This window comes from Pelodiscus sinensis, chromosome 17, assembly GCF_052426305.1.
Source record: "Pelodiscus sinensis isolate ZL-2025 chromosome 17, ASM5242630v1, whole genome shotgun sequence".
Classification (NCBI taxonomy): Eukaryota; Metazoa; Chordata; order Testudines; family Trionychidae; genus Pelodiscus; species Pelodiscus sinensis.
Genome location: NC_143068.1, coordinates 36,152,530 through 36,220,282, shown reverse-complemented (window position 1 = coordinate 36,220,282; position 67,753 = coordinate 36,152,530). Strand labels below are relative to the sequence as shown.

General features: G+C 68.9%; 2 protein-coding genes across 4 annotated transcripts in view; one reads left to right on the top strand and one right to left on the bottom strand.

Moving 5' to 3' along the window:
- Positions 1 to 22,470: 22,470 nt before the first annotated feature.
- CD40 (CD40 molecule) lies at positions 22,471 to 38,672 on the bottom strand. The gene is made up of 9 exons (XM_075916195.2): positions 38,544 to 38,672; positions 37,110 to 37,191; positions 34,406 to 34,531; positions 34,138 to 34,284; positions 28,880 to 28,973; positions 25,865 to 25,926; positions 25,429 to 25,524; positions 23,906 to 23,931; positions 22,471 to 22,962 (listed from the first exon to the last, which is right to left on the bottom strand). The coding sequence occupies exons 1-9, from the start codon at positions 38,583 to 38,585 to the stop codon at positions 22,786 to 22,788; spliced, it is 852 nt and encodes a 283-aa protein (XP_075772310.2). The 5' UTR covers positions 38,586 to 38,672; the 3' UTR covers positions 22,471 to 22,785.
- A 28,325-nt stretch (positions 38,673 to 66,997) lies between these two features.
- NCOA5 (nuclear receptor coactivator 5) overlaps positions 66,998 to 67,753 on the top strand; it is a 28,343-nt gene continuing 27,587 nt past the window's right edge. The window contains exon 1 of one of the 3 annotated variants that reach the window (XM_075916198.2): positions 66,998 to 67,235. The gene's annotated coding sequence lies outside the window, so the exon portion shown is untranslated. The remainder of the gene's footprint in view (positions 67,236 to 67,753) is intronic. The other 2 variants (XM_075916200.2, XM_075916199.2) reach the window with 2 other exon arrangements.

Below are 67,753 nucleotides of genomic sequence, written 5' to 3'. Positions count from 1 at the left end.
TCCCCGGCGGGCAGCGCCGCGCACCCAGGCCCCGCAGCCGGCAGTGGGAGCTGGGCGCGCCGGCACAGCTGGGGGACGCTGCGGCCAGTGGCTGGCTCACGCCGGCTCTGTGCCCACGTCCAGCAGCGGTAGCGACGCGAGGCCTGGCAGGCGCCGGGCTGGGACGGGAACGTGTCATCGAGCACCTTGGCGATTGCCGATGCGCTTCTCGTCCCAGGCCAGGCAAGGCCACGGGGGCCGCAGGGGAACGCGCTGCCTGCACCGGTACCCACGGGGAACGCCTCGCTACCCACCAGCCCCGCCCTCGCGAGGGGAGAAACGCGGCACGTCCCTCTCCCGGAGCAAGCCTCTGAGATCGGACAGACGGACAGGGTGTGCGTGTGGGGACAGATAGATAGAATCATAGAATCCTAGGACTGGAAGGGACCTCGAGAGGTCATCGAGTCCAGCCCCCCGCCCTCAAGGCAGGACCAAGCTCCGTCTACACCATCCCTGACAGATGTCTATCTAACCTGTTCTTAAATATCTCCAGAGAGGGAGATTCCACCACCTCCCTTGGCAATTTATTCCAATATTTGACCACCCTGACAGGTAGGAATTTTTTCCTAATGTCCAATCTAAACCTCCCCTGCTGCACTTTAAGCCCATTACTCCTTGTCCTGTCCTCAGAAACCAAGAGGAACAAATTTTCTCCTTCCTCCTTGTGACACCCTTTTAGATATTTGAAAACCGCTATCATGTCCCCCCTTAATCTTCTTTTTTCCAAACTAAACAAGCCCAGTTCATGAAGCCTGGCTTCATAGGTCATGTTCTCTAGACCTTTAATCATTCTTGTCGCTCTTCTCTGTACCCTTTCCAATTTCTCCACATCTTTCTTGAAATGTGGCGCCCAGAACTGGACACAGTACTCCAGCTGAGGCCTAACTAGTGCAGAGTAGAGCGGCAGAATGACTTCACGAGTTTTGCTTACAACACACCTGTTGATACAACCTAGAATCATATTTGCTTTTTTTGCAACAGCATCACACTGTTGACTCCTATTCAACTTGTGGTCCACTATGACCCCTAGATCCCTTTCCGCCATGCTCCTTCCTAGACAGTCGCTTCCCATCTTGTATGTATGGAACTGATTGTTCCTTCCTAAGTGGAGCACTTTGCATTTCTCTTTATTAAACCTCATCCTGTTTACCTCTGACCATTTCTCTAACTTGCTAAGGTCATTTTGAATTATGTCCCTATCCTCCAAAGAAGTCGCAACCCCACCCAGTTTGGTATCATCCGCAAACTTAATAAGTGTACTCTCTATCCCAATACCTACATCATTGAAGAAGATATTGAACAGTACGGGTCCCAAAACAGACCCTTGAGGAACTCCACTTGTTATCCCTTTCCAGCAGGATTTAGAACCGTTAACAACAACTCTCTGACTACGGTTATCCAGCCAATTATGCACCCACCTTATCGTGGCCCTATCTAAGTTATATTTGCCTAGTTTATCAATAAGAATATCATGTGAGACCGTATGCAAATGAAGCCCGGGAAATTCAAATCCCAGGCTTCATTTGCAAGTTCGTATGACTACATTAACCACCCTAGTGCGAACTAGGGGGCTAGTGTAGACAGACCCCCCAGCCTCCCCTCGTCCGTCATGTGCTCCAGCCCCCAATCATTTTGGTCGCCTCCGCTGGACCCTCTCCAATGCTCCCGCATCCTTTGTATGGGGGGGCCCAGAGCTGGACACAATCCTCCAGATGTGGCCTCCCCAGAGCCGAATAAAGGGGAATAATGACATCTCTGGATCTGCTGGCAATGCTCCTCTTAATGCACCTAATATGCCATTAGCCTTCTTGGCTACAAGGGCCCCTGTTGACTCATCTCCAGCTTCTCACCCACTGTAACCCCCAGGTCCTTTTCTGCAGAACTGCTACCTAGCCGGTCGGTCCCAGCCTGTAGCAATGCCTGGGATTCCTCCGTCCCAAGGCAGGACTCTGCACTTGTCCTTGTTGAACCTCAGCAGGTTTCATGTGGCCCAACCCTCCAGTGTCTAGATGCTGTTTGGCAGAGACGTGTTTCTGGGCAGGCATTGGTCCCTAGCCAGTGCCTAGCGCCAGGCCTGGGCGCGGTGCAGGGTGCTGGGCGGTCTGGGCAGGCCGGCTCTCCTCGGTGAGCAGCACTGCAGCAACTGTGAGCCCCCCACCCTCGCCCGCGGGCGCCAGCCAGGCCCCTGCTCCGTGTGCCACGTGCGAAGGGCTGCGGCGGCCGGGTGGGGAGCCCTGGTGCAAGGCCCCGCTGGCTCTCCGCTCTCCCCGGCGTGGCGCAGGCCCCAGGACAGAGCAGCCCCGGTTGGACGGGTCCCCCGGGCCTGCCCCCACCCCCCGCCTGGAAGCCGTGTCCCCTGCAGGCTGTCACGCGGGCGGGGGGCAGGGCAGCCCTCCTGGCCCTGCGGGGGCTCAGCAATTAGCTGAGGAACTGATTAGTGCTGAGTGCGGCCCCCCGCCAGCCGCTCGAGTGGAGTGAGGAGGGGCCCTGCCCCCGCTGTCAGGCTGCGGCTGAAGTTCGGAGGCTGTTGGGTTTGTCACTCGTGTCACAGCCCTGGCACTGGGCCAGCCGGCTGTCCCGCCCCCGCCCCCGCCCCGCCCCTGCCCCGTGCATGCCCCTGCCCCACAGCCTGCCCAGCTCTGCCCCACACGTGCCCTTGCCCCACAGCCTGCCCGCCCCGCCCCACGCATGCCCCTGCCCCACAGCCTGCCCGCCCCGCCCCACACGTGCCCTTGCCCCACAGCCTGCCCGCCCCGCCCCACGCGTGCCCCTGCCCCACAGCCTGCCCGCCCCGCCCCACGCGTGCCCCTGCCCCACAGCCTGCCCGCCCCGCCCCACGCGTGCCCCTGCCCCACAGCCTGCCCGCCCCGCCCCACACGTGCCCCTGCCCCACAGCCTGCCCAGCTCTGCCCCACACGTGCCCTTGCCCCACAGGCTGCCCGCCCCGCCCCACGCATGCCCTTGCCCCACAGCCTGCCCGCACTGCCCCACGCGTGCCCCTGCCCCACAGCCTGCTCGGCCCTGCCCCACACGTGCCCTTGCCCCACAGGCTGCCCGCCCCGCCCCACGCATGCCCCTGCCCCACAGCCTGCCCGCACCGCCCCACGCGTGCCCCTGCCCCACAGCCTGCCCAGCTCTGCCCCACACGTGCCCTTGCCCCACAGGCTGCCCGCCCCGCCCCACGCATGCCCTTGCCCCACAGCCTGCCCGCCCCGCCCCACGCGTGCCCCTACCCCACAGCCTGCCCGCCCCGCCCCACGCGTGCCCCTGCCCCACAGCCTGCCCGCCCCGCCCCATGCGTGCCCCTGCCCCCGCCCCTCAGCCTGCGCAGCCCTGCCCTGGCACTCAGGTGGCTGCCTGGGAGAAAGCCCAGTGCTGCCCAGCTGATTAGCACAACGCCCCTGGCCCTCACCGTGTGTTCATCCTGCCAGAGCCCTCCAGATCTGTCCATCAGAGGGACATTGGCCCTGGGCAGCTCCACAAGGCTGTGCTCAGGACAGAGCATGGCAGAGCATGGGCAGGGCTGTGCTGTGGGGGTCGCGGGTGATGGAGCCGCAGGCAGAGCGTGGGCAGGGCTGTGCTGTGGGGGTCGTGGGTGATGGAGCCGCAGGCAGAGCGTGGGCAGGGCTGTGCTGTGGGGGTCGCGGGTGATGGAGCTGCAGGCAGAGCGTGGGCAGGGCTGTGCTGTGGGGGTCGCGGATGATGGAGCCGCAGGCAGAGCGTGGGCAGGGCTGTGCTGTGGGGGTCGCGGGTGATGGAGCTGCAGGCAGAGCGTGGGCAGGGCTGTGCTGTGGGGGTCGCGGGTGATGGAGCCGCAGGCAGAGCGTGGGCAGGGCTGTGCTGTGGGGGTCGCAGGTGATGGAGCCGCAGGCAGAGTGTGGGCAGGGCTGTGCTGTGGGGGTCGCGGGTGATGGAGCCACAGGCAGAGCGTGGGCAGGGCTGTGCTGTGGGGGTCACGGGTGATGGAGCCATAGGCGGAGCATGGGCAGGGCTGTGCTGTGGGGGTCGCAGGTGATGGAGCCACAGGCAGAGCGTGGGCAGGGCTGTGCTGTGGGGGTCGCGGGTGATGGAGCCATAGGCAGAGCGTGGGCAGGGCTGTGCTGTGGGGGTCGCGGGTGATGGAGCCATAGGCAGAGCGTGGGCAGGGCTGTGCTGTGGGGGTCGTGGGTGATGGAGCCGCAGGCAGAGCGTGGGCAGGGCTGTGCTGTGGGGGTCGCGGGTGATGGAGCCGCAGGCAGAGCGTGGGCAGGGCTGTGCTGTGGGGGTCGCAGGTGATGGAGCCACAGGCAGAGCGTGGGCAGGGCTGTGCTGTGGGGGTCGCGGGTGATGGAGCCATAGGCAGAGCGTGGGCAGGGCTGTGCTGTGGGGGTCACAGGTGATGGAGCCGCAGGCAGAGCGTAGGCAGGGCTGTGCTGTGGGGGTCGCGGGTGATGGAGCCATAGGCAGAGCGTGGGCAGGGCTGTGCTGTGGGGGTCGCGGGTGATGGAGCCATAGGCAGAGCGTGGGCAGGGCTGTGCTGTGGGGGTCGCGGGTGATGGAGCCATAGGCAGAGCGTGGGCAGGGCTGTGCTGTGGGGGTCGCGGGTGATGGAGCCATAGGCAGAGTGTGGGCAGGGCTGTGCTGTGGGGGTCACAGGTGATGGAGCCGCAGGCAGAGCGTAGGCAGGGCTGTGCTGTGGGGGTCGCGGGTGATGGAGCCGCAGGCAGAGCGTGGGCAGGGCTGTGCTGTGGGGGTCGCGGGTGATGGAGCCATAGGCAGAGCGTGGGCAGGGCTGTGCTGTGGGGGTCGCAGGTGATGGAGCCGCAGGCAGAGCGTGGGCAGGGCTGTGCTGTGGGGGTCGCAGGTGATGGAGCCGCAGGCAGAGCGTGGGCAGGGCTGTGCTGTGGGGGTCGCAGGTGATGGAGCCACAGGCAGAGCGTGGGCAGGGCTGTGCTGTGGGGGTCGCGGGTGATGGAGCCATAGGCAGAGCGTGGGCAGGGCTGTGCTTTGGGGGTCACAGGTGATGGAGCCGCAGGCAGAGCGTAGGCAGGGCTGTGCTGTGGGGGTCGCGGGTGATGGAGCCATAGGCAGAGCGTGGGCAGGGCTGTGCTGTGGGGGTCGCGGGTGATGGAGCCGCAGGCAGAGCGTGGGCAGGGCTGTGCTGTGGGGGTCGCGGGTGATGGAGCCGCAGGCAGAGCGTGGGCAGGGCTGTGCTGTGGGGGTCGCGGGTGATGGAGCTGCAGGCAGAGCGTGGGCAGGGCTGTGCTGTGGGGGTCGCGGATGATGGAGCCGCAGGCAGAGCGTGGGCAGGGCTGTGCTGTGGGGGTCGCGGGTGATGGAGCTGCAGGCAGAGCGTGGGCAGGGCTGTGCTGTGGGGGTCGCGGGTGATGGAGCCGCAGGCAGAGCGTGGGCAGGGCTGTGCTGTGGGGGTCGCAGGTGATGGAGCCGCAGGCAGAGTGTGGGCAGGGCTGTGCTGTGGGGGTCGCGGGTGATGGAGCCACAGGCGGAGCGTGGGCAGGGCTGTGCTGTGGGGGTCGCGGGTGATGGAGCCATAGGCGGAGCATGGGCAGGGCTGTGCTGTGGGGGTCGCAGGTGATGGAGCCACAGGCAGAGCGTGGGCAGGGCTGTGCTGTGGGGGTCGCGGGTGATGGAGCCATAGGCAGAGCGTGGGCAGGGCTGTGCTGTGGGGGTCGCGGGTGATGGAGCCGCAGGCAGAGCGTGGGCAGGGCTGTGCTGTGGGGGTCACAGGTGATGGAGCCGCAGGCAGAGCGTAGGCAGGGCTGTGCTGTGGGGGTCGCGGGTGATGGAGCCATAGGCAGAGCGTGGGCAGGGCTGTGCTGTGGGGGTCGCGGGTGATGGAGCCGCAGGCAGAGCGTGGGCAGGGCTGTGCTGTGGGGGTCGCGGGTGATGGAGCCGCAGGCAGAGCGTGGGCAGGGCTGTGCTGTGGGGGTCGCGGGTGATGGAGCCATAGGCAGAGCGTGGGCAGGGCTGTGCTGTGGGGGTCGCGGGTGATGGAGCCATAGGCAGAGCGTGGGCAGGGCTGTGCTGTGGGGGTCGTGGGTGATGGAGCCGCAGGCAGAGCGTGGGCAGGGCTGTGCTGTGGGGGTCGCAGGTGATGGAGCCGCAGGCAGAGCGTGGGCAGGGCTGTGCTGTGGGGGTCGCAGGTGATGGAGCCACAGGCAGAGCGTGGGCAGGGCTGTGCTGTGGGGGTCGCGGGTGATGGAGCCATAGGCAGAGCGTGGGCAGGGCTGTGCTGTGGGGGTCACGGGTGATGGAGCCGCAGGCAGAGCGTAGGCAGGGCTGTGCTGTGGGGGTCGCGGGTGATGGAGCCATAGGCAGAGCGTGGGCAGGGCTGTGCTGTGGGGGTCGCGGGTGATGGAGCCATAGGCAGAGCGTGGGCAGGGCTGTGCTGTGGGGGTCGCGGGTGATGGAGCTGCAGGCAGAGCGTGGGCAGGGCTGTGCTGTGGGGGTCGCGGGTGATGGAGCCATAGGCAGAGTGTGGGCAGGGCTGTGCTGTGGGGGTCACAGGTGATGGAGCCGCAGGCAGAGCGTAGGCAGGGCTGTGCTGTGGGGGTCGCGGGTGATGGAGCCGCAGGCAGAGCGTGGCCAGGGCTGTGCTGTGGGGGTCGCAGGTGATGGAGCCACAGGCAGAGCGTGGGCAGGGCTGTGCTGTGGGGGTCGCGGGTGATGGAGCCATAGGCAGAGCGTGGGCAGGGCTGTGCTGTGGGGGTCACAGGTGATGGAGCCGCAGGCAGAGCGTAGGCAGGGCTGTGCTGTGGGGGTCGCGGGTGATGGAGCCGCAGGTGGTTCTGCTGTGAGCTCTGCAGCGGTGAAATCGCTCATCGCTCCGGAACGCCGCCATTCCCCGTTCTCCAGGAACATACGGCGCCAATCCCTTGAGCCGCCGACCGGCGGAGCAGCTCGTGCTCAGATCAAGGTTAATCCAGAGTAATCTAATGGGGTGAAAAGGACTTTAAATAAATCCGGCTTAGTCTGTGGGGCTGGGGAGCCTGCCAGGGCCGCGCCGCTGAGGCTCTGGGGCCGCTCTGGGGACGGGGGCGCCGCAGGCTGTGCGGCCCAGGTGTGTGTGGCGGGCGCGTATGCAGCCGGGCTGGTTGCAGCCAATGGCCGGCCGGCGGAGGGAGCATCCGCAGCAGGGAGGGCTCGGCCCCCCCCGCCGTGACCCCGTTGACATTTGTGACTCCTCCAAGGAGAGGAGGCCCCGGGCCCTGCCCCCCAGCCGCAGCCAGCGGGCTCCAGCACAGCACAGACTGGGCAGACAGTACAATCCATCCTGGGGAGGGGGGCCCAGGGCCAACGCCCCGCCCCCTCCCTGCATCCTAAGCCTGGGGAGACTCACTCCCCCCACCCCGCAGGCAGCCCCGCCTCCTCTGTCCCCTTCCCGCTAAAGGTGTCATCTGATGTCACCTGGCTGCATCTCCCCCCGAGGCTCAGGTTGCAAGACCGCCTGGGCCATTGTGAACGTGCTGGGCGGGGCAGCCCCCCTCCACGAGAGCCACGCCCCAAACGCCCATCCCCGGCTGTGCCCAGGGACACGCCAGTGGGTGGCTGGCGCTGCGGGACCAGGGCTGCAGATGCTCTGTCCCCGGTGGTGCTGGGCTGTCACGCGCCCTGGGCACAGGGCAGGGATCCAATCGAGCCTCCCATCGTCCCGCTATCCCCTGGGTAGCGCGGGGCCCTGGCCAGCCGGCTGGAGCGGCTCCCATGCAGGGCGAGATGAGGCGGGCAATGAACCCGGCCGACCCACTGAGGGTGCAAATCGGAGCTGGGAGGCAGCTGCAAAGGCCTGTCTGGGCCCTACGCCGCCAGAGGCCGAGGTGACCTGCGGGCCCAGTGGGGGGCTGTCTGTTCAGTACCCCGGTGTCCTGCACGCGGCGCTGTGCGATGCCCACGGACTCACCCGCATGTGCATTGGCCCAGACACCCAGGCCCAGCCTGGGCAGGGAACAAGGCTCTTTCCGGGGGAGACCAAGGGGGGAGACGGGGACGCCACCTGGCTGGGGGCAGGGCTGGGAGCGAGGCGGTGTCTGGCTGGGAAACATGGAGGAAACTGAGGGCTGAGGGTCTGGGGGGGCGATGGATCCCCTAACCCCAAGGGGTCTGAGGCTGCCTGGCCCTGCCCCCTGTACCCACGGCCGTGTCCTGGAGAAGCAGTAACCCCCCTGTTCTACCAGCCGGTGGCATCTGTTCTGCTACGGGGGTGCAGGGTGTGACGGACCGGGCCGTGTCTGGGCACAGCTGAGGGCGTCCGCTCAGGGCAAATTGCTCAAATCCAGGGCTCCTTACAGCCCCCGACTGGTGACCTCTCCAAACAGGCCACAAACCAGTCTCACAGAGCGCTTCAGCTGCCTGCCTGAAGCCTCCCGAGCAAAACCCCTACGACACCCCAGCAATATCCGTGCCCCAGATGGCCCCGGGCCTATACACGGGTGGGGGGTCCTAGCACCCAATTCCACCTACCCCGAACGAGTTCTGCCCGGTTCCAGGAAACCAGCCACAGATCCCTGGTCAATTTACCCTCTGGACCTTACCCACAAATCACGCTGGGCCAATCCTTTAGAATCTAACAACTAAAGGTTTATTACAAGAAAGAAAAGCATGAGAGTGAGGATGTTAAAGTACAGTACGTTACATGCACCGAATCTCCCAGTCCTCGATGCAGGCTCTAGCAGAGATGTTACAGCTGCTGGTTTAAAAGTTCTTATTGCACATCCTAGGATCAGGATGGGTTCACAGGTCTTCCGGGCTCTTCAATCCCTGCAGTGCTGCCTCTGGGATGAAGTGCTGAGCTGAGAACAAAATGGCATCGACCACATGGCCTCTTTATACCTCCTTCCTAGCCTCTTCTGGTATGCAGCAAGTCACCTGGTCAGAGGCCAATCTCTATGTTCCCTGCTGGCTGCTCTCAGATGACAGCCCCCATTCTTTGGGTGTGTCCTTGGCCCATCAAGGGCCATTGTCCCACAGGGCCTGGCTACTCAGCCTGTCCATAGCCATGCTTAACCACATTCACAGAAATATTCAGCTTCCACACAGATTACAGATTCCTACCTACACACACAGACATTATACACTCACATAAATAGCGTACATAAGATCAGCAAACGATAAGCTCCCATTCAATACCCCACATGGCTCCCTTTCATACCAATTTCTGGGGCCAACACCCCCACCTAGGGGTGCAGCAGCGATCTGGCTGCTTCCCTCCAATTCCGTAATGTGACACAGGGTCAGGGGGACCCCGACGCGCCGTCACACCCAGCGAGTGCTCGGCAGGCCGGCTCCAGGCTGTGCCCCACACGGGACATGGTCCTCTGGCACCTTCCCCCATGCCGTTCCCACACCCCATGCAGCACCCCGGCACTGTTCCCCCGCCCCACATGGCACCCCTACGCTGTTCTCCTGCCCCACATGGCACCCCCACGGCATTCCCCCACCCCACACACCAGCCCCGCACCATTCCCCCACCCCATGGCATTCCCCCGCCCTACACGGCAGCCCCGCTCCATTCCCCCACCCCACAGCGTTCCCGCGCCCCACACGGCAGCCCCGCACCATTCCCCCACCCCACAGCGTTCTCACGCCCCACACGGCAGCCCCACTCCATTCCCCCACTCCGTGGCATTCCCCCACCCTACACGGCAGCCCCGCACCATTCCCCCACCCCACAGCATTCCTGCACCCCACACGACAGCCCCGCACCATTCCCCCACCCCATGACGTTCTCACGCCCCACACAGCAGTCCCGCTCCATTCCCCCACCCCACGGTGTTCCCGCGCCCCACACGGAAGCCCCGCACCATTCCCCCACCCCACGGCATTCTCACGCCCCATACGGCAGTCCCGCTCCATTCCCCCACTCCATGGCATTCCCCCGCCATACACGGCAGCCCCACACCATTCCCCCACCCCACGGTGTTCCCGCGCCCCACACGGCAGCCCCGCACCATTCCCCCACCCCAGGGGGGGCTGTCCACTCTGGTGGCCTGGATCCGCGCTGGTTTGCAGTCGCTGGGTGCCGTGTTGGGCTGGGTGACCCTACTGCCCTGTGCTGGTCTACGGAGCCCTGAGGGGGGCCCGTCGGCACGGCCCAGCCTGACACCCGGGCTAGGGGAGGAACCGGAAACAGCCAGGGGTGCAGCTGCCTGGGGGCTCAGGGACCCCTGGCTGGGGTTTGCGTTTGGTCGGGGCAGAGGGAAGCGCGGAGGAGCCAGGGGGGCTCAGGGGCCTGTGGACCCCTCTCCCAGGAGGACTAGGCTCTGCCCTGGCTCCGGCGGCCACGTGGCGCCTGCGCTGCGCTGGGTCTCGGAGACGCCAGTCTCCCTACGGCCGGCGGGGAGTCGCGTCCGGCTGCGGGGGGCAGGGGCGGGGGCCCGACACATTGCGGCTCCCCAGAGCTGGGGCACAGGGCCGCCCTCGGCTCCGTGGCTGGGCACAGGGGTGGGCGCTAGCGCCCCAGCAGTGGTGCCAGGGGGCACAGCGCTGCCCCACGCCCACAGGGCTGGCCCGGGAATGGCATTTCCTGCCCTCCCGGCAGAGGCGCTGGCTGGGTCCCTTCGTGCCGCCCTTCGCTCTCTGGCCAGGGTGCTGGGAGCGTCAGTCTGGGCTCAGTCAGCCTGGCAGGACCACCTCTCGGGCCGTGTCTGAGCCTGGGCCCTGCTGGGATCCGCGTCTCTCAACAGCCCCGGCTCCCGGCCTCCCTCCTCAGTACGAACGTGCCCCTTCCCGTCGAGGCGGCCGCTCAGGGTGCGGAGGAGCCAGCCAGAGCCGGTTCCCTTCGCTCTTAGCTAACTCCCCGCCACAAGCTCTTTGCACTGAGCCCCCCACATTGCTGCAGAATCACATTGCGGCTCGTGGCCGCGAGCCAGCGGCGGCGAGAAAGCCGGTTCGCCCTTGTAGAGAAGTTCCTGACAATCTTCCAGAGGACTCCGGGTCACGAGAGTCTCCCGGTTTCCTCCCCAGCAGCAGCCAGGGAGAGAAATGAAGCGTCGTCTGGCGAGATAAGAGCTGCCCCTCTGGGTGGCAGGCTGCTGATGGATCTCGCGCCAGAACAGCCAGAGGGTGAATAAAGACCCGCAGCAGGGTGGGCGCCTGGGGAGGGGCGGGGGACAAGTAGCTCCCGAGACACCGAGAAGGCAGCGGCTCCGGGGAGACGGCGCACATGGGAAGAGCCCTGGCTCCCTCCTGCCTTGCCCTGGCTCCAGCGTGCCCGGCAGTGGCAGCGGGCGCTGGAGGGTGCTAACGCCGCAGCCTGTCTGGTGAGGGCACGCGATGCCGGCGGGAGCCCTTCTGGGTGTGACCGACGTCGCTCGGGGTGGCTTGCCAGGTCCCCAGCACTGCCCCACGGTGCCGCCCCACGGCACCCTGCCTCGCGGGAGCCGGGCTGCTCCCGGCTTTGGCTCCTTTACCCCGGGGGGCGGGTGCAGCACCCCACTGCGGAGGGGCTGCAGCAGAGGGCTCTAGGGCCATGGGGCTGGCACAGGCTCCAGGCATTGCCCAGTATGCTCTGGCCTCCAGCTGACGGGCTCAGACCTTGGGGGTCCGGCTCTGAGCTCCTCCAGCCCTGTCCAGCCCCCTGGGGGTCCCGGTGGGGTCCGGCTGGGCCCCTCACTGAGCGCTTGTCTGCCACACTGCCTGGCCGCCGCGCAGGGCGAGCAGCCTGGATGGGGCTTTATCCCGAAGAGCCCTGCTGCAGGCCCGGATACCCCACAGCCCTGCCTCGGGTGGGGGCCCGGATACCCCACAGCCCTGCCTGGGGGCCAGGGGCCCGGATACCCCACAGCCCTGCCTCGGGTGGGGGCCCGGATACCCCACAGCCCTGCCTCGGGTGGGGGCCCGGATACCCCACAGCCCTGCCTGAGGGCCGGGGGCCCGGATACCCCACAGCCCTGCCTCGGGTGGGGGCCTGGATACCCCACAGCCCTGCCTCGGGTGGGGGCCTTGTGACGGCGCGTTGGGGGTTCCCCGTCTCCTGCACCCCGAAATGGCACAAACAGACTGCACCAGCCGGTGGAATAGAGGAAGTTTATTGCCTCTCCAGGATACAGCATAGCACAGATGTAGTCTGGTCACAGAGCTGGACTAGGATGCCTCAGCCCCCCTTGAGATGGGGGGAGACTGGGCCCCTAAACTCCAGCTCCTCTCCCTAGGCTGTCTCCTCCATCCTCACCGACAGCCAGCAACCAACTCACTAACTTCCAGCCCTGCCCCCCAGCCAGGGCAGCATTCACCTTCCTTTGTTCCTCTCCATGGGGGGTGTCTGGCCACTGGTTCAACAAGTTTGGCATTACCTTGGCCTAGTGAGGTTTTCCCTGCTGGGTCTTGCTCCAGACAGCAGGGGTCACCACAGCCCAGCAAGTACCCCCACTACGTCACAGGCCTGGATACCCCACAGCCCTGCCTCGGGTGGGGGCCTGGATACCCCACAGCCCTGCCTCGGGTGGGGGCCCGGATACCCTACAGCCCTGCCTCGGGTGGGGGCCCGGATACCCCACAGCCCTGCCTGGGGGCCAGGGGCCCGGATACCCCACAGCCCTGCCTCGGGTGGGGGCCCGGATACCCCACAGCCCTGCCTCGGGTGGGGGCCCGGATACCCCACAGCCCTGCCTGGGGGCCAGGGGCCCGGATACCCCACAGCCCTGCCTGGGGGCCAGGGGCCCGGATACCCTACAGCCCTGCCTCGGGTGGGGGCCTGGATACCCCACAGCCCTGCCTCGGGTGGGGGCCCGGATACCCTACAGCCCTGCCTCGGGTGGGGGCCCGGATACCCTACAGCCCTGCCTCGGGTGGGGGCTTCTCCATTCCCTTCCAGGCCCACGAGTGTCCATTGTGAGCCGCCTTTCCCCATTCACCCCATGGGCCTTTGGGACGTGGGTCACCACCACGGCGGCTCCTGCTGGGCACTCCGGGAATTAGCCGAGCCCCCAGCAGGACACCCCTGCTGGCCGGGGTCTCGCCCGCCCTCGCTGACACTCCCGTCCCCGACCCGGCCGCCAGCAGGGCCCGCCCCACGGGTCTCTCGCCCCCTGCGGGGCTGCAGCCCTCAGCCTCAGCCGCCCCTGCGGCCCCCCAGCCTAGCCCCTCACCTCAGGGCGAGCCCCTGGCTGTACCAGCCACGGGTCTTGCTGGCAAAGTGCAGTGAGAGGGGAGCCCCAGGCCACCCAGGACTGTGAGGTGCGGCCCAGGGAGCCCCGGTGTGATGCAGTGCGGGGGGGGGGGTCTGCTCTGTACCCCTGCGCTGGGCTGGGATCCCCACTGACCCACCCACATGGGGATTGGCTCAGACACCCGGGCCCAGCCTGGGCAGGGAACAAGGCTCTTCCCGGGGGAGAGACAAAGTGGGGGGCGGAGACGCCACCTGGCTGGGGGCAGGGCTGGGAGCGGGGCAGTTTTTGGCTGGAAGACACTAAGCAGAGTGCTGAGAGTTCTGGGGCGGTGCACCTGAGGCTGCCAGCCCCCGACTCCCGTAGCCACGTCACGTCTGGGCGGGGCGGTGTCCTGGAGAGGCAATACCCCCCCCCCCCCGTTCTGCTGCTCATCGTGCTGCTCCGGGGCTGCAGGATCGGGGGTCCCCGACGCGCCCTCACACCCTGACAGCTCCCGTTCCCTGGGCCACCCCCTGGGACCCTGGCCCTTGTGCCACGAACTAAAGCAGATTCCTCAGGCGTCTCTGCCTTCTGCTGGCCTGCGCTGGGCCCAGAGCTGCAATCACCGAGACGTGTCTGTTGAAAAACGCCCCTGGGTCACCGGTGCCCTGGGCTGGGCTGGCGCTGCTGCCACCAGCCACGGGCAGCCCCCTTGGAGAGCCCAGCACGGCGCCCGGTGGCCTGAGACGGGGCGTGTCTCTGCAGCACGGCTGGCCATCCTAGGCCCCTGCGCACGGAGCCTCCCGCCTCCCCGGGCACAGGAGTCAGAGCCTGCTCCACACAAGCTTATTTCCATCGACACCCGGAGAAACGGGCCTCGGTCGCTGGGTGCCACAGAGATTCCGCCTCCGCGCCGCCGCCTTGCTTCCCGGGGACGCCGTCTGGAGCCACGGTGGGGCTGGGGCACGTGGGTTCAGCACAGAGACGCCCGACGCCCCCAAAGAACGACAATAACCCGACGGCGTCTGACTAGCCATTCCCTGCTCCACACCCATCTCTGTAGGGCCGAGGGTTCGTCCTTCCCTAGGTGGACGTCGCTGGCTCCTCCGTGCCTGGCTGCTGGGCTCTGCTCTGGCCCAGGGCGGTCCCTGCTTCCCACTCGGAGCCCACACTGGCTCTCCTGGCCTCCTGCCCCCCCACTGCCTGCCCCCCAGGCATTCCCGGGGACGCGGGGAGCCACTCGCTCTGACCCTTGCAGGTGAGACCTGGGGCTCCAGCTCCAGTGTTAACAGCTGGGTGGCTGGACCGACTATTGCGTCCTCCCCGGGCACCACTCGCATGGGCCCATGCGACCCGCCAAGGGCCAGCGCTTGCCCCAGAGAACCCTGGGAGAGGAGCTGGAAGGTGGCGCTGGGCCCCCGGCTCCCTGCCATGGCTGGGGGGGCCGGCCCTGCAGGGCTATGGAGACCAGCCTGCAACGCCAAGACTAGCCCGCCCGGCCCAGCTGGAGTCCTAGGCGCCAGGCTGGCGTTTGCGGCTGCCCCAGCCCTTCTGCAGCGGCTCTTTGCGTTTGTGCAGAAACGTGTCGGGAATTAGCCGCGCGCCGGCGCCCAACACGGGCAAGTTCCACTGAGCAGTCGCCCAGACTCATCCGGCAATTTCCTTCCCCATTAGAATCGACAGGCTGCTCCCGGCGAGCGCGTTTCTCGGCTCCCCGCCGTGCGCCCGGCCTGGCATCCTGCAGATTGACGACAGCCCAGGAGAGACTTGTCAACAAAACCTCCCATGCAAGCCAGGTGGCGGGGCGGGAGCCAGCCACGGGGAGCCCGGAGCCGCGGGCACCTGACACTGGGGCCAGAAGTCGCGTGGACCCTCTCAGCTGCAGCCTCCTTTGCTGATGCACCACAGGTCCTGTGACACGGCGGGAGGGATCTGCCAGCCCTGCGATGGGCACTTAGCCTCAGGCCCTCTGGCTTCTGCACAGCAGCCTGGTGCGCGCCCAGCGCCCGCGCCGTCCCGCTAGGGCAGTGACTTGCATGCGGCCAGCGGAGCTGTGCTGCACGGGCCACTTAGCGCCTGGAGCCTGAACTGGGGTGATCTATCCCCCGGCCCGGGCGGCCTTTGGGGCAGCGGCCAGCGTCTTGGGGTGCCAGCTTGGGGCGACTGCCTCGGCACAGCCAGTGTGGCCAGTGGGTGAGGGGCACCTCTGCGTCCTGGAGCCAGGGCTCCATTGCCTGCCCTGGAACCAGACCTGCCGCAGCCTGAGCCAGGCTCACGTCCTGGGGCAAGGCCAGACACAAGTGGCCCCCAAGAGATGCTGCAGCTGAAACGGATCGAGTCCCCGGGCATCCCCCGGCTGGAGAGGAGACACCCGGTTCCCGAGCCCAGCTCAACGCACCGGGTCAGACCCGCGAGCGGGGGAGACGCCGTCAGTGCCTGGGGCAGTAGCCGCCTGGAGGCCTTGGCCCGGGCGGGAGCACAGGGCCAGCGTGGGGCTGTTGCTGCAGGGGCCACACGCCCCCAGCTCGGTTGGCCTGAGCCCCGCCGGGGAAGGGCTCCGTGGGGAAGCTGATCCGTGCGGGCCGGCTGGGCTCACGCCGAGGGCTGCATCTGTAGCCGGCCAGGCAGGCGGGGGCAGGCGCGATCGTAAATCTTTGTCTAGCGCACGAAAAGGCCTTTTAATTAACACTTGGTCCTCGCGCCTGGCTCCATCGCAAAACCAAACCGCGGGGAGCCGGGCCCGTGAGCAGCTGGCGAGGAACGTCTCGGCATCTGCCGCGGCGGGCGGGACCGGCTGCCGGGTTGGAGGGACCGAGTGTCAGTCATCCAGCACAGCTGCTGGGGCAGCCAATGGGGGCACGTGGCCCAGAGGAGCCAGCTGTGGTCTGGTGCAGCCCCAGCCATGCGCCCGCAGGGCCAGCGCCCGGGGCCAGAGCCAACCCACAGCCCCCCCTGGCCCGCCCCTCCCCCGCTGACCGGCCCTGAGCCCGGGGCCACGGCATGAGAACCAACCTACAGCCCCCCCTGGGCCCGCCCCCCCCCCCCCCGCTGACCGGCCCTGAGCCCGGGGCCACGGCATGAGAACCAACCCACAGCCCCCCCCGGGCCCGCCCCCCCGCTGACCGGCCCTGAGCCCGGGGCCACGGCATCAGAACCAACCCACAGCCCCCCCCGGGCCCGCCCCCCCCCGCTGACCGGCCCTGAGCCCGGGGCCACGGCATGAGAACCAACCCACAGCCCCCCCGGGCCCGCCCCCCCCCCGCTGACCGGCCCTGAGCCCGGGGCCACGGCATGAGAACCAACCCACAGCCCCCCCCAGGCCCGTCCCCCCCCCCCCCGCTGACCGGCCCTGAGCCCGGGGCCACGGCATGAGAACCAACCCACAGCCCCCCCGGGCCCGCCCCCCCCGCTGACCGGCCCTGAGCCCGGGGCCATGGCATGAGAACCAACCCACAGCCCCCCCGGGCCCGCCCCCCCCCGCTGACCGGCCCTGAGCCCGGGGCCACGGCATGAGAACCAACCCACAGCCCCCCCGGCCCGCCCCCCCCCCCGCTGACCGGCCCTGAGCCCGGGGCCATGGCATGAGAACCAACCCACAGCCCCCCCGGCCCCGCCCCCCCCCCCCGCTGACCGGCCCTGAGCCCGGGGCCACGGCATGAGAACCAACCCACAGCCCCCCCGGGCCCGCCCCCCCCCCCCCGCTGACCGGCCCTGAGCCCGGGGCCACGGCATGAGAACCAACCCACAGCCCCCCCGGGCCCGCCCCCCCCGCTGACCGGCCCTGAGCCCGGGGCCACGGCATGAGAACCAACCCACAGCCCCCCCGGGCCCGCCCCCCCCGCTGACCGGCCCTGAGCCCGGGGCCACGGCATGAGAACCAACCCACAGCCCCCCCCGGGCCCGCCCCCCCCGCCGACCGGCCCTGAACCCGGGGCCACGGCATGAGAACCAACCCACAGCCCCCCCCCCCCGCTGACCGGCCCTGAGCCCGGGGCCACGGCATGAGAACCAACCCACAGCCCCCCCGGGCCCGCCCCTCCAGCTGCCCGCGCCAAGTGCTGCTAGCACAGGGCTGGGAACCGTTTCGGGGGGGGGCCGCTGACCCCCAGGAAAGTCGGTCGGGGCCGCACACAAGCGAGACACAAACCCCTCCCCGTGGCCCCTTCCCCCACCCCCTGGCGCACCAGAGCCTGGGGGGGAGCTGAGTAGATTTTGTGCGCTCCAGCCCCCCGTGGGGAGCCGGGAGGCTGGAGCACGCGGGGGGGTCCCCAGTGCGGGGGGCCCTGGGTGCCGGCTCCGGGCGAGCCGAGGGCCGCGTCCCCACCCCGTGCCGGATGCTCCTGCCCGCTCTGGCCAGCCCCGGCGTGTGCGCCACGAGGGCGCGGGCGGCCGGGCGGCGGGGCGGGGCCGCGGCGCGTCGGGAAGCGCTGGGCGCACGGGGCTCTCCGCCGGCAGAGCCGACTCCCCGCCACCCGCGCACCGCTCGGCCCCTGCGCCAGGCCCCTCCTGCTGCTCCGAGCGGGCGAGGGCTGATTCCGGGGCAAGGTGAGCGCCCAGCACCCCTCCGCCACGGAGCGCCCTGCCTCTGCTCTCAGCACAGCTGGGTGCTCCTGTGACCTGCAGGGCACGGGGCGCGGCCCCACGGCACAGAGAGAAGGGGCGGGGCGCGGCCCCACGGGCACAGACAAGGGGCGGGGCCCTGCCCCACGGGTACAGAGAGAAGGGGCGGGGCCCTGCCCCACGGGCACACAGAAGGGGCGGGGCCGTGCCCCACGGGCACAGAGAGAAGGGGCGGGGCCCTGCCCCACGGGCACACAGAAGGGGCGGGGCCCCACGGGCACACAGACAAGGGGCGGGGCCGTGCCCCACGGGCACACAGAAGGGGCGGGGCCCTGCCCCATGGGCACAGACAAGGGGCTTGCTCTGCTGCCCTAGAGGGAGCAGCCGGTGGCCGAGGCGCCTGCAGGGCGCTGCCAAGGGCCCGGGGTGTGCACCCCTTGCTGGGTGCCACTGGCACAGGCTGGCGGGAGCAACGGGCTCGGAGTTGGGGGCGTGGCAGAGCTGGGTGGGAAGTGGGGGTGCTGGGTGCAGACGCCCCCCTGGCTGGGCCTGGGTCTGTGGCTGTCAGCGACCCGCCGCCCCCGCAAGCAGGGTCCCCGCCCCCCTCACTGGGCCCAGCCCCCACTTGGCCCTGGCTCCTCCCTGCACATGGGGGAGGGGCTGGGCATTTATCTCCAAACAGCTTGTTGGGGCGGGCTGAGGGCAGGGAGCCCGTGAGGGCTGCGGGGTCCCCCGACCCTGCACCCCCGTCTCCAGCACGATGAGACTCGGCCGGCCAGCGGACTGGGGGAGGGGGGGTATTGCTTCTCCAGGACCCCGCCCAGCACAGGCGTGACGTGGGTACAGGCGCCAGGGCCAGGCAGCCTCAGACCCCTTGGGGCAGGTCCCCAGGCCCCTGAACTCCCAACACTCAGCTCAGTCTCTTCTCTTCATGGTTTTCCAGCCAAAAACTGCCCCGCTCCCAGGCCTGCCCCCAGCCAGGTGGCGTCTCCGCCCCCCCCCCCCCCGGAAGAGCCTCGTTACCTGCCCAGGCTGGACCTAGGTGTCTGGGCCAATCCACACGTGGGTGAGTCAGTGGGAATCACAGCCCAGCACAGGGGACCCTGGGTTACAGAGCAGACCCCCCCCGCTACGTCCCAGAGCCGCTCCCCTATGAGCTGCGCCGTCAGGCGTCTGCCATGTGCCCCTGGGGTGGCCAGAGAGTTTCACAAAAAATACCGAACATGGCTGGAAAAAAAACAGTTGGGGGGAAAAAAAAAACCCCCACAGTGACCGCAAATACCAGCCCTACATGCCCCTCAGACCACACCTCGGCCTTCCCAGCTGAGCCCCCGGCGCTGGAGCTCCGCAGAGGGGCCCGTGCTGGCTGCCCAACCGGGCCAGTCGGGTACAAGCTGCTGGTTAACACCAGGTTACATAAAAGAGAAAGAACTTTTATTGTCAAAACAATACCCCAGTTACAAGCACGGTTGGAATGGCTAGATGGTCAGAGCCACCAAGTCATAAGGAGGATTCCCCCATGGGCCAAAACTTAGTTACAAGAGAGAAGAAAACCCATTTCTACCAGCACAGCCATCAGATCCAAATTCCCAAACCAGAAAACAAGGGATCCCTGCCCTCATTGGCAGGGATGTGGATCTGCTGCCTTTCCTGCCCCCCCCCCACAGCCCTAGGACCCTCAGGCGCCCCGAGGCCCGGCAGCCTGGCCAGGGCTCCCCGGCTTTGCCTGCCCCCAGCCCTGCTCTGGGTCAGGAAGCCTCCAACTGGAGCAAGAGGGAGTCTTGAGTCTCCCCCCTGGCAGGACCCCTTTTTTATCCAGCCGCAGCTGGGTCCTCCTTGGCTGCATCTGCCCCAGCTGCGGGCTCCACTCAGCCCTCCCCAGGGCTGCATTTAACCCTTAACGGGCCAGTGCGGGGCAGATGCCCCATCACACCCCTTGGCTACATATACACTGCAGGCTCTTTGCACAAGAATGGCTGTTCTTACGCAAAAACCTGCCGAGCGTCTACGCTGCACGCGTGTTCCTGCGCAAGTGGAATTACAGGCCCGCGTCGGAAACCAGGGCGTCTTCCAGGAGAGTTATCCCTCTCCCCGCGAGGAATACGCCCTCCTGCGCAAGAGCTCCTCCACGCGCAGGCAGCGAGACAGGCAACAGGAATTTCTTGTGCAAGAAGCCCCTCTGGCTAAAATGGCCACCAGAGCTTTCTTGTGCAAGAGAGCGTCCGCACGGCCATGGGCACCCTTGCGCGAAAGCACCTGGCCGTGTGGCCACGCTCTTGCACAAGACCTTTTGCACAAGAACTTCCGCAAAACAGTCCTTGTGCAAGAAGCCTGCAGTGTAGACGCAGCCTTTTGTGTCATCGCTTGGCACTGCCTAGTCAGGGCTCATCCTGCCAGCCCAGAGCCCCCCATCACTGCCAGCCCAGAGCCCCCCTCGCTGCCAGCCCAGCTCCCTGTAGCCCCCTCGCCGCCAGCCCAGCTCCCCGAGCCCCCTCGCCGCCAGCCCAGAGCCCCTCCTCGCTGCCAGCCCAGCTCCCTGAGCCCCCTCGCTGCCCCCCGACCCCGGGGCTGAGGGCCAGGCCTGGGGGTGTGAGGGGCATGGAGCGAGGGATTCTTTCTCGTTGCTCGCTGACAGCCCCGGGCAGGAGCATGCACCTGGCCCAGCATGTGGCTCGGGGATTTTCACGGGCCCTGGCCCGGGAAGTGGGGTTCTGGGGCGGCGCTGCAGCCTGCAGCCCCCTCGCTGCCAGCCCAGCTCCCTGCAGCCCCCTCACCGCCAGCCCAGCTCCCCGAGCCCCCTCACCGCCAGCCCAGCTCCCCGAGCCCCCTCGCTGCCAGCTCAGCCCCCTGCAGCCCCCTCGCTGCCAGCCCAGCCCCCTGCAGCCCCCTCGCCGCCAGCCCAGCTCCCTGCAGCCCCCTCGCTGCCAGCCCAGCTCCCCAAGCCCCCTCACCGCCAGCCCAGCTCCCCGAGCCCCCTCGCTGCCAGCCCAGCCCCCTGCAGCCCCCTCGCCGCCAGCCCAGCTCCTGCAGCCCCCTCGCCGCCAGCCCAGCTCCCTGTAGCCCCCTCACCGGCAGCCCAGCTCCCCGAGCCCCCTTGCTGCCAGCCCAGATCCCCGAGCCCCCTCGCCGCCAGCCCAGCCCCCTGCAGCCCCCTCGCCGCCAGCCCAGCTCCCTGTAGCCCCCTCACCGGCAGCCCAGCTCCCCAAGCCCCCTTGCTGCCAGCCCAGCCCCCTGCAGCCCCCTCGCCACCAGCCCAGCCCCCTCCACCCCCCCACCTTCCCTCTCAGCCTGAGCAACGTGCTCCCCCCAACTGCAGCTGTGTAATTAGTGACAGTCAATGCGGCCTCCTGGCGCCCCCCACCCCCCGCGCTCAGGGCACCCGCAGGCCGACCCCCCTTCCCCAGCAGCCGGCGAGGGGTTGGCCACGGGCGCTGCTTCCCGGCCAGGCACAGGAGACACAGAGGCCTGGACGCTGTGAGCGAGGGGCAGGCGCCAGGGCGCTGGGCTTTCAAGAGCAACTCTGGGCCCTGCAAGGCTTGCCAGCGGCAGCCAGCCAACCCGAACGCTCATCCCCATCTCCCCAGCGGGCCCTGCCCCCATCTCCCCAGGGGCCTCTGCCCCCCATCTCCCCAGCGGGCCTCTGCCCCCCATCTCCCCAGTGGGCCTTGCCCCCCATCTCCCCAGCGGGCCCTGCCCCCATCTCCCCCAGGGCCTCTGCCCCCCATCACCTCAGTGGGCCTCTGCCCCCCATCTCCCCAGCAGGCCCTGCCCCCCATCTCCCCAGTGGGCCCTGCCACCATCTCCTCTGGGGCCTCTGCCCCCCATCTCCCCAGTGGGCCCTGCCCCCATCTCCTCTGGCGCCTCTGCCCCCCATCTCCCCAGTGGGCCCTGCCCCCATCTCCTCTGGCGCCTCTGCCCCCCATCTCCCCAGCAGGCAGTCTTTGCTGTTATCCCGGCCTCCGCGGGGGGCGGGGGGGGGGGCTGTGTGGGGCTGTGAGGGAACGTGGCGCAGCGTGTGGGGGCGGCAGGGCCAGTCCCCAGAGCTGGCCTGGGTCTCGCTGGCTCCTGGCAGCCCCCCAGCTGCCCTTTGTCTCTGGCACTGGCAACCACTGCTCCTGGCAGGGCCACCTGGGCTCCAGGGCTGCCCGGCTCCGTGCCAGGCCCTGCAAGTCCTAGCTCTGCCGCGTGAGTCCGGCCCCGGGGCGTGGAGGGGCCACCGGGTGACGCGGGGCTGTGTTGCCACTACACTGTTCTCCGCAAATTGTGAACGTCCCGGAACAGCCCGTCGTCCTTGCCGCCGCAGCCGCTCGCCTGCTCCCCCGCAGAAGAGCCGACGCCTTCCCTGGGCGCCCTGTAGCTTTGCCCAGATACCCGGGAGAACCCCGTAGTGCCCACGTAGCCTGGGCGGGAGGGGCTGCCGAGTGACTCCGCAAGGGAGGGGCCGCCGAGTGACTCCACGAGAGCCGGGCGGGTGGCCAGGAGAAGGACCCGTGAATAGCGGCCGTGTGCCAGCGCGTGCTGGAGCGTCACTGTTCCCGTTGTCACGGCGCCACAGCCCGGGGAGAGGAGCCGGTCCCGCGGAAATGTCAACCTGTCGGCAGCAAATAGGCCAGCTCCTCCCGAGGGCTGGCGGGGGGCTCAGCCCAGCGGCTCTCCTTCAGGGCAGCAGGGGGCAGCGTGGGCACACGTCCGCACACGTGTGGTGCACGGCCCTGCCCCGCGTGTGCACACGGCTGAGCGAGCGGGAGTGTGCTCACAGGGAGTGTGCGTGCACATTTGCGCATGCCTCGGTGCACAGAGCAACCTTTATTCTGCACTTGGGCGGCCCAGGAGGAGAAGGCTGGCTCTTCCGCCGCACGCCGAGCGGTGAGTGCGCCATCACGTCCGGGCGTGGGGCGCAGCACGTCAGGCCGGCGCAGCAAGAGGCGGCCGGACGCTGGGGCTCCCTGCCGGCCCTGGCGCGAGTCCTTTCTGTGTGCGGTGAAACGGGGTCGGCCAGGGCCCCTGTGCGTGCCGGGAGTGCTTGGCCCATCGCGCTGCCCGCGGCCCAGAGCAGGGGCCTGGGTGCGCCGAGGGAGGCAGCTGCTCCCCACGCCAGGCCTCACAGCCGCTCCTGCTCCGAGATGCGACTCTCCTTGCCGTCCTCCTGCGCCACCGGCTGGCGCCCCATCAGGGTCTCCTGGACGGGGAAGTCCTGGCGCTCGTCATGCTCCTCGCACACCTCCTTGGCCGCCGGCGGCAGCAGCACGATCTCCACGGGCTCCGGCAGCTCCACAGCCTGCTGGGCAGTGGGGACAGGTGAGGGGAAGGTGGGGACAAGGTGGGGACAGAGGGGGCAGGTGAGGGGACAGTGGGGGCAGAGGGGGCAAGTGGGGACAGGTGAGGGGAAGGTGGGGACAGTGGGGGCAGAGGGGGCAGGTGGAGGGAAAGGGGGGGCAGGTGGGGGCAAGTGGGGGCAGGTGAGGGGACGGTGGGGGCAGAGGGGGCAAGTGGGGGGAAGGTGGGGGCAGACGGGGCAGGTGGGGGGGAAAAGGGGGGCAAGTGGGGGCAGGTGAGGGGACAGTGGGGGCAGAGGGGACAAGTGGGGGGAAGGTGGGGGCAGAGGGGGCAGGTGGGGGGAAAAGGGGGGCAGGTGGGGGCAAGTGGGGGCAGGTGAGGGGACGGTGGGGGCAGAGGGGGCAAGTGGGGGCAGGTGAGGGGACGGTGGGGGCAGAGGGGGCAAGTGGGGGCAGGTGAGGGGACGGTGGGGGCAGAGGGGGCAAGTGGGGGCAGGTGAGGGGACAGTGGGGGCAGAGGGGGCAGGTGGGGGGAAAGGGGGGGCAGAGGGGGCAAGTGGGGGCAGGTGAGGGGACGGTGGGGGCAGAGGGGGCAAGTGGGGGTCCTGTGGCAGCCCCTCCAACAGGCAGCGTGGGGCTGATGAGCCCTTTGCCTTTGTTCAGGCTCCTGCTGCCCCCTGCTGGGCTGCTGCGGGATTCGAGGGGGGAGATGCAGGGACCCTGCCCCAGACCCTCCCCCCCCCCCCCCCCCCCCCCGTCACGGGGCGCCCTCAGGCAGGGCTGGGCCAGGGCCCAGGCTGCCTCCCTCCTCCCCTCTGGCCCAGTCAGTGGCCCCAGGGCCGAGCATCCGGCCTGTCCCTGGGGCCGGGAGGGGAGCCCCGCGTGGGGCCGGGTCCTGGCAGCTGCTTTCCCACCCCAGAAGTGGGGGCGGCGCCGGGCACCCACCTGCTTCTGCACCCACGGCCGGCAACCTAGACCAGGAACAGAGACAGGGGGAGTGAGAGCCCCGGCCTGCCCAGCCCAGCCCCCCGCTCCTCCTGCCCCCCCGGCCAGTCCCCCGCCCAGCGCCCCCCCAGTCCCACCCCCAGCCCAGCCCCCCGCTCCACCTGCCCCCCCAGCCATTCCCCCCCCAGCCCTGCCCCCCCAGTCCCACCCCCAGCCCAGCCCCCCGCTCCGCCTGCCCCCCGGCCAGTCCCCCGCCCAGCGCCCCCCCAGTCCCACCCCCAGCCCAGCCCCCCGCTCCACCTGCCCCCCCAGCCATTCCCCCCCAGCCCTGCCCCCCCAGCCAGTCCCCCGCCCAGCGCGCTCCCAGCCCAGCCCCCCACTCCACCTGCCCCCCCAGCCATTCCCCCCCAGCCCTGCCCCCCCGGCCAGTCCCCCGCCCAGCGCCCCCCCAGTCCCACCCCCAGCCCAGCCCCCCGCTCCACCTGCCCCCCCAGCCATTCCCCCCCCAGCCCTGCCCCCCCAGCCAGTCCCCCGCCCAGCGCGCCCCAGTCCCAGCCCAGCCCCCCGCTCCACCTGCCCCCCCAGCCATATCCCCCCCAGCCCTGCCCCCCCAGTCCCCCCCAGCCCTGCCCTCCGGCCAGTCCCCCGCCCAGCGCCCCCCCAGTCCCACCCCCAGCCCAGCCCCCCGCTCCACCTGCCCCCCCAGCCATTCCCCCCCCAGCCCTGCCCCCCCAGCCAGTCCCCCGCCCAGCGCGCCCCCAGTCCCAGCCCAGCCCCCCGCTCCACCTGCCCCCCCAGCCATATCCCCCCCAGCCCTGCCCCCCCAGTCCCCCCCAGCCCTGCCCTCCGGCCAGTCCCCCGCCCAGCGCCCCCCCAGTCCCACCCCCAGCCCAGCCCCCCGCTCCGCCTGCCCCCCCAGCCATTCCCCCCCCAGCCCTGCCCCCCCGGCCAGTCCCCCGCCCAGCGCGCTCCCAGCCCAGCCCCCCGCTCCACCTGCCCCCCCAGCCATATCCCCCCCAGCCCTGCCCCCCCGGCCAGTGCCCCGCCCAGCGCCCCCGTCCCAGCCCAGCCCCCCACTCCGCCTGCCCCCCAGCCAGTCCCCCCGCAGCCCTGCCCCCCCGGCCAGTCCCCCGCCCAGCCCCCCCCAGTCCCACCCCCTGCCCAGCCCAGCCCCCAGCCAGTCCCCCCCCTGCCAACCCTGCCCTCCCACCCAGCCCAGCACCCCGCCCAGCACTCCCCTGCCGCCCAGCCCAGCCCCCCCGCCCAGTGCCCCCCTGCCAACCCTGCCCGCCCAGCCCAGGCCCCCGCCCAGCGCCCCCCCGCCAACCCTGCCCCCCCGCCCAGCACCCCCCTGCTAACCCTGTCCCCCGGCCAGCCCAGACCCCTGCCCAGCACAGCCACCGGGGGGGGCCACAGGAGGGAGCCAGCTGAGCTCTGCCGTGGTGCCCGTGTGCCCAGGGCGCTATGGGCAGGGAGCACTGGCGGGGGTGCCCTGCGTGGGCCCGACGCCGCCCGGCGCTCACCTTTCCGACACAGGAGGAGGCCGAGCCCCACGAGGCAGGTGGTGGCCACAACGACGGGGATCAGCACCAGCGCCGGGGAGCGGCTGCGCCTGGGCTCTGGCGAGAGAGGAGGGGACGGCGACTGAGCCCTGCGCGCCAGCGCGACGCCCGCCCCCGGGGCACCCGCTGCTGGGGCCCTGGGTCTGCAGGGAAATGCAGCCAGCTCTGGGGGGCAGCGGCGGGGACCAGGGAGAACCCGGAGGGCAGCAGCCAGGACCCTGCGCTGGCAGGACGCACGGGGAGCCGGGCCCAGGGTGAGCATCGGGGCAGGTGGCACAAGGGGCCCGTGCCAGAGAGCTGGCGGGATCAGGCCCCAAGGGGCTCCCCCCCAAGGACCCCCAAATCCCCTCCCCCTGCCGCCTGTGCCCCCTGGCAGGGCCCGGAGCTCGGCACTCACCACAAAGCACGTCCACGCGGCTCGTCCCGTTGGCCTTCACCAGCAGCCCCTGCGCCTCGCAGCTGCAGAGACGGCAGAGCCGGGTCAGGCCCGGAGCCGGGGCAACCGCGCACCTGCCCGCGGGCAGCAGCTGTGAACGGGTGGGGGGCTCCCCCGGTGCCTATGGGGGCCATGTGGGGCCAGCTCCGCCCCCCCCCCGGTGCCTATGGGGGCCATGCGGGGCCAGCTCCGCCCCCCCCCCCGGTGCCTATGGGGGCCATGCGGGGCCAGCTCTGCCCCCCGGTGCCTATGGGGGCCATGCGGGGCCAGCTCCGCCCCCCGGTGCCTATGGGGGCCATGTGGGGCCAGCTCCGCCCCCCCCCGGTGCCTATGGGGGCCATGCGGGGCCAGCTCCGCCCCCCGGTGCCTATGGGGGCCATGCGGGGCCAGCTCCGCCCCCCCCGGTGCCTATGGGGGCCATGCGGGGCCAGCTCCGCCCCCCGGTGCCTATGGGGGCCATGCGGGGCCAGCTCCGCCCCCCCCGGTGCCTATGGGGGCCATGCGGGGCCAGCTCTGCCCCCCAGTGCCTATGGGGGCCATGCGGGGCCAGCTCCGCCCCCCGGTGCCTATGGGGGCCATGCGGGGCCAGCTCCACCCCCCGGTGCCTATGGGGGCCATGCGGGGCCAGCTCCGCCCCCCGGTGCCTATGGGGGTCATGCGGGGCCAGCTCCGCCCCCCGGTGCCTATGGGGGCCATGTGGGGTCATTTTCTGCCCCCGGTGCCTATGGGGGGCCATGCGGGGCCAGCTCCGCCCCCCGGTGCCTATGGGGGCCATGCGGGGTCATTTTCTGCCCCCGGTGCCTATGGGGGCCATGCGGGGCCAGCTCCGCCCCCCCGGTGCCTATGGGGGCCATGCGGGGCCAGCTCCGCCCCCCCCGGTGCCTATGGGGGCCATGCGGGGCCAGCTCCGCCCCCCGGTGCCTATGGGGGCCATGCGGGGCCAGCTCCGCCCCCCCCCCGGTGCCTATGGGGGCCATGCGGGGCCAGCTCCGCCCCCCCCCCCGGTGCCTATGGGGGCCATGCGGGGCCAGCTCCGCCCCCCGGTGCCTATGGGGGCCATGCGGGGCCAGCTCCGCCCCCCGGTGCCTATGGGGGCCATGCGGGGCCAGCTCCGCCCCCCCGGTGCCTATGGGGGCCATGCGGGGCCAGCTCCGCCCCCCGGTGCCTATGGGGGCCATGCGGGGCCAGCTCCGCCCCCCGGTGCCTATGGGGGCCATGCGGGGCCAGCTCCGCCCCCTGGGGACTATGGGGCCCGTGTGTCTCCGCCGTGCAGCGCAGGCGGCCAGGCTGAGGGGAGGGATCCCGTGCGGAGGCGCCGCAGGCAGGGCAGGCAGCCAGAGGGGCAGGAGGGAGGGGCGTGGGGGAGGGGGGCTGCAGCACCCCGGGTAGGAAGCGGTTTCCAGTTTGGCTCAGTGGCTCTCAGCCAACCTCACAGGGGGCTCTGACCCTGCACCCCCCCACTCCTCACGTCACCCCCAGGGCCCCGGCACAGCTCCTGCCCCCGCCCCCGTCACCCCCCAGGGCCCCGGCACAGCTCCTGCCCCCGCCCCCCGTGTCACCCCCCAGAGAACCTGCCACAGCTCCTGCCCCCGCCCCCCGTCACCCCCCAGGGCCCCGGCACAGCTCCTGCCCCCGCCCCCGTCACCCCCCAGGGCCCCGGCACAGCTCCTGCCCCCGCCCCCCGTGTCACCCCCCCAGGGCCCCTGCCACAGCTCCTGCCCCCGCCCCCCGTCACCCCCAGGGCCCCTGCCACAGCTCCTGCCCCCGCCCCCCGTCACCCCCCAGGGCCCCTGCCACAGCTCCTGCCCCCGCCCCCGTCACCCCCCAGGGCCCCTGCCACAGCTCCTGCCCCCGCCCCCCGTGTCACCCCCCAGAGAACCTGCCACAGCTCCTGCCCCCGCCCCCCGTGTCACCCCCCCAGGGCCCCTGCCACAGCTCCTGCCCCCGCCCCCCGTGTCACCCCCCCAGGGCCCCTGCCACAGCTCCTGCCCCCGCCCCCCGTGTCACCCCCCCCAGGGCCCCTGCCACAGCTCCTGCCCCCGCCCCCCGTGTCACCCCCCCAGAGACCTTGCCACAGCTCCTGCCCCCGCCCCCCGTGTCACCCCCCCAGGGCCCCTGCCACAGCTCCTGCCCCCGCCCCCCGTGTCACCCCCCCCAGAGACCCTGCCACAGCTCCTGCCCCCACCCCCCGTGTCACCCCCCCAGAGACCTTGCCACAGCTCCTGCCCCCGCCCCCCGTGTCACCCCCCAGAGAACCTGCCACAGCTCCTGCCCCCGCCCCCCGTCACCCCCCAGAGAACCTGCCACAGCTCCTGCCCCCGCCCCCCGTGTCACCCCCCCAGGGCCCCTGCCACAGCTCCTGCCCCCGCCCCCCGTCACCCCCAGGGCCCCTGCCACAGCTCCTGCCCCCGCCCCCCGTCACCCCCAGGGCCCCTGCCACAGCTCCTGCCCCCGCCCCCGTCACCCCCCAGGGCCCCTGCCACAGCTCCTGCCCCCGCCCCCCGTGTCACCCCCCAGAGAACCTGCCACAGCTCCTGCCCCCGCCCCCCGTGTCACCCCCCCAGGGCCCCTGCCACAGCTCCTGCCCCCGCCCCCCGTGTCACCCCCCCAGGGCCCCTGCCACAGCTCCTGCCCCCGCCCCCCGTGTCACCCCCCCCAGGGCCCCTGCCACAGCTCCTGCCCCCGCCCCCCGTGTCACCCCCCCAGAGACCTTGCCACAGCTCCTGCCCCCGCCCCCCGTGTCACCCCCCAGAGAACCTGCCACAGCTCCTGCCCCCGCCCCCCGTCACCCCCCAGAGAACCTGCCACAGCTCCTGCCCCCGCCCCCCGTGTCACCCCCCCAGGGCCCCTGCCACAGCTCCTGCCCCCGCCCCCCGTGTCACCCCCCCCGGGCCCCTGCCACAGCTCCTGCCCCTGCCCCCGTGTCACCCCGTCAGGGCCCCGGGGGAGTGGGGCCGGAGGGCCGTGCCATTGTACCTGGTCCAGCGGCGGCAGGGCTCGGAGGCGGAGGAGTTGCTGGAGAAGTAGCCGTGTGCACACGGCTCACAGACAGTGTCCGAGGAGATGTTGGCTGGAAAGGAGCAGAGTGCGCCATGAGCAGAGCGGGGCGCAGTGCCAGGGCAGGGCGCCATGGGGGGGCGCAGTGCCAGGGAAGGGCGGGGCAGAGCGCCATGGGGGGGGCGCAGTGCCAGGGCAGAGCGCCATGGGGGGGGTGCAGTGCCAGGGAAGGGCGGGGCAGAGCGCCATGGGGGGGGCGCAGTGCCAGGGAAGGGCGGGGCAGAGCGCCATGGGGGGAGCGCAGTGCCAGGGCAGGGCGCCATGGGGGGGCGCAGTGTCAGGGGAGGGCGGGGCAGGGCGCCATGGGCGGGGCGCAGTGTCAGGGGAGGGCGGGGCAGGGTGCCATGGGCGGGGCGCAGTGTCAGGGGAGGGCGGGTCGGGGTGCCATGGGTGGTGCAGTGCCAGGGGAGGGCGGGGCAGGGTGCCATGGGCGGGGCGCAGTGTCAGGGGAGGGCGGGGCAGGGTGCCATGGGTGGGGCGCAGTGTCAGGGGAGGGCGGGGCAGGGCGCCATGGGCGGGGTGCAGTGCCAGAGGAGGGCGGGTCGGGGTGCCATGGGTGGTGCAGTGCCAGGGGAGGGCGGGGCAGGGCGCCATGGGCGGGGTGCAGTGCCAGAGGAGGGCGGGTCGGGGTGCCATGGGTGGTGCAGTGCCAGGGGAGGGCGGGGCAGGGTGCCATGGGCGGGGCGCAGTGTCAGGGGAGGGCGGGGCAGGGTGCCATGGGCGGGGCGCAGTGTCAGGGGAGGGCGGGGCAGGGCGCCACGGGCGGGGTGCAGTGTCAGGGGAGGGCGGGGCAGGGCGCCATGGGGGGTGCAGTGTCAGGGGAGGGCGGGGCAGGGCGCCATGGGGGGTGCAGTGTCAGGGGAGGGCGGGGCAGGGTGCCATGGGCGGGGTGCAGTGCCAGAGGAGGGCGGGTCGGGTTGCCATGGGTGGGGCGCAGTGCCAGAGGAGGGCGGGGCGCAGTGCCAGGGGAGGGCGGGTCGGGGTGCCATGGGCGGGGTGCAGTGCCAGAGGAGGGCGGGTCGGGGTGCCATGGGTGGGGCGCAGTGCCAGGGGAGGGCGGGGCAGGGCGCCATGGGCGGGGCGCAGTGCCAGGGGAGGGCGGGGCAGGGCGCCATGGGCGGGGCGCAGTGCCAGGGGAGGGCGGGGCAGGGCGCCATGGGGGGTGCAATGCCGGGGGAGGGCGGGTCGGGGTGCCATGGGCAGGGCGCAGTGTCAGGGGAGGGCGGGGCAGGGCGCCATGGGGGGTGCAATGCCGGGGGAGGGCGGGTCGGGGTGCCATGGGCAGGGCGCAGTGCCAGGGGAGGGCGGGGCAGGGTGCCATGGGCGGGGCGCAGTGCCAGGGGAGGGCGGGGCAGGGCGCCATGGGGGGTGCAGTGCCAGGGGAGGGCGGGTCGGGGTGCCATGGGCGGGGCGCAGTGCCGGGGGAGGGCGGGTCGGGGTGCCATGGGCAGGGCGCAGTGCCAGGGGAGGGCGGGGCAGGGTGCCATGGGCGGGGCGCAGTGCCAGGGGAGGGCGGGGCAGGGCGCCATGGGCGGGGCGCAGTGCCAGGGGAGGGCGGGGCAGGGTGCCATGGGCGGGGCGCAGTGTCAGGGGAGGGCGGGGCAGGGCGCCATGGGCGGGGCGCAGTGTCAGGGGAGGGCGGGGCAGGGTGCCATGGGCGGGGCGCAGTGTCAGGGGAGGGCGGGGCAGGGCGCCATGGGCGGGGCGCAGTGTCAGGGGAGGGCGGGGCAGGGCGCCATGGGGGGCGCAGTGTCGGGGGAGGGCGGGTCGGGGTGCCGTGTGGGGGAGGGCGGGTGTTATGGGGGGGGGCTGTCTACTCTGCAGACCCTGGGCCCACGCTGTGGGGCGTTCAGTGGGGCTGCCCCCTGCTGGCCGGTGTCTGTAGCACTGCCTGGGGGGTGCCCCAGCACCAGCCACAGACAATGGCCAGTCTGGGCTGGGCAGCCATGAAGAGGACACACTGAGCCGAGTGCTGCGTTGTCACGTTTGTGTCTGCTGGGGAGGAGGATGCTGTGACTTGGGTAGATCCAGGCAGTGTCTGGCCAGAACCCCAGAGACCGGACAGTGGGGACACTGATATTGTGCCTGATGCTGCTGTGTTGCTGGAAGAGGGGGGAGTGACTCTGTGGGACCAGGGTGACCCCTTAGCCCAGGCACAAGGAGAGAATGAGGGCGTGTTAACTCTGGAGCCTAATGATGGTGTGGACGTTTACAGCCATCTAGAGCGCTGCAAAGGGAGAGAAGGTGCCTCTGACCCTGTCTCTTGTGGGTCTGTCTGTGTGCCTGAGAGGGGATTGTCTGTGAATCCACCAGAGGGGCCAGAGATGACTCAGGGAGTTAGGGAATTGCAGGAGGAGTTGGTTGTGGCTCAGCAGGGCAAGGCTGCTGCAGAGCCAGGGAAGGGTGAACTGCTGCCTAAGGAAGCTCATAGGGAGGAGAGTCCTGGCAGTGCTTGTAGCAAGCAGTTTGCTGTGACTGAGAGAGGTGACAGGGCCTTGCTGGGAGAAGGCATTCAGGAGAAAGCTCTGCCTGTAAGGGGCAGTGGCTTGTTGTGTGAGGCACTTGTTTTGGTGCCTGACAGACAGAATTTGTCTGTTAACAGTGACTCCACTGACTTGGGTTTAGGGAAACCCAGTGTGGATGGTGGTGGAGAGGTCTCGGAGGGACTGAGGGTTGTTCCAGAAGAGGCAGGAACATCCAGAGAACTGGAGCAGGCTGCTAACCCAGTGACTGTGTGTGACCAGCTTGCTGGGAAGTCAGTGTGTGTGGAACAGGATTGTTCCCAGGTGAAGGAGGAGAGTGGGAAGTTAGTGTCTCAGATTCAGGAGAAGGGCTGTGTAGCCAAGTGTGCAGAGCAGAACAGCTGTGTGGTCACCCTCCCTAGGATGCAGGAGATGGCAGTTATGCTCCCATCTCTGGACACGGTGGACACTCATACTCAATCAGGGAAGTGGATATCTGGTTCCATGTGGAAACAGAGGTTAGAGAGGGACAGAGGAGAGACTTGGGAGTCTACAGCTCACTGCTGTTACCCCACTGAGTGGGGGAAGGGGGAGAATTCCAGGGCCATTGTGAGCCAGGGAGTCACGCCCAGCCAGCCCATTGTCTTGGGCAGGCCAGAGGTTTCAGGCCTGGAGCCCACAGGACAAGGGGGAGGGGCAGGACTTGCTTTGGCCAAGAAGATTTGCAGTTTAAACCTGAAGGGCCAAAACTGCAATGGTGTGGGGCCAGAGAAGGGGCCTGATGGGGAATTTCAGTATACACCTGGGATAGGATTGTTCTTGTTACTGATGTTAATTCTTGTAACCAATGGATTATTGTTGCAGAGAATTGTAGAGGTATACAATGGGCATGATCCTATGGAAATACCATGTGATCTGTCTGGAGATGTACCGAACGACAGCCGGTATGTAAGGGGACAGTGTGATATTGGAACTTATTACAGGACAAAAAAGGTTCCAGCCAGAAGGTCCTGTGTGAAAAGGGAAACTGAGGCACGCCACCATTCTGTTTTCATGGCTAAGTGCAAAAATGCCTTCACTATTTGGGATGGGAATACCTGCATTCACACAATGTTAATTGTGGTTCAGAGAGTTGCCAGAGCTGGCCTAGATAAAGTCACTACTTTCTTCAGCTCGGGGCAAAATCATCTCATACGCTGATCCAGCTCTGTGCTGTTGTTTCCAACATTGGGTTAGAACACCTGATGAGACAGAGCCAAAGCATGGGGGAGGGGGGGGGGCCTGTGATGCCCTCAGTGATGTTACTGGCATCACTTCCTGCATCAATTTTGCGTTGGGGGTGTCACGTTGCTGAATTGGAGGGAAGCAGCCAGGTCACTGCTGCACCCATGGGTGGGGGTGCTGGCCCCAAAAATGGTATAAAAGGGGCCATGTGGGGTGCTGAATAGAAGTTCACTATCTGCTAATCCTATGGACGCTGGTCATGTGACTGTAGAATGTCTGTGTGTGGAGTTAGGAATCTGTAATCTGTGTGGAGACTGAATATTTCTCTGCATGTGGTTGAGCATTGGGCAGAGCCCGGCCTATGGACATGCTAATCAGGGCCCTGTGGGACAATGGCTCTCAATGGGCCAAGGACACACAGAATGAGGGTTGACTCCTGAGGGCTGCCAGCAGGGAACACAGAGATTGGCCTCTGGCCAGGTGACCTGCTGCAGCCAAGAAGAGGCCAGGAAGGAGGGATAAATAGGCCATGTGGTTGACTCCATTTTTGTCTTCAGCTCAGCACTTCATCCCAGAGGCAGCACTGCAGGGATTGAAGAGCCCGGAAGACCTGTGAACCCATCCTGATCGTAGGATGTGCAACAAGAACTTTTAAACCAGCAGCTGTAACATCTCTGCTAGAGCCTGCATCGAGAACTGGGAGATTCGATGCATGTAACGTACTATCCTTTAACAACCTTACTCTCATGATTTTCTTTCTTGTGTTAATAAGCCTGTAGTTGTTAGATGCTAAAGGGTTGGCCCAGCGTGATTTGTGGGTAAGGTCCAGAGGGTAAATTGACCAGGGATCTGTGGCTGGTTCCTTGGAACCGGACAGAACTTGTTCGGGGTAGGTGGGATTGGGTGCTAGGACCCCCCACCTGTGTATAGGCCCGGGGCCATCTGGGGCACGGATATTGCTGGGGTGTCGGAGGGGTTTTGCTCAGGAGGCTTCAGGCAGGCAGCTGAAGCGCTCTGTGGGACTGGTTTGTGGCCTGTTTGGAGAGGTCACCAGTCTGGGGGCTGTAAGGAGCCCCGGATTTGAGCAATTTGCCCTGAGTGGACCCCCTCAGCTGTGCTCAAACCGGCCTGGTCCATCACATGTGTTCAGGTGAGGGCGGGCAGGGCGCAGTGCCAGGGGAGGGCGGGGCGGGGCACAGTGCCAGATGAGGGTGGGGCAGGGCGCCATGCAGGGGAGGGTGGGGCAGGGCGCCATGCAGGGTGCCGTGCCAGGCAGGGCCTAGCTCCCAAAGCCCTTGGACAGCGGCATCTGGGGATGACGCATGGAGTGGTTGCAGCCTGTACCCATCTCCCCTGGGTGCCCCATGCCAGGGCAGGCTTTGGCAGGTCTCGGGGGCAGCCTCGGTGGGGCTCGCATGGGGCTGGGTGCCCCTCGGGCTGTGCTGGGTCCCGGCTGGGGCGCGCTCTGTCTGGCTCCGAGCACCACCTCACCTATGTGAGCGACTCCGTGGCCCGGCTGGCAGGCAGAGATGGGCAGGCAGGTCTGGCACTCGTGGGAGGAGCAGAACGTCCCCAGCTCGCACTCGCACTTGGTGTCGCTCTGCGCGTCCCCGGGGAGCCGCAGGACCAGCTTCGCGTCTGGGCAAAGGGGCGAGACACAGGTCAGCTGTAGGGCCCGGGGGCTGAGCCAACAGTGGGGGGGGCCTGAGCATTACTCGGGGGCGGTTTACCCCAGGGAGGAAACCCCCAAGGCACCTACTGGGGTCGCAGTATCTGTGGGGCGAGCAGTGTCTCTCCTTCGTCCAGCCAGGCTGGAAGTGCTTCGACTCGCACGCTGCGCACATGGACTCCCTCTCCGCCGTGCAGTCAGACTGCAGCTTGTAGCCTGCAACGCGGCGCACGGCCTGTTACTGGGGGGCGGGGCGGGGGGCAGCCCCCAGAGAACAAGGGCCCCACACGGCCAGGCCCTGCCCGACCACCTCCTGCACGCGCCCTGAAGGGAGGGACGCCGGCTGCCCCAGCCCTGCCCCCCTGCACACGCCCCAGAGGGAGGGACGCCGGCTGCCCCAGCCCTGCCCCCCCTGCACATGCCCCAGAGGGAGGGACGCCGGCTGCCCCAGCCCTGCCCCCCTGCACACGCCCCAGAGGGAGGGACGCCGGCTGCCCCAGCCCTGCCCCCCCTGCACACGCCCCAGAGGGAGGGACGCTGGCTGCCCCAGCCCTGCCCCCCCTGCACGCGCCCCAGAGGGAGGGACGCCGGCTGCCCCGGCCCTGCCCCCCCTGCACACGCCCCAGAGGGAGGGACGCCGGCTGCCCCGGCCCTGCCCCCCTGCACACGCCCCAGAGGGAGGGACGCCGGCTGCCCCGGCCCTGTCCCCCTGCACACGCCCCGGAGGGAGGGACGCCGGCTGCCCCCGGCCCTGCCCCCCTGCACACGCCCCAGAGGGAGGGACGCCGGCTGCCCCGGCCCTGTCCCCCTGCACACGCCCCGGAGGGAGGGACGCCGGCTGCCCCAGCCCTGCCCCCCCTGCACGCGCCCCAGAGGGAGGGACGCCGGCTGCCCCGGCCCTGCCCCCCCTGCACACGCCCCGGAGGGAGGGACGCCGGCTGCCCCAGCCCTGAGCCCCCCTGCACACGCCCCAGAGGGAGGGACGCCGGCTGCCCCTGGCCCTGCCCCCCTGCACACGCCCCAGAGGGAGGGACGCCGGCTGCCCCTGGCCCTGCCCCCCCTGCACACGCCCCAGAGGGAGGGACGCCGGCTGCCCCTGGCCCTGCCTCCCCTGCACACGCCCCAGAGGGAGGGACGCCGGCTGCCCCTGGCCCTGCCCCCCCTGCACACGCCCCAGAGGGAGGGACGCCGGCTGCCCCAGCCCTGCCCCCCCTGCACACGCCCCAGAGGGAGGGACGCCGGCTGCCCCTGGCCCTGCCCCCCCTGCACACGCCCCGGAGGGAGGGACGCCGGCTGCCCCAGCCCTGCCCCCCCTGCACACGCCCCAGAGGGAGGGACGCCGGCTGCCCCTGGCCCTGCCCCCCCTGCACACGCCCCAGAGGGAGGGACGCCGGCTGCCCCTGGCCCTGCCCCCCCTGCACACGCCCCAGAGGGAGGGACGCCGGCTGCCCCTGGCCCTGCCCCCCCTGCACACGCCCCAGAGGGAGGGACGCCGGCTGCCCCTGGCCCTGCCCCCCTGCACACGCCCCGGAGGGAGGGACGCCGGCTGCCCCCGGCCCTGCCCCCCCTGCACGCGCCCCAGAGGGAGGGACGCCGGCTGCCCCCGGCCCTGCCCCCCCTGCACGCGCCCCAGAGGGAGGGACGCCGGCTGCCCCCGGCCCTGCCCCCCCTGCACGCGCCCCAGAGGGAGGGACGCCGGCTGCCCCTGGCCCTGCCTCCCCTGCACACGCCCCAGAGGGAGGGACGCCGGCTGCCCCCGGCCCTGCCCCCCTGCACACGCCCCAGAGGGAGGGACGCCGGCTGCCCCGGCCCTGCCCCCCTGCACACGCCCCAGAGGGAGGGACGCCGGCTGCCCCGGCCCTGCCCCCCTGCACACGCCCCAGAGGGAGGGACGCCGGCTGCCCCCTGCCCTGCCCCCCCTGCACGCGCCCCAGAGGGAGGGACGCCGGCTGCCCCCTGCCCTGCCCCCCCTGCACGCGCCCCAGAGGGAGGGACGCCGGCTGCCCCCGGCCCTGCCCCCCTGCACACGCCCCAGAGGGAGGGACGCCGGCTGCCCCCGGCCCTGCCCCCCCTGCACACGCCCCGGAGGGAGGGACGCCGGCTGCCCCAGCCCTGCCCCCCTGCACACGCCCCAGAGGGAGGGACGCCGGCTGCCCCTGGCCCTGCCCCCCTGCAAACGCCCCAGAGGGAGGGACGCCGGCTGCCCCGGCCCTGCCCCCCTGCACACGCCCCGGAGGGAGGGACGCCGGCTGCCCCAGCCCTGCCCCCCTGCACACGCCCCAGAGGGAGGGACGCCGGCTGCCCCGGCCCTGCCCCCCTGCAAACGCCCCAGAGGGAGGGACGCCGGCTGCCCCGGCCCTGCCCCCCTGCACACGCCCCAGAGGGAGGGACGCCGGCTGCCCCTGCCCTGCCCCCCTGCACACGCCCCGGAGGGAGGGACGCCGGCTGCCCCGGCCCTGCCCCCCTGCACACGCCCCGGAGGGAGGGACGCCGGCTGCCCCTGCCCTGCCCCCCTGCACACGCCCCGGAGGGAGGGACGCCGGCTGCCCCTGCCCTGCCCCCCTGCACACGCCCCGGAGGGAGGGACGCCGGCTGCCCCTGCCCTGCCCCCCTGCACACGCCCCGGAGGGAGGGACGCCGGCTGCCCCGGCCCTGCCCCCCCTGCACACACCCCGGAGGGAGGGACGCCGGCTGCCCCCGGCCCTGCCCCCCTGCACGCGCCCCAGAGCAGATCAAGGCTGCGGCCCCAGCCCGGCTCTGGGGTGGCTGCCTGGGGCGCGACACGGCTCCGTACCTGGCCTGCAGCGGCTGCAGCACGTGCCCTGGTGCTCGTATTGCTGCAGGTTGCAGTCCAAGGCGCTGACAGACGCCCAGTGCTGGAAGAGAGGAGAGCGGCGAGCTCAGGCGGGCCAGGACCCCCCCTTCTTCCTGCCCCCTGGCTCCCACAGGCTCTGCCCAGCCTCTGCGTCCCCGGCGCTCCCAGACGCAGCTGCCTGCCGGCGCCCGCTGGAACCACAACGGGACCCTGGCGCCCCGGTGCCCTGCCTCCCCCGCGCCAGGGCGACGCCGGGCACCGCTGACAGGACCGGGACCCCGGCTGCCCTGCCCGCGGGCTGCCAGCTGCCCTCCCTGCCGCAGGGCCGAGCCACGGATGGACACGGGGCGGTGCTGGGAGGAGCCTGTGGGCTCTGGGGAGCCCCCTCCCCCACCGGGACGTGCCCCAGCCCTGCATGGGCAGCGCAGCCGCTCTCAGGGCAGGGGCCCGGTGCTGCCGCCGGTCGCTCTCGGAGAGCCGGGCTTGGGGCTTCCAGGGGCGGCGCGGAGCCCGACGGCGCCGTCCCACGTCCCTAGCGGGCTGGGAAACCGGCCCCTCTGCCCTGCAGGCCTGGCCTGGCGCCCCGGGAACTGGGCGGGAACCCTGGAGCGCAGGTCCTGTGCCGAGAGGCAGGAAGGGCCAGCCGGCTCCCGCGCCCTGGCTCACGCTGCATGCCCAGGGCCTGGCGCGCGCTCAGCTGCAACCGGCGACGCTGGGCGCCCGCGGCCAGTGCCCTGCTGCCTCCGGGCTGCCCTTCCGCCCTGGCCGGCCGGCGCGCTCCCCGCCCGGGACCCAGCCCTGCCCCTGCGCCCTGCCCCTGGCCTGGCCTGCTCCCTGGGGCTCCCTGGGGCTCCCTGGCCGGAGCTGGGCTGGGCTGGGCTTGCTCTGTCTCCGGGGCTTGCTCCAGCCCCCTACTTCAGAAAGAAAGTGAAAGCGAAGCCTTGGGCCTCACCCAGGGAGCAGGCGGGGGCCTGGCCCCAGCTCTGGCTGGGCCCTTTGCCTGGGCAGTGGGGGCCCCAGGCCCTGCCCGCCCCCCCTGCGTCCCCGTCCCACCCGGGCTGCCAGGCAGCAGGGCAGAGCGGCCGGGGCCGGGAAATCCAAGAGAATGAAGGGAAATTCCCAGCCACAGAAATGAGGAACCAGCCACCTGGCAGGGAGCCGACTGCAGCCAGCCCGCGTCCCCCCCGCCGGCCCCCGTGTGCTCAGTGCCGGGGCCTGACCCCCGCCGGCCCCCCCTCCCCGGGGCCTGGGCTGGCACCGGGCTGGCGGGCGCTCTGCCGGCGGGGGGGAGGTGGCGCGGTGCCAGCCCCCGGCTGCCCGGGCAGGGAGTTGGCTCCGAGGAGGCAGAGGGGCGCCGGGAGCCCAGCCGGGCCAGGCTTGCAGCGGGCAGCGCCGGGCGAGGGCAGCACTCACCCAGAGCAGGCAGCCCCCGAGCAGGCAGAGCAGGCCGGCCATGGCGCAGCTGGACCGTCCAGGCTGCGGGGAGGGGACCGGCCAGCTGCTATAAACTCCAGCCCTCGAACCGCCCAGGAAGGGGGCTGGGCCGCCCCTCCCCGAGCAGCCAAACTCCTCCCAGGACTTCCCCGGCCAGCCTGCAGGGCTCTGGGCCTGGCTCTCTGCGCCCCAGCCGGGGGCAGGGAGGGGTGCAGACGGGGCGAGGGGCACAGATGGGCAAGGGGGCGCAGATGGAGTAAGGGGGCGCAGACGGGGTAAGGGGGCACAGACATGGGTGAGGGGCGCAGACGGGGCGAGGGGCACAGATGGGCAAAGGGGTGCAGACGGGGGTCAGAGGGCACACACAGAGGTAAGGGGGTGCAGTCAAGGATGAGGGGTCGCAGATGGGGGTTGGGGGTGCAAACAGGGATAAGGGGCGCAGACAGAGGTGAGGGGGCACAAACGGGAGTTAAAGGGGCACAGATGGGTGAGGGGGTCGCAGACGGAATGAGGGGGTGCAGATGGAGTTAAGAGGGTGCAGATGGCGGTGGGGGGTCACAGATGGAGTTAAGGGGGTGCAGACAGAATGAGGAGGTGCAGAGGGGGTGCAGACGGGGTGAGGGGGTGCAGACGGAGTTAAGGGGTGTAGACGGAATGAGGGGCTGCAGATGGAGCTAAGAGGGTGCAGATGGCGGTGGGGGGGTTGCAGATGGAGTTAAGGGGGTGCAGACGGAATGAGGGGGTGCAGACGGAGTTAAGAGGGTGCAGACGGCGGTGGGGGGGTCGCAGATGGAGTTAAGGGGGTGCAGACGGAATGAGGGGGTGCAGATGGAGCTAAGAGGGTGCAGACGGCGGTGGGGGGGTCGCAGATGGAGTTAAGGGGGTGCAGACGGAATGAGGGGGTGCAGACGGGGCGAGGGGCGCAGAGAGGCAAGGGGGTGCAAACGGAGTTAAGAGGGTGCAGACGGAATGAGGGGGTGCAGACGGAGTTAAGAGGGTGCAGACAGCGGTGGGGGGGTCGCAGATGGAGTTAAGAGGGTGCAGACGGAATGAGGGGGTGCAGATGGAGCTAAGAGGGTGCAGACGGCGGTGGGGGGGTCGCAGATGGAGTTAAGGGGGTGCAGACGGAATGAGGGGGTGCAGATGGAGCTAAGAGGGTGCAGACGGCGGTGGGGGGGTTGCAGATGGAGTTAAGGGGGTGCAGACGGAATGAGGGGGTGCAGATGGAGCTAAGAGGGTGCAGACAGCGGTGGGGGGGTCGCAGATGGAGTTAAGAGGGTGCAGACGGAATGAGGGGGTGCAGATGGAGCTAAGAGGGTGCAGACGGCGGTGGGGGGGTTGCAGATGGAGTTAAGGGGGTGCAGACGGAATGAGGGGGTGCAGACGGAGTTAAGAGGGTGCAGACGGCGGTGGGGGGGTCGCAGATGGAGTTAAGGGGGTGCAGACGGAATGAGGGGGTGCAGATGGAGCTAAGAGGGTGCAGATGGCGGTGGGGGGGGTCACAGATGGAGTTAAGGGGGTGCAGACGGAATGAGGGGGTGCAGACGGGGCGAGGGGCGCAGAGGGGCAAGGGGGTGCAAACGGAGTTAAGAGGGTGCAGACGGAATGAGGGGGTGCAGACGGAGTTAAGAGGGTGCAGACGGCGGTGGGGGGTCGCAGATGGAGTTAAGAGGGTGCAGACGGCGGTGGGGGGGTCGCAGATGGAGTTAAGGGGGTGCAGACGGCGGTGGGGGGGTCGCAGATGGAGTTAAGGGGGTGCAGACGGCGGTGGGGGGTCGCAGATGGAGTTAAGGGGGTGCAGACGGCGGTGGGGGGGTCGCAGATGGAGTTAAGGGGGTGCAGACGGGGGTTAACGGGACACAGCTTAGCCCCCCCTCACCCTAACAATTGCTCGGATGCCACTGACAGTGGGGGGTGCTCAGAGCTTTGACCCAAACTGCACCCCCTCAGAGGGATGGGCCCACACATCCAGGGGGCGACCCCCAGCTCTCGGGCTCTCTCTGCTCCTCATCAGCGCCGGGCTGGCCAGTTCAGCTTAGGACCTGCCCATGCAGCCTGTGGGCAGCTCCCTGCCCCAGGGCAGCCAGGCCCATGGCAGGAGGGCCCAGGGCCCGCCAGGAGTACTCAGTGCCAGGGTGCCGGCATGGGGGAGCAGCAGAGATCCCTGCCTCAGGCCCTGGAGCCTGGTGTCCCTGGGTGGCCTGCTCTAGAGGAGAGAGGCGCAGGTGGCCTGGCCCAGCCAGGGCATGTACCAGGGCCATGGGGTGAGCGCAGGGCTGCCCCTATGGCCCAGGCCACTCGTGGGCATCTCTGCCACACACTGATGGGCCAGCAGGGCGATGTCACCAGTGTGAATTCACCAGGGCGATGTCACCAGGGCGATGTCACCAGAGCGATGTGACCAGTGTGAATTCACCAGGGCGATGTCACCAGAGCGATGTCACCAGTGTGAATTCACCAGGGCGATGTCACCAGAGCGATGTCACCAGAGCGATGTGACCAGTGTGAATTCACCAGGGCGATGTCACCAGAGCGATGTGACCAGTGTGAATTCACCAGTGTGAATTCACCAGGGCGATGTCACCAGAGCGATGTCACCAGTGTGAATTCACCAGTGTGAATTCACCAGGGCGATGTCACCAGGGCGATGTCACCAGAGCGATGTGACCAGTGTGAATTCACCAGGGCGATGTCACCAGAGCGATGTCACCAGTGTGAATTCACCAGGGCGATGTCACCAGGGCGATGTCACCAGAGCGATGTCACCAGTGTGAATTCACCAGGGCGATGTCACCAGGGCGATGTCACCAGGGCGATGTCACCAGTGTGAATTCACCAGGGCGATGTCACCAGAGCGATGTCACCAGTGTGAATTCACCAGGGCGATGTCACCAGAGCGATGTCACCAGAGCGATGTGACCAGTGTGAATTCACCAGGGCGATGTCACCAGAGCGATGTGACCAGTGTGAATTCACCAGTGTGAATTCACCAGAGCGATGTGACCAGAGCGATGTCACCAGTGTGAATTCACCAGGGCGATGTCACCAGAGCGATGTGACCAGTGTGAATTCACCAGGGCGATGTCACCAGGGCGAAGTCCCTAGGGCAATGTGGCCAGGAAAAGGCGTGTGCGAGCCAGGCTCCTAGCCAGGGGGGTCAGTGCTGTTGCCGGAGGACTGGGGTGCCTGCCGCTGGTGTCGTGTGTGCTGGGGTGGGCCCCTGGCCATTGGCAGAGCGAGCGGGTGGCACAGGGACGGGGCTGGTTGTACCCGGCTCTTGCAGGCTAGTTTCGTGGCGGGAGACTGGAGGGTGACCTGGACCCTTGGGGGGCCCCGTGTCACATTATTGGATTTTAAGGGGAGCAGCCAGATCACTGCCCCAAAGTCTATTGTGACGTTGTGGGGGGCTGTTTGCTCTGTAACCCGGGGTCCCCTGCACTGGGCTGGGATTCCCACGGACTCACCTGCATGTGTGTTGGCCCAGACACCCGGGCCCAGCCTGGGCAGGTAACAAGGCTCTTCCCGGGGAGAGACAAAGGGAGGGCGGTGCAGACGCCACCTGGCTGGGGGGCAGGGCCTGGGAGCTGGGCGGTCTTGTCTGGAAAAAGATGGAGAGAAGTGAGTAAGCTGAGTGCGGGTGTTGAGGGGGGCACTGGACCCCTCCCCCAAGGGGCTTGAGGCTGCCTGGCCCTGACTCCTGTAGCCACATCACATCTGTGCTGGGCTGTGTCCTGGAGAAGCAATAACCCCCCCGCCCCGTTCTACTGGCTGGCGGAGTCTCATCTTGCTGCAATGGGGGTGCAGGATCAGGTGGGTCCCTGACACGCCACCATAGTGGTGGCAGCAGTGGGATGCACCCCTTGGATGGAGCTTCCAGCAGCAAGGAACAAGGCGCAGGAGAAGGAAGGGGCTTGCATGAGCCAGGCGTGCGGGAGGCAGAGTGAAGGGAGTCGTGGGGCGCTGTAGCACTTGGCCGCTGAGTCTGCACCCCAGGGATTGGCGAGGAGACAGCCTACGCCCAGCTCCTGAAGGCAGACCTGGTGGGGCTGTGCAGAGAGAGGGGCCTGCCCGTGGGGAAAGCAACCAAGGCCCAGGACTGCCCGGCTGGAAGAGCATGACCCATCCAGGGACCTGGATCCTGTCTCCACAGGGAGCAGCCAGACACCCCCTGGGAGTGTCCCAGGCTCTCAGGCAGGAGGGGGGCTGGAGTCCGCCAGACAGACGCGGTGCCCACCAGGCCACTCTCGGCCAGCAGCGGTTCGTCCTGGGCCGGGTCCTCCCCGGCAGAGCTGCGATGGCTGGAGATCAAGCTGAGGCTAAAGGAACTGGAGGATTGTAGGGAGGAGCGCCAGGACCGAGAGAGGCAGCGGCTGCATGAGCTGGCCATGGCGGAGCGGAGAAGCGGAGGGGCCCAGCTGCGGTGAGTGGGGAGGACCCCAGGGATCCCGGGACTGCCAGACACTTGGAGAAGCTCGTGTTGGCCCAGTGTAAGGACGTGCGGGATGTGACGTAGTGGGGGGACTTGCTGGGCGGTGGTGACGGTGAGGCCAAACCTGTTGAACCAGACACCCCCCATGGAGAGGAACAAAGGAAGGTGGATGCTGCCCTGGCTGGGGGGCAGGGCTGGAAGGGGGTGAGTTAGTTGCTGTCTGGGAGCATGGAGGAGACAGCCTAGGGAAAGGGGCTGGAGTTTAGGGGCCCAGTCTCCCCCATCTCAAGGGGGCCTGAGGCATCCTAGCCCAGCTCTGTGACCAGATTCCATCTGTGCTGTGCTGCATCCTGGAGAGGCAATAAACTTCCTCTATTCCACCGGCTGGTGCAGTCTGTTTGTGCCATTTCGGGGTGCAGGAGACGGGGGACCCCAACGCGCCATCACACGGGACATGGACGGTTCCTTAGCTCCTCTGAGCGGCACCAGATCCCCCCAGCGGACCGGCTCCAGCAGCTCCCCCCCTTGCTGGGTCAGGAGGCCGCAGGGGGCTCAAGCAGCTGGAGGATCTGCAGCCGGGCGCCTCCGAACGGTCAAACAGACCCTGCTGCACAAGTCGGGCTGACCGAGACGTACAGGAGGAAGTTCCGGGGGTGCAGAGGGGACAGGGGAGACCCATGTGGACCTGGCCTCCCGCCTGGCGCAATCCTGCCGCAAGTGGGTGTGCGGGGTCGGAGCCCAGACCGCACGGGACCTGCTTAAGCTGCTGATGCTGGAGCAGTTCTATGGAGCGTGTCCGCCCAGCCTGAGGCTGTGGCTCCAGGACCGGAGACCAGAGGACCCGCAGGAGGCCGGGAGGCTGGCGGACGAGCTCACGGAGAGCCGGACCAGGGTGAACGGGAGTCCCGGAGAGAGAGGGAACCGCGCAGAGACCGGATCTCGGCTGAGCGACAGAGTCACCTACGGGGCGAGCCCAAGAGACAGCGGCCGGCCAGCCGCCCCCAGAGAGACAGGCAGGGCCCGGGCAGAGCCGGCCCGAAGGGCCCCGCAGGACCTGACCTGCCATCCCTGTGCGCAGAGGCCACCAGAGGGCTCAGTGCACCAGGTCCCAGGACCGGGGACTTTCCAGGGTGAACTGGCTGGGGCGGGAGGAAGGGCAGGCTGCCCCAGAGGCAGGGGCTGGCAGGCAAACCTCAGCTCAGAGAGGGGGGAAGGATGCTCAGTGCCCCTCCCCTGGGAGGTCTGACCCCCGGGAGGCGGATTTCTCCGTGTACCGGGTGGGGGCAGGGCGGAGCGAGAGCCTCGTGCCCCGGCAGGTGGGTGGCAGGGAGGTGACGGGCCACTGGGACACGGGGCGGAGGTGACGCTGGCCCGGCCCGAGGTCGTAGCCCCAGACCACATGGTGCCCAACACTCAGCTGACCCTGAGGGGCACAGACAGGACCGGTTTAAGGTGCCCGTATGCCGGGTGCATCTGAAGTGGGGGGCTAAGGGGGGCCCCAGGGAAGTGGGGGTCACTGGCACTTGCCCACAGAGGTGCTGATGGGGGTGACCTAGAGGAGTGGCCAGACGGACCCCACAGGACCCTGGTCACCACCCGTAGCCAGAGCAAGCGAGGGGCTGGCGGCCCTGACCCAGGGGAGGGCTCCCTGCAGGGGGCTCAGGGCCCCGTCCCAGCAGACATGGGGCCCAGCAGGGCTAGAGCCAGGCAAGTGGTGGTGGTGGTGGGGGGGGCAGGTCCCTGTCCCTGCCCCAGCTGCGGATTCCAGGCGGAGGTGCAGGCAGACCCCTCCTTGCAGAGGCTGAGGGACCGGCCTGGCCCCGGCGCAGCTCAGCCCTAGGGAGGGGCAGCCAGGAGAGATTCCTGGGGGAGGGGGATTCCTGTCCGGGAATGGCTCCCCCCAGGGGAGGTGGGGGCGTGGGGGGTCCCGCAGCAGCTGGTGGTCCCCCAAAAGCATCGCCCCAGGCTGCTGTATCTGTCCCGTGACGTCCCATTCGCGGGGCACCAGGGGATCCAGCGCGCCCGGCTGAGGCTGCTTCAGGCCTTTCACTGGCCGGGGATGTTTGCGCCGTGCAGCGGGACGGCCGGGCCTGCGCCTCCTGCCGGAGGGGCGGGAACCCGAGACGAGGGGAAGCCGCCGTGAGGCGCTGGCCCACCGTAGAGGAGCGGTTCCGGAAGGCAGCGATAGGGCCAGGGGGCCTAGTGGCCAGGCCACCCCGATGGGGAACAAATACACCCTGGGAGCCGTGGATACGGCCGCCCACTGCCCCAGGAGTCCCCAGTGTGGCTGCAGGGAGGGCAGCGCCTGCTTTCCAGGCCAGGCTCACGGGGGCGCAGAGGCCAGCAGGCCGGGGGCAGGGGGGGCTCTGCCTGGAGAAATTCCCAGGCTGTGGCGGGGCCCGGCCGGCCCTTCTGCTTTCTGCACAGGAGATTTCCCGGCTTCCTCTTTGAGCCTGTCCCGCCCTGGCCGAGAGGAACCTGCCGACACTGGAAGCTCCGCCGCGGGCTGGGCCTGCAGGCCCCCGAAGAGCTCCCAGGCCCCGCGTGGACGCAGACCAGGTAGGTGCATGGGGCTCTGGCCCGCGGCCGCAGCGCTCCCAGGTCTCACAAGCGACACGAGCGGCGCCCAGCCTCACGCGGCTGCTCTGGGCATGGACAGCAGGGCCCAGGGGCTCCGCAGACCCCCCCCCGGCTGCTCTGGGCATGGACAGCAGGGCCCAGGGGCTCCGCAGACCCCCCCCCCCGGCTGCTCTGGGCATGGACAGCAGGGCCCAGGGGCTCCGCAGACCCCCCCCCGGCTGCTCTGGGCATGGACAGCAGGGCCCAGGGGCTCCGCAGACCCCCCCCCGGCTGCTCTGGGCATGGACAGCAGGGCCCAGGGGCTCCGCAGACCCCCCCCCCGGCTGCTCTGGGCATGGACAGCAGGGCCCAGGGGCTCCGCAGACCCCCCCCCCGGCTGCTCTGGGCATGGACAGCAGGGCCCAGGGGCTCCGCAGACCCCCCCCCCCCGGCTGCTCTGGGCATGGACAGCAGGGCCCAGGGGCTCCGCAGACCCCCCCCCCCGGCTGCTCTGGGCATGGACAGCAGGGCCCAGGGGCTCCGCAGACCCCCCCCCCCGGCTGCTCTGGGCATGGACAGCAGGGCCCAGGGGCTCCGCAGACCCCCCCCCGGCTGCTCTGGGCATGGAGAGCAGGGCCCAGGGGCTCCGCAGACCCCCCCCGGCTGCTCTGGGCATGGACAGCAGGGCCCAGGGGCTCCGCAGACCCCCCCCCGGCTGCTCTGGGCATGGACAGCAGGGCCCAGGGGCTCCGCAGACCCCCCCCCCGGCTGCTCTGGGCATGGACAGCAGGGCCCAGGGGCTCCGCAGACCCCCCCCCCGGCTGCTCTGGGCATGGACAGCAGGGCCCAGGGGCTCCGCAGACCCCCCCCCCCGGCTGCTCTGGGCATGGACAGCAGGGCTCAGGGGCTCCGCAGACCCCCCTGCCCGGCTGCTCTGGGCATGGACAGCAGGGCCCAGGGGCTCCGCAGACCCCCCCCCCCCCGGCTGCTCTGGGCATGGACAGCAGGGCCCAGGGGCTCCGCAGACCCCCCCCCCGGCTGCTCTGGGCATGGACAGCAGGGCTCAGGGGCTCCGCAGACCCCCCTGCCCGGCTGCTCTGGGCATGGACAGCAGAGCCCAGGGGCTCCGCAGACCCCCCCCCGGCTGCTCTGGGCATGGACAGCAGGGCCCAGGGGCTCCGCAGACCCCCCCCCCCCGGCTGCTCTGGGCATGGACAGCAGAGCCCAGGGGCTCCGCAGACCCCCCCCCCCCCGGCTGCTCTGGGCATGGACAGCAGAGCCCAGGGGCTCCGCAGACCCCCCCCCCCGGCTGCTCTGGGCATGGACAGCAGGGCCCAGGGGCTCCGCAGACCCCCCCCCCCCCGGCTGCTCTGGGCATGGACAGCAGAGCCCAGGGGCTCCGCAGACCCCCCCCCCCCGGCTGCTCTGGGCATGGACAGCAGGGCCCATGGGCTCCGCAGACCCCCCCCGGCTGCTCTGGGGCGCTCGCGGGCAGGCTGCCCTGGAGGGGAAGTGAGATGGGCCCGGCTGGCGTGGGCGGCTGGGGGCCACGTGACGGGAGAGGCCCCGTCGGCCTCACTTCCCCAAAGTGACTCTCGCTCACCCAGTACAAAGTGCCCCAGGGGAGCTCTCGGAGCCGGTGGCAGGCCCGCCTGGCTGTGGGGCGAAGGGGATTTTGGGACCTGGGAAATCCCCTCTGGCAGCCCCAGGCTGATGGGGGGGCACTTCTGGGGAAGGCCCCTGTGTGCAGCCCGGAGGGTGGCCAGACGGGTTCAACGGAAGGGCCGGACCCACCTGCCAGGACATCGCCATCGGCCTCAGGTCTGCGCTAGACAGCGCCGGGCACGGCCATTGGCTCCTTGCTATTGTCTCCGTGTTTCCCGCACACAGAGCTCCACTCCCGGACTGTCCTGTTCAAACCCGGAGCCCTGGCAGCCCCAGGAGCCCAGGGAGCTGAGACCCGGCACACGGGGCTCCGGGGGCTCGTCTCCTCGCTGCCTGCACCCGGCACACGCGTCTCGGGGCCCCGCAGCCCGGCACCGCGGAGCTCGCTTCCCAAGGCCCGGCCTGGCCAATGAGCTCAGCCCCTCCTGGCGCCGACAGCGGGCGCGTCCGGCCCCCCCCGAGCTGTGAAAGGGGCAAACTGGAGCTGCCGTTCCCGCAGCCGTGAGTCCTGGCCCCTGCCCCCCACCCCAGTGCTGCCACTGGAGGGCGTGGGGGTGGCGGGCCTGGTCCCTGCTGCCATCCCCAAGCCGCCCTGGGCCCCGGGGACCCCCAGCACGGGGCCCAGGCAGCTGCCCTGAGGTGTCCAATGGCAGCAGAGCTCTGGTCCGCGCCCCCACTCCCTTCCCCCGCAGCCGCCTGCCCCTGGTCCCCCTCCGAGCACCGCAGACTGTTCTCGCACACGCGGCAAGCGACGGCAAACCCGGGCGAGGCCGAAGGGGGCCGGCCGCTGCCCTGAGCACGGGGCACCCGGCCCCGCCCTGCTCCAGCACGGAGGCTGCTTGGCCCCTGGCGCCCGGATCCGCTCCCAGCCCGGCTCCCCTTAGCTCTGCCCACGGCCGTCCTGGCCAGCTCACCCCTCCTGACTCCCTCATTGGCCTGCCCGCCCGTCAATCAGCACTGGCCTCCCCTCATTGGTCCTGGGGACTGTCACTCGCAGGCCCTGATATCCCAGCTATCCTTCCCTTTCCCTACGGTACTGGGGCTCGCCAGCCAAGCCCCCTGCACAGGGTCACGGAGCGTCCCACGAGCCCCTCGTGCCCAGACCTGCACCCCCAGCCGGGCATCCCCCCACCCTCAGCCTCCTCCGGCACCCAACACCCGCCCCCCCGGCCCGCTCCTGCACCCAACACCCGCCCAGACCCCGCCCCCCGTCCCGCTCCTGCACCCAACACCCGCCCCCCCGGCCCGCTCCTGCACCCAACACCTGCCCAGACCCCGCCCCCGTCCCGCTCCTGCACCCAACACCCGCCCCCCGGCCCGCTCCTGCACCCAACACCCGCCCCCCCGGCCCGCTCCTGCACCCAACACCCGCCCAGACCCTGCCCCCCGGCCCGCTCCTGCACCCAACACCCGCCCCCTGTCCCGCTCCTGCACCCAACACCCGCCCAGACCCCGCCCCCCGTCCCGCTCCTGCACCCAACACCCGCCCAGACCCCGCCCCCCGTCCCGCTCCTGCACCCAACACCTGCCCCCCCGGCCCGCTCCTGCACCCAACACCCGCCCAGACCCCCCACCTCTCCCCCGCTCCTGCACCCCGGCATACCCCCCGGCCTCCTCCTACACCCGCCCATTCCCCGCACCCCCACCCCGCTCCTGCACCCAACACCCGCCCAGACCCCGCACCCCCACCCTGCTCATAGATTTCATAGACTTTAAGGTCAGAAGGGACCATTATGATCATCTAGTCTGACCCCCCCTCACAGTGCAGGCCACAGAATCTCAACCACCCCTCCTAGAATAATCCTCTCACCTAGATCTCAGATATTGAAGCCTTCAAATACTTTGAAGGCCCCAACATGCAGAGAATCCTTCAGCTGTGACCCGTGCCCCATGCTACAGAGGAAGGCGAAAAACCTCCAGGGCCTCTGCCAATCTACCCTGGAGGAAAATTCCTTCCCGACCCCAAATATGACGATCAGCTAAACCCTGAGCATGTGGGCAAGACTCACCAGCCAGACACCCAGAAAGTTCTCTATAGTAACTCCTATCATCCCTCCATTGGCCTATTTCCCACTGATAATGAATGGTCAATTAGTTACCAAGATCATGTTATTTCATCCAACCATCCCCTTATCATAGAATCATAGAACTGGAAGAGACCCCAGAAGGTCGTCAAGTCCAGCCCCCCGCTCTAGGCAGGATCAATCCCATCTAAATCAACCCGGCCAGGGCTTTGTCAAGCCGAGACTTAAACACCTCTAGGGATGGAGACTCCACTACTTCCCTAGGTAACCCATTCCAGTGCTTCACCACCCTCCTAGTGAAATAGTTTTTCCTAATATCCAACCTGGACCTCTCCCACCGCAACTTGAGCCCATTGCTCCTTGTTCTGCCATCTGTCACTACTGAGAACAGCCTCTCTCCATCCTCTTTGGAACCTCCCTTCAGGAAGTTGAAGGCTGCTATCAAATCCCCCCTCACTCTTCGCTTCTGCAGACTAAACAGACCCAACTCCCTCAGCCTCTCCTCATAAGTCATATGCTCCAGCCCCCTCATCATTTTGGTTGCCCTCCGCTGGACCCTCCCCAATGCGTCCACATCCTTTCTGTAGTGGGGGGCCCAGAACTGGACACAGTACTCCAGATGTGGCCTCACCAAAGCCGAATAAAGGGGAATAATGACATCTCTGGATCTGCTGGCAATGTTCCTCTTAATGCATCCTAATATGCCATTAGCCTTCTTGGCTACAAGGGCGCCCTGTTGACTCATATCTAGCTTCTCATCCACTGTAACCCCCAGGTCCTTTTCTGCAGAACTACTACTTAACTGGTTGGTCCCCAGCCTGTAACTATGCTTGGGATTCTTCCGTCCCAAGTGCAGGACTCTACACTTGTCTTTGTTGAACCTCATCAGATTTCTTGTGGCCCAATCCTCCAATTTGTCTAAGTCACTCTGGACCCTATCTCTGCCCTCAAGCGTATCTACCTCTCCCCCCAGCTTAGTGTCATCCGCAAACTTGCTGAGGGTGCAATCCATCCCCTCATCCAGGTCATTAATAAAGATACTGAACAAAACCGGTCCTAGAACCGAACCTTGGGGCACTCCACTAGAAACCGACCGCCATCCTGACATCGAGCCATTGATCACTACCCGCTGGGCCCGGCCTTCTAGCCATCTTTCTATCCATCTTACCGTCCATTTATCCAATCCACAATCCCTTAACTTGCTGGTAAGAATATTGTGGGAGACCGTATCAAAAGCCTTGCTAAAGTCAAGGTATATAACATCCACTGACTTTCCCATGTCCACCGAGCCAGTTACCTCATCATAGAAGCTAATCAAATTGGTCAGGCACGACTTGCCCTTTGTGAATCAATGCTGACTATTCCTAATCACTTTCCTCTCTTCCAAGTCCCTCAATATGGATTCCTTAAGGATCCCTTCCATGATTTTTCCAGGAACCGAGGTAAGACTGACCGGCCTATAGTTCCCTGGATCGTCCTTCTTCCCTTTTTTGAAGATGGGCACTACATTTGCCTTTTTCCAGTCATCCGGGATTTCTCCCGATCTCCACGACTTTTCAAAGATAATGGCCAAAGGCTCCACAATGACATTTGCCAACTCCCTCAGCACCCTTGGATGCATTAAGTCTGGACCCATGGATTTATGTACGTTTAGCTTTTCTAAATAGTTCCTAACCTGTTCTTTACCCACCACGTGCTGTCCATCTTCATCCCATCTTGCGTCACTTAGCACAGAAGTCCAGGAGCCGACCTTGTCCGTGAATACAGAGGCAAAGAAAGCATTGAGTACTTCAGCTTTCCCCACATCATCGGTCACTAGGTTACCTCCTTCATCCATTAGGGGCCGCACACCCTCTCTGATCACCTTCTTCTTGTTAACATGCCTGTAGAAACCTTTCTTGTTATCCTTCACATCCTTAGCCAGTCGCAATTCCGTTTGCGCTTTCGCCTTCCTGATAACCCCGCGGCATTCTCGAACTATACATTTAAACTCCTCCCTGGTCATCTGTCCAAGTTTCCACTTTTTGTAAGCTTCCTTTTTGTGCTTAACTTCACCAAGGATTTCCCCTGTAAGCCAATCCGGTCTCCTACCATGTTTGCCTCTCTTGCTACGTGTCGGGATGGTTTCTTTCTGTGTATTCAATAAGGCTTCTTTAAAATACTGCCAGCTGTCCTGGACTCCTTTCCCCTTCATGTTAACATCCCAGGGGATTCTTTCCATCAGATCTTGGACGGAGTCAAAATCTGCTTTTTTGCAGTCCAAGGTGTGTATTTTACTACTCTCTTTCCTTCCTTTGGTCAGGATCCTGAAATCTACCATCTCATGATCACTGCTTCCCAGGTTGTCACCCACCTCTACGTCCCCTATTAGTTCCTCCCTGTTTGTGAGCAGAAGGTCAAGCTGCGCACGGCCCCTGGTCGGATCCTTCAGCACTTGTACCAAGAAGTTATCCCCAACATTCTCCAAAAACGTCCTGGATTGCCTGTGTACTGCCGTATTGGTTTCCCAACAGATGTCAGGGTGATTAAAGTCCCCCACGAGAACCAGGGCCTGCGATCTGGAAGCTTCGCTCAGTTGTCCGAAGAAAGCCTCGTCTACCTCATCCACCTGGTTCGGTGGCCTGTAGCAGACACCAACCACAACATCACTGCTGCTGTTTGCTCCTTTAAACCTGACCCATAGACTCTCAACAAGTTTTTCTCCCTCTTTATACTGGAGTTCAGAGCAATCGTAGTGCTCTCTTACATATAGTGCAACTCCTCCTCCTTTTCTCCCCTGCCTGTTGTTCCTGAACAGTCTATACCCTTCCATGACAGCACTCCAGTCATGCGAGTCATCCCACCAAGTCTCTGTTATCCCAATTAAATCATATTTCTTGGCCTGGGCCAGGGCCTCCAGTTCTTCCTGTTTGTTGCCCAGGCTTCTCGCATTAGTGTACAAACACTTCAGGTAACCAGTTGATTGTCCTATCTTCTCCATTCGAAACTGGGGTCCTCCTTTCTCGCTCCTTGCTCTCTGCATTTCTTCCCAGTATCCGACTTTCCCACTCCCCTCAGGGTTTTGGTCACCGTCCCCCGACGAACCTAGTTTAAAGCCTCCTCACTAGGTTTGCAAGCCTGCCCGCGAAGATGCTCCTTCCTCTCTTCGTTAGGTGGCTCCCATCTCTTCCTAACAATCCTTGCGCCCGGAACAGAGTCCCATGGTCGAAGAAACCAAAGCCCTCTCTGCGACACCACCTGCGCAACCTCGCATTTACGTCCTCAATTCGGCAATCCCTGCCCAGTCCTTTCCCTTCAACAGAGAGGATGGACGAGAACACCACTTGCGCTCCGAATTCTTGGATCCTTCTTCCCAGCGCTACATAATCCGCAGCAACCCGCTCAAGGTCATTCTTGGCCGTATCATTAGTTCCCACGTGGAGAAGCAGGAAGGGGTAGCGATCTGAAGGTTTGATCAGCTTGGTAAGCCTCTCAGTGACATCCTGAATGCGAGCTCCCGGTAAGCAGCACACCTCTCGAGATTCCAGGTCCGGACGGCAGAGGGATGGCTCAGTCCCTCTTAGGAGGGAGTCCCCGACCACCACCACCCATCGTTTTCTTTTGGGGGTGGTGGCCGTGGAACCCCCATCCCTAGGACTACGCATCCCATGCCTTCCAGTAGATGGTGCCCCCTTCTGGTTTCTTCCTTGTGAGGTCCCTTCCAGAGCTTTCAGCACTGCAGAGCCTGTGGAGAGAGCCTGAAAGCGATTGCTTACCTCTATAGCATCGGGGGATTCCCGTGCTGGCCTTTTTCCCCTTCTAGAAGTTACATGCTGCCAGTTCTCTTCCTGGTCCCGTACTGCCCTCTCTGGCTTCTCTGCCTGCCGTACTTGAAGGATCAATTGCTGCCTTCTATCGAGGAAGTCTTCATCCTCTCTGATCAAGCGTAGGGTCGACACTTGGGCCTCCAGTCCTCTAATTTTTTCTTCCAAAATGTCGACCAGCTTGCACTTGGTGCAGATGAAATCCGTTCTTTCTTCCGGGAGGAAGACAAACATGGCACACGCTGTGCAGGTAACAACAGCAGACCCATCACCATCCATCGCTGCTGTCCTCGAAAAGGGATTTAAAAAGAAAGGGAAGAGAACCTCACGCCCTTCTCTCTCCCCTTCCCAACTCCCTCTCAAAACTCCCTGTTAGCACTCACCTGTTAGCTCCTGCACCCCGGCATACCCCTCGGCCTCCTCCTACACCCACCCAGACCCTGCACCTCCACCCCGCTCCTGCACCTAACAAGACACGATGGAGATGGCCTCGTGGCACTTTACATCCCTGGTGTCTCCCAAGCTGGAGCTGGTCCCGTGGCCCGGTGACCGTAGTGGGGGTACTTGCTGGGCTGTGGTGACCCCTGCTGTCTGGAGCAAGACCCAGCAGGGAAAACCTCGCTAGGCAGAGGTAATGCCAAACTTGTTGAGCCAGGGGCCAGACACCCCCCATGGAGAGGAACAAAGGAAGGTGGAATGCTGCCCTGGCTGGGGGGCAGGGCTGGAAGTTGGTTAGTTGGTTGCTGGCTGTCTGTGAGGATGGATGAGACAGCCTAGGAAGAGGAGCTGGAGTTTAGGGGCCCAGTCTCCCCCCAACTCAAGGGGGCCTGAGGCATCCTAGCCCAGCTCTGTGACCAGACTACATCTGTGCTGTGCTGTATCCTGGAGAGGCAATAAACTTCCTCAATTCTACTGGCTGCTGCAGTCTGTTTGTGCCATTTCGGGGTGCAGGAGACGGGGGGCCCCCAACGCGCCGTCACACTGGTGTCAGAAGTGGGATGCACTGCACCCCGTGGTTGGAGCTTCCAGCGGCGAGCGACAAGGCGCAGGAGAAGCAAGAGCCCTGGAGCCAGGCATGCTGGAGACAGAGTGAAGCGGTTCCTGGGAATCGTGGGGCGCTGCAGCACTAGACTGGTGAGTCTGCACCGAGGGGACCAGCGGGCAGATGGCCTACGCCCGACTCTTGAAGGCAGAGCTGGTGGGGCTGTGCAGAGAGAGGGGCTTGCCTGTGCAGAAAGCAACCAAGGCCCAGCTGATTGCTCAGCTAGAAGAGAACGACCAGCCACAGGGCCAGGAACTTGTCCCCAGGGGAAGCAGCCAGACCCCCCCTGAGAGTGTGTCTGGCTCAGAGAGGGGGAGGAGTGCTGGAACTCACCGGAGAGATGAGACAGCTTCCCCCAGGAGGCCTGCAAGCTGCAGCCCATCTAGGGCAGGGGCCAGCCAAGCAGAGCTGCGGCGGCTGGAGATCCAGCTGCGGATCAAGGAATTGGAAGTAGAGGACCGAGAGAGGCAGCGGCAGCATGAGCTGGCCATGGCAGAGCGGAGAACCGGCGGGGCACCGGCTGCGCCAAGTGCGGATGGGCCCCAGGGTCCCAGGACTGCCAGATGCTTGGAGAGGCCCGTGGTGGCCCAATTGAAGGACATGGGTGACATAGATGGGTTCCTCAGTGCCTTTGAGAGGGCCTGTGGACTGCAACGGGTTCCCCCAGCTGACTGGCTGCAGGAGCTCGTCCCCGCACTGAACCAGGAGGCGGCCGGAGTGCTCAGTCAGCTGGAGGACCTACAGCCAGGGGATTACAACCGAGTCAAGGAGGCCCTGCTGCACAAGTTCGGGCTGACCCCCGAGATGTACAGGAAGAAGTTCCGGGGGGTTCAGAAAGGGCCACGGGAGACCTATGTGGATCTGGCCTCCCGCCTGGCGCAATACTGCCGCAAGTGGGTGTCTGGAGTCGGAGCCCAGACCGCAGAGGAGCTGCTCAAGCTGGTCCTGATGGAGCAGCTCTATGAAGCGTGCCCACCCAAACTGAGGCTGTGGCTCAAGGACCGGAGACCAGAGAACCCCCAGGAGGCCGGGAGGCTGGCGGATGAGTTCACGGAGAGCCGGTCCGGGTGTGAACCGGAGTCCCGGAGAGAGAGGGAACCGCGCAGAGACCGGTTCTCGGCGGAGCAACGGAGAGAGACACCTCCGAGGCGAGCCCCAGGGACCAGGACCAGTCATCGATACCCCAGAGAACCAGCCATGGCCTGGACAGAGACAGCCCAAAGCCTAACTTGCCAGCGCTGTGGGCAAAAAGGCCACAAGAGGGCTCAGTGCACCAGGTCCCAGGATCGGGGACTTTCCAGGGTTAACTGGCTGGGGCGGGAGGAAGGGCAGGCTGCCCCAGAGGCAGGGGCTGGCAGGCAAACCTCAGCTCAGAGAGAGGGGAAGGATGCTCAGTGCACCTCCCCTGGGAGGTCTGATTATCAGGAGGCGGATTTCTCTGTGTACCGGGTGGGGGCAGGACGGCCCCTGCGGAGCGAGTGCCTCATACCCCTGGAGGTGGATGGTAGGAAGGTGATGGGCTTCTGGGACACGGGGGCGGAGGTGACTCTGGCCCGATCCGACATAGTGGCCCCGGAGCGGATACTACCCCACGCGCAGCTGACCCTGAAGGGCATAGACGGGTCCCCGTTTAAGGTGCCTGTAGCCAGGGTGCATCTGAAATGGGGGGCGAAGGAAGGCCTCAAGGAAGTGGGGGTGCACCCGCACTTGCCCACCGAGGTGCTGATGGGGAATGACCTAGAGGAGTGGCCCCAGGAATCCCAGCGGGCTCTAGTCACTACCTGGAGCCAGAACCAGCAGGGGGCTGACAACGTGGGTCCAGGGCAGGACTCCTGGCAGCGTCCTCAGGGTCCCATCCCAGTGGACACGGGGTCCAGCCAGGCTGGGACTCCGGACCTAGGCAAAGGTGGGGAACAGGTCCCGATCCCTGCCTCAGCAGCTGAATTCCAGGCTGAGGTGCAGGCAGACCCCTCCTTGCAGAGGCTGAGGGACCAGGCTGGCCTCCGTGCAGCTCGGCCCCGGGGGAGAGGTGGCCAGGAGAGATTCCTGCGGGAGCGTGGGCTCCTGTTCCGTGAGTGGCTCCCCCCCAGGAAGGCGAGGGCATGGGGGGTCCAGCGGCAGCTGGTCGTCCCCCGAAAGTATCGCCTCAAGCTGCTGTATTTGGCCCACGATGTCCCCGTTGGGGGCCACCGGGGGATCCGGAGCACCCGGCGGAGGCTGCTCCAGCACTTCTATTGGCCGGGAATCTTTACAGCCGTGCAGCGGTACTGCCGGTCCTGTGACTCCTGCCAGAGGGGCGGGAAGGCCCAAGACAGGAGGAAAGCGGCTTGGGGGTCTCTACCCCAGATAGAGGACCCTCTGGGCTTGCTGAGAGAGTTATGGGAGGGGAAGACCTCCCTGGATGGAGCTTCGGGGGTGGAAGCCGCCCTGGCTGTCCAGAGAAGGCTCACTGGGCTCATGGCCCCGGCCAGAGATCAAGGCCAGCGGAAGGGTGGGTGTGACCCCCGAGGACAGGCCTGGGCCAGTCGCCCTGGAGTGGGGTGGCGAGTGGACAGAGGGAAGCCAGCTCATGTGGGGCCTCGCCACGGCCGGCCCGAGTCAAGGGGAGCACCCATGTCCCCAGGGCGGGATCCCACGCAGAGGACCCGAACTTCCCTAGGTCACGAGCAGAGTGACCCTGCTCAGTTCGCTCTCGGAGGGGGGAGAACTGTGACGTAGTGGGGGTACTTGCTGGGCTGTGGTGACCCCTGCTGTCTGGAGCAAGACCCAGCAGGGAAAACCTCGCTAGGCAGAGATAAGGCCAAACTTGTTGAGCCAGGGGCCAGACACCCCCCATGGAGAGGAACAAAGGAAGGTGGATGCTGCCCTGGCTCGGGGGCAGGGCTGGAAGTGGGTTAGTTGGTTGGTGGCTGTCGGTGAGGATGGAGGAGACAGCCTAGGGAGAGGAGCTGGAGTTTAGGGGCCCAGTCTCCCCCCAACTCAAGGGGGCCTGAGGCATCCTAGTCCAGCTCTGTGACCAGACTACATCTGTGCTGTGCTGTATCCTGGAGAGGCAATAAACTTCCTCAATTCTACTGGCTGGTACAGTCTGTTTGTGCCATTTCGGGGTGCAGGAGACGGGGGGCCCCCAACGCGCCGTCACAGATGGCCTCGTGGCACTTTACATCCCTGGTGTCTCCCAAGCTGGAGCTGGTCCCGTGGCCCGGTGACCTCTCCCTGTGTCCCCTGCAAGAAGCCATGAGGCACTGGCCTGTCTGCAGGTTCCCGGACGCATCCCTCAGGTGTGTGTTGGCCCCTCCGAGCCAGTGTCCCCGCAGCAGGGACTGACCCGTCCTTCCTCACAGCTGACAGGCCAGACCCCTGACCCCTCCCAGCCCGGGAACACTCCCGGCACCAGCACCGAGCCCCCCCCCCCAGAATCAGCAGAGCAGACGCTTCCGTCTGACTCCCCACGTGGCCCCTTGGTACAGTCTGGGGCACCCGCCCCCCAGTGGACTGGCTGCTCCTTGTAGGTCGTGCCAGGGGATTGCACAGGCCCCGGATCCGTGTCCGGTCGCCTCGCGGCTCAACTCAACCGTCAGCAGCCCGGCCTGTGGACAGCTCCCAGCCCCCGTCTCCATCCCCCCCCACCCCCCCGGCCGAATGTCACTCTGGCCTTGGGCCCCAGCAGGGGGTCGGATTGCGGAGCCGTCTGCAGGGCCGATCCGGAGCCATGTCACCCCCCTCCATCAACGGGGGAAGCAGCTTGGAGTCCAGCTTCCCCCCAGAGCTGCCACCTCGGGGCCCTTCCCCACTAACCGCTGGACAGGCCCTCTGGGCCCGTCTCTCCTCCAGCTCCAGCTCCTGCTTCCATTGCCGGCCTCGGGCCTCTCGCTGGGCCTCTGCTCCTCCAGCTCCAGCTGCTTCACTTTCAGCTCTGGCTCCAGCCCCCGCAGCTCCCCCGGGGAGAACCTGGATTGGGGCTCCTCTGCGCTAGCTGGGGAGTCTGCTACACAGACTGCCCCCCCCCCCCACGGCTACTCCCTGGCTCTCCGGGCATCGCGGGACCCCACTGGGACCCGGAGCCTGTAGCTCCAACCGCTCCTCCACCAGATGAGTTCTCAGCTGCTCTTTCGTGAGCCCCCCACGCTCAGCCGCCTGCCCCTGCACAGACGGGCCCGGTCGCTCCGACGGCGCTGGGCACCGGCCACTTCCCTGCCGGCTCCTTCAACACCCGCGTTCGTTTCTGGCATCCCTCGGCACTGCGCCTGCGCAGCCAGCGGGCTACGGGGTGCGCCCCACCCATCCTCTGCCTCCACGTGGTCACGGCTCACAGGTCCTGCCCACACGTGGCCCCTCGGCTCCTGGGCAGACCCCCCCTCCAGTGCGCAGCCCCTTCCCGGGGAGCCCCCCCCCAGTGGCAGTGAGACGGCCCTTTCCCAGGGGACCACTCCAGTGCGGCAAACCTCTCTCAGGGGCCCCTCTCACCTGGGGGGTCCGCCCCTCTGCCTCCGGGACGGCGCCTCTCAGGCCTCCAGCCGCCTCCTCCGCCGTGAGCCCCTCGGGGGTCCCCTCCCCCCGGCCCCGCCGCAAGGAACGGTGCCCCCTGCCCCCCCAGAGCAGAGCGACTCAGCCCCCACCGCACAGGCGGGGCTATTGGGCTTTGAACAGCGACGGATCCTCCGGCCGGTCGGCCTGGCCCCAGCCCCGCGCCAGCCTCCCCTGCAGCCGGCTGAGTCCTGCCTGCCCTGCCCTGCCCTGCCCTCAGCCCCAAACAGCCCCCGGCTCCCCGCAACAGCCCCTCCCCCGGCCATTGTCCTCTCCCCTGGTAAGAGGGTCGCCTGGGCCCCTCTTCCCCACCCCCCGTCCAATGTTCCCCCCTCGCTGGGGCCAGCTGGGCCGGTCGCCGGGTTCCCTCTGCAGCCCCTTGTCTGCCTCTGGCAAGACCCGGCCGTGTCCTCTGAGCAGGGTCGGGGGCACCAGGGTCCCAGACACCCCGGCTGCACCTCTGGGCTGTTCCCTGCAACCACAAACTCCCCCCCCCCCGTCACATTGAACCAGCAACATCCGGGCACTGAGCCCCCCTGGATGCAGCCCCCCCTTTGAGCCCCCAAACTCCCCACTTCCTCACAATCTCCACCCCAGCCCCTTCCCGGGTCGCGCCCTCCCACGTCCCCCGCGTGTTTGGCTCCTCTTCGGAGCCGGTGGAGGCACAAAGTATGCTGCCCTGCCCCTCCCCGGCTCTGGGGTGGAGCGTGGGGGGGCCAGGCCAGGAGGGGTCTGGTTGGTTTTTCTGTGGGTCAGCGGCCCCGCCCTTGCAGGAGAGGAACTTCCCGGCCCCCCTCCGCAGGCAGGAAGGGCCTGTTGGCTCTCAGCCGGCACCTGGCTGGTGATGCCCAAGCCCGGGGCTGGCTGCGCTGCGCGGTGCAGGCTGGCCGGGGCTGGCCGGGGCTGGCTGCGCTGTGCGGTGCGGGTTGGCCGGAGCTGGCTGCGCTGTGCGGTGCGGGTTGGCCGGGGCTGGCTGCGCTGTGCGGTGCGGGCTGGCCGGGGCTGGCTGCGCTGTGCGGTGCGGGCTGGCCGGGGCTGGCTGCGCTGTGCGGTGCGGGTTGGCCGGGGCTGGCTGCGCTGTGCGGTGCGGGCTGGCCGGGGCTGGCTGCGCTGCGCGGTGCGGGCTGGCCGGGGCTGGCTGCGCTGCGCGGTGCGGGCTGGCTGCGCTGCGCGGTGCGGGTTGGCCGGGGCTGGCTGCGCTGCGCGGTGCGGGTTGGCCGGGGCTGGCTGCGCTGCGCGGTGCGGGCTGGCCGGGGCTGGCTGCGCTGTGCGGTGCGGGTTGGCCGGGGCTGGCTGCGCTGCGCTGTGCGGGTTGGCCGGGGCTGGCTGCGCTGTGCGGTGCGGGTTGGCCGGGGCTGGCTGCGCTGTGCGGTGCGGGTTGGCCGGGGCTGGCTGCGCTGCGCGGTGCGGGTTGGCCGGGGCTGGCCGGGGCTGGCTGCGCTGCGCGGTGCGGGTTGGCCGGGGCTGGCCGGGGCTGGCTGCGCTGCGTGGTGCGGGTTGGTCGGGGCTGGCTGCGCTGTGCGGTGCGGGTTGGCCGGGGCTGGCTGCGCTGTGCGGGCTGGCCGGGGCTGGCTGCGCTGTGCGGTGCGGGCTGGCCGGGGCTGGCTGCGCTGTGCGGTGCGGGTTGGCCGGGGCCGGCTGCACTGTGCGGTGCGGGCTGGCCGGGGCCGGCTGCACTGTGCGGTGCGGGCTGGCCGGGGCTGGCTGCGGTGCGCGGTGCGGGCTGGCTGCGCTGCACTGTGCGGTGCGGGCTGGCCGGGGCCGGCTGCACTGTGCGGTGCGGGCTGGCCGGGGCTGGCTGCGGTGCGCGGTGCGGGCTGGCTGCGCTTTGCGGTGCGGGCTGGCCGGGGCTGGCTGCGGTGCGCGGTGCGGGCTGGCTGCGCTGTGCGGTGCGGGCTGGCCGGGGCTGGCTGCGGTGCGCGGTGCGGGCTGGCTGCGCTGCACTGTGCGGTGCGGGCTGGCCGGGGCCGGCTGCACTGTGCGGTGCGGGCTGGCCGGGGCTGGCTGCGCTGCGCGGTGCGGGTTGGCCGGGGCTGGCCGGGGCTGGCTGCGCTGCGCGGTGCGGGTTGGCCGGGGCTGGCCGGGGCTGGCTGCGCTGCGTGGTGCGGGTTGGTCGGGGCTGGCTGCGCTGTGCGGTGCGGGTTGGCCGGGGCTGGCTGCGCTGTGCGGGCTGGCCGGGGCTGGCTGCGCTGTGCGGTGCGGGTTGGCCGGGGCTGGCTGCGCTGTGCGGTGTGGGTTGGCCGGGGCTGGCTGCGCTGTGCGGTGCGGGCTGGCCGGGGCTGGCTGCGCTGCGCGGTGCGGGTTGGCCGGGGCTGGCTGCGCTGTGCGGGCTGGCCGGGGCTGGCTGCGCTGTGCGGTGCGGGTTGGCCGGAGCTGGCTGCGCTGTGCGGTGCGGGTTGGCCGGGGCTGGCTGCGCTGCGCGGTGCGGGCTGGCCGGGGCTGGCTGCGCTGCGCGGTGCGGGCTGGCCGGGGCTGGCTGCGCTGCGCGGTGCGGGCTGGCTGCGCTGCGCTGTGCGGTGCGGGTTGGCCGGGGCTGGCTGCGCTGCGCGGTGCGGGCTGGCCGGGGCTGGCTGCGCTGTGCGGTGCGGGCTGGCCGGGGCTGGCTGCGCTGTGCGGTGCGGGTTGGCCGGGGCCGGCTGCACTGTGCGGTGCGGGCTGGCCGGGGCCGGCTGCACTGTGCGGTGCGGGCTGGCCGGGGCTGGCTGCGGTGCGCGGTGCGGGCTGGCTGGGGCTGGCTGCGCTGCGCGGTGCGGGCTGGCCGGGGCTGGCTGCGCTGCGCGGTGCGGGCTGGCCGGGGCTGGCTGCGCTGCGCGGTGCGGGCTGGCTGCGCTGCGCTGTGCGGTGCGGGTTGGCCGGGGCTGGCTGCGCTGCGCGGTGCGGGCTGGCCGGGGCTGGCTGCGCTGTGCGGTGCGGGCTGGCCGGGGCTGGCTGCGCTGTGCGGTGCGGGCTGGCCGGGGCTGGCTGCGCTGTGCGGTGCGGGTTGGCCGGGGCCGGCTGCACTGTGCGGTGCGGGCTGGCCGGGGCCGGCTGCACTGTGCGGTGCGGGCTGGCCGGGGCTGGCTGCGGTGCGCGGTGCGGGCTGGCTGCGCTGCACTGTGCGGTGCGGGCTGGCCGGGGCCGGCTGCACTGTGCGGTGCGGGCTGGCCGGGGCTGGCTGCGCTGCGCGGTGCGGGCTGGCTGCGCTGCACTGTGCGGTGCGGGCTGGCCGGGGCTGGCTGCGGTGCGCGGTGCGGGCTGGCTGCGCTGCACTGTGCGGTGCGGGCTGGCTGCGCTGTGCGGTGCGGGCTGGCCGGGGCTGGCTGCGGTGCGCGGTGCGGGCTGGCTGCGCTGTGCGGTGCGGGCTGGCCGGGGCTGGCTGCGGTGCGCGGTGCGGGCTGGCTGCGCTGCACTGTGCGGTGCGGGCTGGCCGGGGCCGGCTGCGCTGTGCGGTGCGGGCTGGCCGGGGCTGGCTGCGCTGTGCGGTGCGGGCTGGCCGGGGCTGGCTGCGGTGCGCGGTGCGGGCTGGCTGCGCTGCACTGTGCGGTGCGGGCTGGCCGGGGCTGGCTGCGCTGTGCGGTGCGGGCTGGCCGGGGCTGGCTGCGCTGCGCGGTGCGGGTTGGCCGGGGCTGGCTGCGCTGCGCTGCGCTGCGCGGTGCGGGTTGGCCGGGGCTGGCTGTGCTGCGCGGTGCGGGCTGGCTGCGCTGTGCGGTGCGGGCTGGCCGGGGCTGGCTGCGCTGCGCGGTGCGGGCTGGCTGCGCTGTGCGGTGCGGGTTGGCCGGGGCTGGCTGCGCTGCGCGGTGCGGGCTGGCTGCGCTGTGCGGTGCGGGTTGGCCGGGGCTGGCTGCGCTGCGCGGTGCGGGCTGGCTGCGCTGTGCGGTGCGGGTTGGCCGGGGCTGGCTGCGCTGCGCGGTGCGGGTTGGCCGGGGCTGGCTGCGCTGTGCGGTGCGGGTTGGCCGGGGCTGGCTGCGCTGTGCGGTGCGGGTTGGCCGGGGCTGGCTGCACTGTGCGGTGCGGACTGGCCGGGGCTGGCTGCGCTGTGCGGTGCGGGCTGGCTGCGCTGCGCTGTGCGGTGCGGGTTGGCCGGGGCTGGCTGCGCTGCGCGGTGCGGGCTGGCCGGGGCTGGCTGCGCTGCGCTGTGCGGTGCGGGTTGGCCGGGGCTGGCTGCGCTGCGCTGTGCGGTGCGGGTTGGCCGGGGCTGGCTGCGCTGCGCTGTGCGGTGCGGGTTGGCCGGGGCCGGCTGCGCTGTGCGGTGCGGGCTGGCCGGGGCTGGCTTAGGGGAGTCACAGCAGCGAGTCGCGGACTTTGGCTTCAGCCCCAGGCCCCGGCAATCCCCTGGCTGCCCCGGTAACAGGCTCCCGTCCCGCAGCTGGGGAGCGGGGAGCAGCCCTTCGGTCTTGGGGCGCTGGGCTCGTCCCCAGCAGGCGCCCAGACCCTGGAGAAGGGGGCCGGGCAAGTCCCCCGCTGCCCTGCTGGTCCCAGCTCCGAAGAGTCTAGTCTCATGGCACCATCTAGCGGCCACGCCAAGGTTCAGCTGCTGCCCGTGGCTTGTGCTGGATTTGCTGCAGCCGGGCTCCGTCAGCAAGGCCGCCCCGTCCCGCAGGCCTTGGGCTCCGGGTTCTCCCGCCCTGGAGGCAGAGATTCCAGCCAGCGCTCTGGCTAACGCGCCGGGGCGGGGAACTGGCACTTTGACAAGCCCTGCCGAGAGCCGCGGAGGGGCTGGCTGCCTGGGCTGTCTCCAGTAGCCCTTTGCCGGCCAGATCCGAGAGGCCCTGAGGGAGAGATTCTCAGAAGGAGCCCACTGACTCCCCACAGGGCCTCCCCCATGGGGGGTGGCCTGGCCCACCCCACCCGTCCGTCGCTACCCTCGCCCTCTTCCCACTAAGAACCCAGAGGAGACCCACTTTTCCTTGGACACAGACATCGTAGAAACACTGGGCTGCGTCTAGACTGGCAGGATTTTCCGCAAATGCTTTTAACGGAAAAGTTTTCCATGAAAAGCATTAGCGGAAAAGAGTGTCTAGATTGGCAGGACGTGTTTCTCCAAAAGCACTTTTTGTGGAACAGCGTCCCTGCCAATCTAGACGCGCTTTTCCGCAAAAGAGCCTCAATCGCCATTTTCGCCATCGGGGCTTTTTTGCGCAAAACAAACCTGAGCTGCCTACACTGGCCCTTTTGCCCGAGCGGGAGCAGCACGGCATTTCCGCAAGAAGCCCTGATTTCTTACAGTAGGCAGTCAGTGCTCTTGCGGAAATTCAAGCGGCCAGTGTAGACAGCTGGTAAGTTTTTCTGCAAAAGCAGCTGCTTTTGCGGAAAAACTTGCCAGTCTAGACACAGCCTAGGGGTGAAGAAAATGCGTGAACTGCTTAACAGAACTTTCTCTTTTAACTGTTCACCTGTTTATCCCCAGAGTAACTCTGGCAGGGTACGTCTACACTACAGCGCTAATTCGAACTGAAGGGGAGGGGTTGCGGGGGGTGGGGATGATGGGGGAGGGGATGGGTGCAGGGGAGGGGTGACGGGAGGGGAGGGGTTGCGGGGGGGGATGATGGGGGAGGGGCTGGGGGCAGGGGAGGGGTGACGGGAGGGGAGGGGATGCGGGGGGGGGATGATGGGGGAGGGGATGGGTGCAGGGGAGGGGTGACGGGAGGGGAGGGGTTGCGGGGGGGGGGATGATGGGGGAGGGGATGGGGGCAGGGGAGGGGTGACGGGAGGGGAGGGGTTGCGGGGGGGGATGACGGGGGAGGGGATGGGGGCAGGGGAGGGGTGACGGGAGGGGAGGGGTTGCGGGGGGATGATGGGGGAGGGGCTGGGGGCAGGGGAGGGGTGACGGGAGGGGTTGCGGGGGGGGGATGATGGGGGAGGGGCTGGGGGCAGGGGAGTGGTGACGGGAGGGGAGGGGTTGCGGGGGGGGATGATGGGGGAGGGGCTGGGGGCAGGGGAGGGGTGACGGGAGGGGTTGCGGGGGGGTATGATGGGGGAGGGGATGGGTGCAGGGGAGGGGTGACGGGAGGGGAGGGGTTGCGGGGGGGGGATGATGGGGGAGGGGATGGGGGCAGGGGAGGGGTGACGGGAGGGGAGGGGTTGCGGGGGGGGATGACGGGGGGAGGGGCTGGGGGCAGGGGAGGGGTGACGGGAGGGGAGGGGTTGCGGGGGGATGATGGGGGAGGGGCTGGGGGCAGGGGAGGGGTGACGGGAGGGGTTGCGGGGGGGGATGATGGGGGAGGGGCTGGGGGCAGGGGAGTGGTGACGGGAGGGGAGGGGTTGCGGGGGGGGGATGATGGGGGAGGGGCTGGGGGCAGGGGAGGGGTGACGGGAGGGGTTGCGGGGGGGGGATGATGGGGGAGGGGCTGGGGGCAGGGGAGTGGTGACGGGAGGGGAGGGGTTGCGGGGGGGGGATGATGGGGGAGGGGCTGGGGGCAGGGGAGGGGTGACGGGAGGGGAGGGGTTGCGGGGGGGGATGACGGGGGAGGGGCTGGGGGCAGGGGAGGGGTGACGGGAGGGGAGGGGTTGCGGGGGGTGGGAATGATGGGGGAGGGGCTGGGGGCAGGGGAGGGGTGACGGGAGGGGAGGGGTTGCGGGGGGGGATGACGGGGGAGGGGATGGGGGCAGGGGAGGGGTGACGGGAGGGGAGGGGTTGCGGGGGGGATGATGGGGGAGGGGCTGGGGGCAGGGGAGGGGTGACGGGAGGGGTTGCGGGGGGGGGATGATGGGGGAGGGGCTGGGGGCAGGGGAGTGGTGACGGGAGGGGAGGGGTTGCGGGGGGGATGATGGGGGAGGGGCTGGGGGCAGGGGAGGGGTGACGGGAGGGGTTGCGGGGGGGTATGATGGGGGAGGGGATGGGTGCAGGGGAGGGGTGACGGGAGGGGAGGGGTTGCGGGGGGGGGATGATGGGGGAGGGGATGGGGGCAGGGGAGGGGTGACGGGAGGGGAGGGGTTGCGGGGGGGGGATGACGGGGGAGGGGCTGGGGGCAGGGGAGGGGTGACGGGAGGGGAGGGGTTGCGGGGGGATGATGGGGGAGGGGCTGGGGGCAGGGGAGGGGTGACGGGAGGGGTTGCGGGGGGGGATGATGGGGGAGGGGCTGGGGGCAGGGGAGTGGTGACGGGAGGGGAGGGGTTGCGGGGGGGGGATGATGGGGGAGGGGCTGGGGGCAGGGGAGGGGTGACGGGAGGGGTTGCGGGGGGGGGATGATGGGGGAGGGGCTGGGGGCAGGGGAGTGGTGACGGGAGGGGAGGGGTTGCGGGGGGGGGATGATGGGGGAGGGGCTGGGGGCAGGGGAGGGGTGACGGGAGGGGAGGGGTTGCGGGGGGGGGGGATGACGGGGGAGGGGCTGGGGGCAGGGGAGGGGTGACGGGAGGGGAGGGGTTGCGGGGGGTGGGAATGATGGGGGAGGGGCTGGGGGCAGGGGAGGGGTGACGGGAGGGGAGGGGTTGCGGGGGGGGATGATGGGGGAGGGGATGGGTGCAGGGGAGGGGTGACGGGAGGGGAGGGGTTGCGGGGGGGGGATGATGGGGGAGGGGATGGGTGCAGGGGAGGGGTGACGGGAGGGGAGGGGTTGCGGGGGGGGGGGATGACGGGGGAGGGGATGGGTGCAGGGGAGGGGTGGCGGGAGGGGAGGGGTTGCGGGGGGGGGATGACGGGGGAGGGGCTGGGGGCGGGGGAGGGGTGACGGGAGGGGAGGGGGTGATGGGGGAGGGGCTGGGTGCGGGGGAGGGGTGACGGGAGGGGAGGGGTTGCGGGGGGGGATGATGGGGGAGGGGATGGGTGCAGGGGAGGGGTGACGGGAGGGGAGGGGTTGCGGGGGGATGACGGGGGAGGGGATGGGTGCAGGGGAGGGGTGACGGGAGGGGAGGGGTTGCGGGGGGGGGGATGACGGGGGAGGGGCTGGGGGCGGGGGAGGGGTGACGGGAGGGGAGGGGGTGATGGGGGAGGGGCTGGGGGCGGGGGAGGGGTGACGGGAGGGGAGGGGTTGCGGGGGGGGGATGACGGGGGAGGGGATGGGTGCAGGGGAGGGGTGACGGGAGGGGAGGGGTTGCGGGGGGGGGGATGACGGGGGAGGGGCTGGGGGCGGGGGAGGGGTGACGGGAGGGGAGGGGTGATGGGGGAGGGGCTGGGGGCGGGGGAGGGGTGACGGGAGGGGAGGGGTTGCGGGGGGTGGGGATGATGGGGGAGGGGCTGGGGGCGGGGGGAGGGGTGACGGGAGGGGAGGGGTTGCGAGGTGGGGGAGGGAGAGTTGCGGGGGGGAGGGGCTAGAGGGGGACGCCCGGGGGGGGGGTCCGGGCCGGGGGACGCTGCTGCCGCCGCTGGCAGGCGCCCCGCGGAGTGACTACGAGTCCCAGCATTCCCCGGGGCTGCGTGCCGCTCGCTCGGGGCTGCCGCGTTGCATGCTGGGATCTCGAGCGGGCTGCCATTTCGTCGCTGCCCCCACTGCCGCGGCCTCTGCTGTCATGGCGGGCGCGGCACGTGACCGTCTCCGGGGCCCGCCGTAAATCGCGGCGCTGTCGCACTTCCGCCCTCCCCCCGTTACGGCACGCGCAGCGCCTCGCCGTGCGGTACGACGGCGGTTGGGCGGGTCGGTTGGCGCCTTTGTCCTCGCGGCGGAGCTGGGCGGCGGCCTGAGGCGGAGAGCGGGCCCCGGAGCCACGGTACGTGCCGGGGGTGGGCGAGGGGCCGCGGGGCCTGCGCTCCCTCGGCCGGGGCCGCCCCTGCCGGGCGGGCGGGCGCGGGCTTGGCGGCTGAGGCGGCCGCGGGGCCGCAACGCGCGTGCGCAAGCGCCGCTGCCTGGAGGCGGGAGCCGCCGGGCCCGGGAGCGCGCGGCGCGCGGCCGCGTCTGTTCGGCGAATAAAGGCTTCGGCCGCGGTGTGCGTGTGTCTGCCTTGCGCGGGCCGGGCGGCGCGACTCGCCGTGGGGCCCCCGTCCTGCCCGGGCCTGATCTACCGCCTCCGCCTCCGCCTGCTCCGGGCCTCAGAGCCCGCCCGGGGTTTCATAGCCCCCTCAGCCGCCGCGCGCCCGCCCCCTCAGCCCCACCGCAGGGGCTTTGCGCGCCCCGTGGGTGAGAGTCTCAGTGTCAGTGCAAGTGAGGGGACCCTGCTCCCCACTGCTCCCCACTGCTCCCCACTGCTCCCCACTGCTCCTCATTGCTCCCCACTGCTCCCCACTGCTC

Coding starts and splice junctions, on each gene's coding strand:
- CD40 (XM_075916195.2), bottom strand. CDS start 38,585: ATGGCCGGCCTGCTCTGCCTGCTCGGGGGCTGCCTGCTCTGG. Junction 28,974..34,137: donor CCACGGAGTCGCTCACATAG/GTGAGGTGGTGC, acceptor GCTCCTTTCCAG/CCAACATCTCCTCGGACACT. Junction 25,927..28,879: donor CCCTGCCGCCGCTGGACCAG/GTACAATGGCAC, acceptor CCGTCTCTGCAG/CTGCGAGGCGCAGGGGCTGC.